The 72089-nt window shown below is 44.2% G+C and overlaps 1 protein-coding gene across 1 annotated transcript; it reads right to left on the reverse strand.

Annotated features, from left to right (window-relative positions):
- Positions 1 to 30017: 30017 nt before the first annotated feature.
- LOC142142526 (uncharacterized) lies at positions 30018 to 57871 on the reverse strand. Its single transcript, XM_075200409.1, has 6 exons — positions 57701 to 57871; positions 57412 to 57495; positions 56592 to 56818; positions 33072 to 33186; positions 31785 to 31976; positions 30018 to 30022 (listed from the first exon to the last, which is right to left on the reverse strand). The coding sequence occupies exons 1-6, from the start codon at positions 57861 to 57863 to the stop codon at positions 30018 to 30020; spliced, it is 786 nt and encodes a 261-aa protein (XP_075056510.1). The 5' UTR covers positions 57864 to 57871.
- Between the last annotated feature and the right edge of the window lie 14218 nt (positions 57872 to 72089).

The raw sequence follows: 72089 nt of genomic DNA on the forward strand, positions 1-72089 counted from the left end.
AGAAACAGGGGTGGCAGTGTTCTTGTCACTTTCCAGTCTCCAGTGACATTGCTGAGTGCCATTGCTAACACATAAGCAATGGTAGCAGTGACATTGCTGAGTGCCATTGCTAACACAGAAACAGGGGTAGCAGTGTACAGTAGTAGTCACTACACCAAGTACCAAAACGCTAACAACACATAGCCTAACATCATAACAGCGAAACTGTGCTTACCGACACACTGCTAATGCCGACTGCTTGAAAAACAGACTTGAAAGAATTGCGACAAATGAATATCCTGTCTGGACAAAATTATGTCACTTTGAAGGGCGATACTATGATTGCTGCTATTAAGGTGCTGATTTAAGGAGGCGCCGGCTGTAGAATGTTTTTTGCAAAACTTTCTACATTCTACAGCCGACGCCTCATTAAATTACTAGCTTAATAGCAGCAATCGTAGTGTTGCCCTTCAAACTAACGTCATTTTGTCCAGACGTGGGGGTTAATTTTTTCAAGTCTGTTTATCAAGCAGTCGCCATTAACAGTCTGTTGGAAAGCACAGTTTCGCTGTTATTATGTCGGCGTTGTCACTCTCGGTGTAAGGTACACAACCCTTCTTGTCACTTTCCAGTCTCGGGTGTCATTTCTGAGTGCCAATGCTAACACAGAAACTGGGTTTAGCAGACAGTGGTCTTGTCTCTCTCCAGACTCCAGTGACATAGCTGAGTGCCATTGCTCACACAGAAACAGGGTTGGCAGTGTTCTTGTCAGTTTCCAGTCTCCTATGCCATTGCTCACACAGAAACAGAAGGTGTAGCAGTGTTCTTGTCACTGTCCAGTCTCCAGTGCCATTGGTCTGTACCATTGATCACACAGAAACAGAAGGGTTAGCAGTGTTCTTGTTACTCTCCAGTCTCCAGTGCCATTGCTCACACAGAAAAATTTCATTTGTAAAAGTCAAGCTGGAAAAAAACAGTAAGGCAGAAGAAGAAACTGTATGTTAAGAAACTACAATAATCCCTGAGGAGAATCTATCCACGAGTGCTATGTCTAAGCCTGACCTTTCTGATACTGTACTCATAAAGAAACCTTCTTTCACCATTTCTGCAAATGTGTGGCTGGTGATATAGAAACTGAGGATGGCCCTTTGGATTTGCAACAGGATGAGGGGGATATTTGTGTAGCTGAAGAGGGCGCTAATGAGGATGTTGATGAAGATGATGTTAATTGTGTAAGTCCTGCACCATTGGAAACAGTTCTTGCCAGAGATAAGAAGAAGGCCATTGTCATGCTTAGCATAAGACCAAAAAATTTGCCTCTTATGTGTGGAATTACTTTTGCCCAAATTCTGACAACAGTTGTCTACCCATTTGTAGAGTTTGTAAAGCCACAGTCAGTAGAGGTAGGGACCTTAACCATCTAGAAACCTCATCCATGTTAGGACATTTCAAGAGAGTTCATGGGAAGCTTTTGGAAAAATTCAGAAACTTATGTTAAAAAATAACAAGAAGCAGTCCAGCATGAGCTAGCTCCCTTCTCTCAGCTAGATCCCAGCACCTGCAATCTACACTGACAACACCTTCCTCATCAATATCCTCACTAGTAATCGGAGTTAATCATGCATCCAATTTGCTAAGGCTAGATAACTCCTCCCCTATTCAGGACTCCTTTGAAGAATTCTTGAGCATTAGTCCCACTGCTGCTGCTGCTGGAGCTGGATCTTCATCCCAGAACCAGACCAAGAAGAAGACTACTACTAGTTTACACCAATTGACTGTTAAACAATCCTTTGCAAGAGGAAGCAAATATGAAAGCTGTCACCCAGTCGCAGAGCGGATCACAGACGCCATGGCGGCTATGCTGGTAGTAGATATGTGTGCAATATCCACTATTGATGCAGCTGGTTTTAGACAGTTAAATGAGGTTCTGTGTCCCCATTACCAATTCCATATCAACACCATTTTACTAGAAAAACTATTCCTTACCTCTACCAGAATGTTCGTAAAAATGTAATTATTAGAGAAGTTCACTGACCCCCGTATTCTCGTTTTGGTTCTGGTTTTTGATCTGGATTAACTTCGTGTTTTGGTTTTGGTTTTAGCAAAACCTCCCTTGCGTGTTTTAGTTTTGGATCCCTATTTTTTTCTAAAATCCCTATTTTTTTGGTTAAAATCACATAATTTAGCTTTTTTTCCCCTCTACATTATTCTTAACCTCAATAACACTAATTTTAAGTAATTTGCAGTCAATTTTGAGCACCTCACAGGTCACAATATTATTTTCCTACACTCTCAAACAAAGACTGCAGCAGTGCTTGCCAGTGATAAGAAGAAGGCCATTGTCATGCCTGGGCCTAAGATCAAAAAATCCACCTCTTATGTGTGGAATTATTTTTACCCAAATCCTAAAAACAGCTGTCTAGCCATTTGTAGCATTGTAAAGTGACAGTCAGTAGAGGTAGGGATCTTAACCATCTAGGAACCTCATCCATGTTATGCCATTTGAAGCGAGTTCATGGAAATCTTTTGTGAAAATCAGAAACTTATGCTAAAAAAAACAACAAGCATTCCAGCATCAGCTATCTCCCTTCTGTCAGCTAGCAACCAGCACCTGCAATCTACACCCCCAACACCTTCATCATAAATATCCTCACAAGTGATGGGAGTTAGTTCTGCATCCAAGTTTCTAAGGCGAGATGAGTCCTCCCCTCAGAAGAATCCTTGAGCGTTAGGCCCACTGCTGCTGCTCCTGTTTCTAGGGGTGGATCTTCAAACCAGAATCAGATAAGAAGAAGACTAATAGTAGTTTACAACAATTTATTGTTAAACAATTCTTTGCAAGAGGAAGCAAGTATGAAAGCTGTTACTCAGTCGCAAAGCAGATCACAGAGGCATTGGTGACTGTGCTAGTATTAGATCTGCATCCAATATCCACTATTGCTGCAGCTGGTTTTAGAAAGTTACTTGAGGTCTTCGGTCCCCGTTACCAAATTCCATCACGATACCATTTTACTAGAAAAGCTTTTGCTCACCTCTACTAGAAGGTTCGTAAAAATGTAATTATTGGGCTACAAAATGCCATTCTATCCACAGAACACTTAACCACAAATATGTGGACAAGCGGAACTGGGCAGACTAAAGATTATATGATTGTGACAGCCCACTGGGTTGGAGATTCGCCTTCACCATCAGGGACAGCAGTAGCATGTACCCAAGAACGTTGCATTTCTCAGAGGCAGGCTACTCTGTGTATCATCTGCTTCACGAAGAGGCATATTATTATTATTATTTTCATAGATTTGTAAGGCACCACAGTGATCCACAGCGCAGTACAGTAGGGAAGACAAGGACAAATATAAAACAAGACAAACGTAAAACAAGAACAGACAAGGCAGACAAAATTAATGGAGACATGAAAACAAATGGTATGGAGGACACTGCTCATTAGAGAGCTTACATTCTAAAGGGAAGAGGGCACAGCTGAAGCAAGAGGATCGAGTGTGGCTCAGAGTTGAGATTGGGATAGTTGTGAGGGTGCATTAATGTAAATAGTGTTATCGAGGATAAGGTTACCTCTAAAAAAGAGATGGGTTTTCAAAGAGCATCTAAAGATTTGAAGACTGTGCGAAAGTCTGATTGAGCACGGTAGGGAATTCCATAAGTGGGGAGCAGTATGGGAGAAGTCTTGAAGCGGGAGTAAGAGGTGGTTATCAGAAACAAGACAAGGTGCAGGTCAGAGGTAATACCACTGACAACCTGTTTGAAAAACTAAAGGATGTCATTGCAACATGGCTAATCCTGCTTGGACTCTCCTGAGGATATGTGATTTCTGATAACGCCACCAATATTGTTAGAGCATTACAGCGAGGGGAATTTCATCACATTTCCTGTTTTGCTCACACAATCTTGGTGGTACAAAACTTTTTTAAAAATGACAATGACATGCAGGAGATTCTGTCTGTGTCCCGAAATATTTAGGGTCATTTTCGGGATTCTGCAACAGCATATAGGAGACTGCAGCAGCTGCAAGAAGAATATAATTTAGGGGGAATGTACTTTAATCCAGCGCAGTGGGGAATACTTTCCGTTTTGTGAAAGGTGCTGAAACCACTCGAAATAGTCACCTGTGTAGAGAGTGCCGACACTGTTAGCTTGAGTCAAGTGATTCCCCTAATTAGACTTTTTGAAAAGTATCAAGAGAAATTGAAGTAGGAAATGAAACAAAGCAATTCCGCAAATTATGTTGGTCTTGTAGATTATGTACTTTATTCACTTTGCCAGGATTCAAGAGTTATCAACATCTTGAAATTGGATTATTACATTTTGGCAACTGTGCTTGATCCTAGGTTTAAGAGCTATGTCTTTTCTTTCTTTCCAACTGAATCAGATCTCAACAGATGCAATGAGCTCCTGGTCAGTGAGCTGACAGTTCAAGTGGTACATGAGACACTGAAGTCTCCTTCTTCAGTTTCTCTGGATATTTCTGCTAGGAAAAATCTTAACTTTTCCAAGACACCCAGTGGTGATGCAGATGAGTCAGCACAACATTTTGACATTTGGTCTGGACTAAAAGAATTGGTCAAAAATCGTGACAGCTCTTCCGTAAAATGAACTACAAATTCCATGATGAAGGCCATTACCGGAAATTATATCAAAGTACACAGACTTCTGTGATGGTGAATTCCAGCGGGGATGAATTAGTATTGTTTGAGGATTATGTACACACTGATGAAGGTGAATATGATGACAGTGTAGATTGAAGGTGCTGAGATCTAGCTGAGAGAATGAAGCTAGCTGGTGGTGGTATGCTGGGTAATATTTTGGGTAGAATGGCATGTTGGCAAATTTATGTTTTTCTACAGTAAACTTTCACCTTTATTAGAGAGGTGTGTTCTTTTTCTTTAAAAAGGTACAAGTTTTTTATTTACATTTTTGTTTCCCTGACTTAAAACCACTATGCACTTGAACATAGACCTTAGCACATGAGGTAGAGGGATTAGTATCATCTTGAGAAGAGACTGGAGAGTGACAAGAACAATGCCACCCCTTCTGTTTCTGTATGAGCTATGGCACAGTAGAATGTCACTGGAGACTATTAAGAACACCGACAGCCCTATTATTACAATTTTTGTTTCAGCACTGAACCCTGCCATATCTCTTGTTTGTGAGTGAGCTATGGCACAGTAAAATGTAACTGCAGATTTAGACCAAGACTGTCAGCCCTATTATTTCTATTTCAGCAATGACAATTAGCAATGGAGCAATGGAGCTCTCCTCTTTGTGTGTAACCTATATAACACCGTAGAATTTGACTGCAAATTCAGAAGACCAAGCCTGCCAACCCTAGTATTTCTATTTGAGCAATGACAATTAGCAATGGAGCAATTGAGCTCTCCTCTTTGTATGTTACCAATATAACACAGTACAATGTAATTGCAGATTTACACCAAAACTGCCAGCCCGATTACTTGTATTTCAGCAATGACAATTAGCAAAGGATCAATGTAGCTCTTCTGAATGTCACTGGAGGCTTTGAAGAACACTGCTACCCCTTCTCTTTCTTTTCTACCTATGATGCTGCCCAACTGCCTGTCACGGACTTACCTGATCCCCGCCGCTCCGTCCAGCCGCACTTCCGCATTCAGGACCATGTGACCACACCCGGAGGCGGTCACATGACCACAACCCTAGAGGTGGGGATTTTGAATCCCCTTCAGTATAAAAACCTCACTCTGACACTCGCTGAGTGTCAGAGCAACACTTACCTGTTCCTGGCTCCTGCTCTTCGTGGATTGCAGTGTCTTCCAGTTTCCAGTGTCTTCCTGTGTGCTGATCTCTGCCTGTTTGACTTCCCTGGCTCTCCTATCCCTGTGTACCGACCCGGCTTGCTGACCATTCTCCTATTCTTGTGACCCGTGTACCGAACCTGGCTTGTTGACTCCGAGTTGCCTTCTGATTCTGCCTGACTCCATTCTTGTGTACCGAACCGGCTTGTTTGACTCCGCTACCACCGCTTCACTCCGCTGTACTACATCTTGAGGTGAACCTGGGGACCGCAACCTGCGACTCCTGGCAGCGAAGCCCACCCCGCCTTGCGGCGGTTCTTGGTGAACACCGGGGAGATCGTTAGACTCCGCACCTCAGGTAAGCCAGTGCTAATCAAGATTAGTAATATAGTATCCAGAATCTGTTACACTGCCCTAGAGACTGCCAAGAACTGTGCTACCCCTTCTGTGTCCCTCTGTGAAATGGCGCTGGATCAAAATGTATGGCGGTACTTATAGAAACCAAATCTCGCCAGATCTGACAGCGTAACACTGACGTTTGGCCTCGTTTTTAATTGCGAGGTCACGCAAAAGTACCGAGCCAGCTCGGCTTGGTACTCGGATCTGCTAAGTTCAGGTGGGTTCGGTTCTCGGGGAACCGAGCCTGAGCATCTCTAGTAATTATTGGGCTACAAAATGCCATTTTACCCACTAAACACTTAACCACAGATATGTGGACAAGTGGAACTGGGCAAATTAAAGATTATATGACTGTGACAGCTCACTGGGTTGGTGAATCCTCTTCACCAGCAGAAACAACAGCAGCATGTACCCAACTACGTCACATTTTTCAGAGGCAGGCTACTCTGTATAACACCGGCTTTACTAAGAGGCATACAGCTGACAATCTGTTAGAAAAACTAAGGAATGTCATTTCTACATGGCTTATCCCACTTGGACTCTCCTTAGAATATGTCATTGCTGATAACGCTACCAATATTGTGAGAGCATTACAGCTGGGTGAATTCCATCGAGTAGGTTGTGTAGAACCAGATGTAGGGGATCCGCGCTTTCCACTGTAGATGAAATAGGCAGCTAGGGGAACAAACAGAACAAGTGGTCTCAAACCCCTGGTAGATACAAAACAATACAATAGATTCCCCAGCGCGAGATATATAATAAGTAGGAGAGTATAGATAAACAATGGTGGAGAGGAAGGATATGCAGATGTAAAATAAATAGGATGCAATTAAAACAATAGAGGACTTAGAGCTGACTTACTTTCAAAGGCATAAAAACAACGCAAAGTAGAGCTGAGGTCCGTGTGTAGTGTGGAACTGGTGCAGGATTGTAAAAATCTCACAGTCTAATGTGGCAGCCGCCAGTAAAAAAATGGTACAACCAATAACACAAGTAATAAAACGCAGGTCTGGGAAGGTTGGGTAGTGCACTTACCTCCCTCCCCAGAAGATGTGTCCAAATACTCCTTGCAGAGGTCCTTCTTCCAGGCAGCGGTCCCGCTCCTGGGAAGTGTATGCTCCTATGGTAGTACCGAGTGGCAGTCTCTAGGTCCCCGCATAAGTTGAATACCAACGGCAGTAATAGTACAGAAGAAGCAAAAGAGTGTGTAGGCAACGATAAGCAGATGTTGCTCCGTGTGTGGGTCCACCTTCCAGTGTGTGTTGGAGAGCTCCTGCAAAGCAAAATTAGCTTCTGTTTGATCCAGCAAGGATGGAGGCTCCTGGGGGAGGCGAGGAGGAGAGCCCCCAGGCTCCCGGGCCTAGTGCCTCCAGAAGGCCCAGCTTAGATCCATACTCTGGAGTGGGTTCCACTCCCAGTCGGTCTACTACCAACTTGGCTGGGAGTGTGGAAAGCCCTAGTCTTATGAAGCAAGCAGATCCCCAGGCAGAATTTCCCTGCATGAAGCCGAATGCAGGGATCCCGTGCGGCCAGTCTGTGACAAGAATCCCGCTATGCACCGTGTCCCCGGCAAGTCAACTGGAGGACAGTGAGACAGAAGTACTTGTGCACCTTAACATGGTAGCTTCAGTCAACGCCGGGCTGAACGAGGACTTACCTGCCCCAGTGATGAAACAACTGGGGGGGATGGCTCTGGGACATCTGTGAAGAGTAACAGAGAAGCCCTCACTAAACTCGTGCCGGGAGATGTAAGCTTAGCCTCAGTGACGGTACAACTGGAGGCAAACGTGGCATGTGTGCCGGTGATACCAAACAGGGCACCCCCGGCAGGTATGGGAGAGTCCCTAGTGGAGACACAACTGGGGGCCAACAAAGAAAGTATAGGCATAGAAGACAGTGTGGCGGCCGTTAAAATGGATGAGGAGGCCAAAAAGGAGGCAGCAGTTTCTGTGGTTAGCGGTGCGGTGGCTGGTAAAAGAGAGGCGGATGTTGACCCGGGAGAAGTCGACTTACCTGACTCTGATGAATGGGAGACGGAGGAGCCTGCCATAAAGGCACGGTTGGAGCGGCTCTCTTTGGAAATTCCTAAGTTGAAAAGACAAATCGCGGCATTGAAGAAGAAAAGTAACCGCGCGTTTAGTTCAGAACACGCTGTTATGCGCATAGAAATTGAGGAGTTGAATGCTATCCTCCTAGACAAGGAAGAATCGATGCAGCTACTTACGATAAAGCTACAGGAGATGGAGCAAGCAACCTGTTCAGGAACGGAGGTTTCTGCTAACATTGACAGCTCTGAGCGCTTACCGGCAAACCTTCCCACGGCCAGTTTAACAGCATACCTGATAATCACCTGTATAACAGCATAAGGCAGCAGGAGGGGGAGCCGCCAGTGAGGGAGCCCGTGGGGGATACAGATGGTGTGGGGGAAATGCCGGTCAAGCTGCGGTTCCCGTGGTGGAATCGGAGTCCCCATCTTCTGCGTCACTTCCGGTTTTGGCCGATGGTTCCGGTGCGGGTCTCTCCTGAGGCAGGCAGGGGCATCTGATCCTATTGGCTCCCCTGTTCTGGAAACAGGTAATCGTGATAAGTGTGGAACTGATCCAAAGACTGAGCTAGTCCCGGTTTTACCAAAACAAGCTGAAAGTAATATATTGTCTTGCAAGGTGTCTGATATATGCGAGTATAATGTGATCCTCTCTCGCGACACCACGCCAGTTCCAACAAAGGTTGGTAATGTTACCTTTATGCAGGGACAGCCACCCCTAGCAGCTTAGCTGCTTCTCTGGGGATGTCGGGCCACTGTTTGTCTTCTAAAACAGCTCACGCTGTGTGTGTCCCTGGTCCTGTAGGCACCCCGTATGTAGGCTCAGGCAGGCTCAACATGGGTTCTGAATCGACGGTGTGTGCAGGTAGTTCTACTGATATTGGAAGGTCCTTAAGTCATGCCCAGGTTAGAATTATTGACTCCATATATGGGCCCTTGCAGCTAACCGAAAGCAGCTGTCTTAAAAGACGAAGTAACTAGGAGAGATGCGGAGTTTGCTGGCAATCGTGGTGTTTGGGATAGGCAGCCTGGTTGCGGGGCAATGGGCAATCAATAGGGGGCAGGTCTTAGTAAGTCTATAATGAATAATCAGGCTGAGGTGGTAAGAGGTGGTCCTGATTTGTCCAATGCTGGGCCCGTTGGTAATATACGTAATGCCCAGGACGGTTAGGTGCATTTAAATCCTGGGGTACAGGGCTCCGCTAAAAAATCTGTCCCAGGTACATCCTCGTATGCAAGCATTGTGTTTGGTACAGGCCAGAGGTTGGTGGGTTCGCCTCCGGGGGGTCCGCCTCCTAGAGGTACACCCTCTAAGCGTAGGAATGTTGTGCAGCTTAAATTCATTGGTGACAATCCTCCGAACAGAGCTGACTTCTTGAAGGCGTTTCTAGACTCTTTTGGGTTCGTGCCCGCGGATCTCTTTGCTTGCATCCACCCCATCGGAGCGTCTGAGTATGACGTTAGCTTCATTTCATATCAGGGCTTGCAGGCGTTCTGGAATCAGTGGGGTGGGTGTAGGGAACGAGATCCGTGGGTAACTTTCAGAGCCATAGCCATAACAAGGCAAGAAAGGGTTAAAGTTACAATCCTAGTTAGGAATGAGTCAATTCCCGTGGCTGACTTGGCCTTCTGGTTAAGGCGGTATGCAGGTCTAGTGTCCGCGCTGGTAAAAGTACCGGACCCGAGCTATGGCATCTGGGGTGGTGGGTGGTCTGCCACGGTTGATCTGCGATGCACGGAGGCTGGCGTGACACACATACCATCGGCTGCCTTCCTTGGTAGAGACAGGATTGTTTTATATCCAAGTCAGTCGAGGATGTGCCATCGCTGTGGGGACTTCCGCCACCTCAGCGCCAACTGTCCGCACCAAAAGTGCGGGCATTTCGGGGACACTCGGCATGAGTCCCGTTCATGTGGACAAATCAGATGCAACCTTTGTGGAACAATTGGGCACCCATTTAGCAAGTGTCCACATGGCTCCCACAACATAGAAATACCGGACGAGGATATGGTTCAAGTAGCTGAAAGGGTGGAAGGAGAGCAAGGGGGTAGGTCCTCTCTAGTAGTTCCTGAGCTGGTGTCCATCCCTGTTCCCGAGGTAGTTGCACAGTCTAGTAACCCAGTGGAGTCCCCGGTGGTGCCTGATTTAGACAATGTCTGGGAAAAGCAGAGGAAGAAGGGCAAAAAGAAAACTAAAATAAACAGGGGTAAAGACGTTGTCCTGTCTAACAACTTTCAATTTCTTTCAAGTGAGGAGGAAATAGATGAGGGCGAGGTGGTCAGGACTGAGGGTGGGGATCTAGCTCTCAAGCTAAAAACAGATAGGAAGAGGAGAAAGCCCAGCGGTCCATCTCTGGGTGAGGCGGTAACCTATTGCAAACCTAGAGACAAATCAAGGATCCCTGGGGCTTTTCTGCAGAAACAGGTAGTTTCTGGGTGCCCCCCTTCAGTGGAGGATCTACCTCCTCCCCCTTTCTTGGACCCTTCTCTTTTTCCCACCCCTCCTGTTTCTGTTCCTGATTTCCCGGGTAATCCCGGGCCTTTCCCTGCCCCTATCACTCTCCCTCGCCCTGTCCCTTCCCAGATTCCTGAGCCTAACCTTACCCTTGCCCATCCCTCTGTGTCCCACCATGTCCCCCCTTCCGGTTCTCCCCCTGCTCTCCCTCCTGATCCCCCTCCTATCCAGGGACCTAGTTCAGGAATGCAGCCCTTTAGTAGTCCCTCAGCCCCGTGTAAAGCTGAAGTCACTTCTGGGGAGGTGGCGAGTGGTGAAGTTGGGGAGGTTACAGTCGGGTCAGGTGAGGCTCCTCCCTCCGGGGAAGTGGTGGTTCTTCGGGAGGGGGAGGCTTGACCGGCCAGTATAAGTTGTAAGCGATATGGTTCCTCCGATGAGGACTCTGTTAAACCGGTGAAAAAAAAGTGAGCTGATTCCTGCTTTCTATAGCTCTGAGGGATGGCTTCCCAGCTCATTAGATTTGCAACTATTAATGTGGCATCTATACTTTCCGAACAAGCTCGTTATATGGCCTTTGATTTTTTCAGCACGGTTGAGGCTGATTTTTTATTTTTGCAGGAGACCAGATTGGGTCAATTGACTGACCTTCACAAAGCCAAGAGGGAGTGGGGGTGTGGGCCCTCCTACTGGTCTCTTGCGGCTGAGCCGTACGGTGGGGTGGTGGTGCTTTTTACCGGCATGATAACCATCCAGCAAGTCATAGAACTAGAGGTAGGTAGGTGCATGGTCCTGGATGTCAATCTGAGAGGGCATGACCTGAGGTTGATCAATGTCTATGGTCCCCAAACAAGGTGGGGTAGGAAGTGCCTTTTCGGTGTGATAAAGCCATACCTTTTTTCAGCCCGGCAGATAGTCTTTGGTGGTGACTTTAACACCGTCATTAGGACTAAAGACAGGGGAGGTTCAAGGACTTCTCTGGGCTATGACTCCTCTTTTCTAGTTAGTATGATTAGGCAGGCTGGTCTGGTAGATGTGCATACTCGCCATTACCCGGATTACACAGGGTTCCCCTACTTTAGAGATAGCTGTAGGTCTAGGATAGATAGGTTTTTTTTGTTAAAGAGAGCTCGAAAACCTTGGCTCCGGAGCTGAGGCCAGTAGAGTTCTCTGATCACGTTAACCTCTCTATGTCCTTGAATGCCTCAGAGATTCGTTGGAAGGGTAGGACCCTCTGGCGCCTGAACTCTAAGCTTCTTGATGAGGAGGTGATAAGACAGTCCTTTAGGGACTTCTTTGAATCCCAGGAAACTCTTTTGGAGGCGGGTTGGAGTAGGTCTGAATAGTGGGAGATGCTGAAGAAGAGGACCCGGAGCTTTTTCTGCGACCTAGTAGCTATAAATAACTTGTTAAAAGAGAGTACCTACATGGCACTGAGAAGAAAACTGGAGGGCATTCTTGGTGTTGTGCGGTCTTTCTACTCTGATCTCTTGTCGGAGAAGTCACTTGACAGAGAAAAGATGGACCAGTTTTTGAGAGAAACTCCTGGCCTTGGAGTTCTCAGCAGCTCGCTTTAGTCCTTGGGCAGTGAGGTAATGGTGGACGAGGTCAGGATGGCGATAGATGGTTTATCTATCAAGAAAGCCCCAGGCTCAGATGGTCTTACATCTGAGTTCTTTAAAATCTTTGGGGACATCCTGGCCCAGCACCTCGTGGAGGTCTATAATGAGAGCCTGGGCAGAGGTTTATTCCCTCCCTCCATGAGGGTCTCTGCCCTTATTCTGTTGTCCAAGGGGAAGGATCAGTCGAGTGTTGAGAATTGGCGCCCCATCGCTCTTCTCAATACCGACAGGAAGATTCTGGCAAAGGTACTTTTTAATAGAGTAATGCAGGTTTCCGGTCGGTTGTTCTCTCCTTCTCAGCATTACACTGTGAAGGGTCGTAGCACTTTCAGTGCTGTCCTGGGGGTGCGGGAGGCCATTGAGCGGTGTCGTGCTGAGAAGTGGGGGAAGTACGTTTTAGCGTTAGATCAGTCGAAGGCCTTTGATAGGGTTAACCACATGTACCTTTGGGCTCTGCTTCTGCAGTATGGTCTTCCAGTCCGGGTGGTGAATTGGCTCCGTACTATTTACAGACAAGCTGAGAGTTTCCCTCTTGTGAATGGTTGGGTGGGTCCGTCCTTTGAGGTCAGCACTGGAGTAAGGCAGAGTTGCCCCCTGAGCCCCCTCCTCTATGTGTTTGCTATAGATCCCTTCATCCGGAGGGTTGATGGCAGCTCGATAGGGGGAGTGCTGTTGGGTCCGGAGTGTCTTTTGAAGTTAGTGGCCTATGCTGACGATGTTACTGTTGTCTTGTCGAGTCCCGCAGAAGCAATAGAGGTAGCAACTCTGGTCTGCGGGTATTCCAAGGCCAGTGGCTCATTAGTAAACCAGGAAAAGAGTAAAGTTTTCTGGATGGGGGAGGAGGGTTGTAAATTCAGCCTTCCAGACAGTCTCCCCCGGGCTAGTGATAAGATCAAAATTTTAGGGATTCATTTCGGCCCCGGCGATTATGCCAAGCAAAATTGGGAACTTAGGCTGGAGGAAGCTTCCCGGAAGGTAGAGAGCTGGAAGAGGTGGAAACACTCTCTCCGGGAAAGGGTGGACCTGGTCAAGACCTTCCTCATCCCGGTATTCTTGTATATCAGCTATGTGTACCTTCTGCCAGAATCTTTATGGTCTAGGGTTTATGCAGTTTTCTTCCAGTTGCTCTGGGGGAATAGGCTGAACCTGGTCAAGCGGGCTGTGACCTACCGCCAAAGGAGGGATGGTGGCCTGGGTATGGTTAACTGAGTGCTTTTCTTTAGCACAACTTTTTTGAAGTTGCACCTCAGCAGTCTCCTAGTTGAGACCCCCCTCGGTGGGTGGGTGGTTTCAGGGTGTGGGTGGATCCCTTCCTCAGTGCATGGTATGGGGGAGGCACGGTGAAAAGTTTCAGGGTCCGGCATGGGTATCTCCCGGCCTACGTTTCCTTGGGATTGAAGGTGACAAGGCGTTGGGGCCTGGGGGCGGGAGAAGTCAGGAGCTCTTCTAGAAGGGAGCTGGGGAAGAGAGTCTTGCACTCCCACTTCTGGGTTCCGCTGTCACTGAAGGACTGCCCGGGTGATGTGAGTTCGGTGGGGCTTTCCCTGATTAATTCAGGGAGAATCCTGTTGAAGCTATGGGACAATGGCCTGGCTCTCCTTTCACGGGAGACTCTAAGTGAGAGGGAACCTCAAGTACAGAAATGCTGATGATCGTGGCTGCCCATGGGAGGAATGTCTAGGGGTGGAGTAGACTATGGACCATTTCTTGCTTCAGTGTCCCTTTAACGTAGAGGTTTATGAAAGAGTTTCCGGGTCCCTGGGGATCCCCTGCCTTTCGGGACTTAGTTACCCTGAATGGGTTTATGGGGCATTCAAGTCCAGGTGGAGGGCTTTTGATTTTTGCACCCTTTTTTTTAGTCAGTCTAGTAGTCAGATATTTCTCGTGGAATGCACTGTGTCAGGTGTCCATCAGGCATAAAATCCTTCCCTGTGAAGTGGTGGTGGGTAACATTCTCCACGAGGTGTGGAAGCTGAGGGGTATGGAGAGACGTCGGATGGACAATGCCAACTGGCTCAGGCTGTGGCGGGGCCTGAGACCTCCTTAAGGGGGTCAAAGTCTGGCGTCCTCTTTTCTAAATGGCTTTTCTCACTGTTCTTTCACTCCCCTAGATTTTGGAAGCTAAGTATATTTTCAAGTATGGCTTACATGCACCCACAGCTCGTTTCTTTGTGGTGGTGTTTGTGTTAGTATGTTGAAATACGTTTGGAAGGTTTAGTGGTGGCACCCTCTTGTTTTATGTGTTTTATCTTTTTGTATATTTATATATTTAGGTTGATGGATTTTCCTGTGGACAAATAGCCCCTTTTTGGACTTTGAGTTTGGACCTAATATTTTAAGAGAAGAAGGTGCCACCCTTGTAGAGTTGTGTAAAAATGTGTTGCAAGATCAATCAATAAAAATATTTCCATCACATTCCCTGTATTGCTCACACAATCAACTTGGTGGTGCAGAACTTTATGAAAAATGAGAGGGACATGCAGGAGATGCTGTCTGTGGCCCGTAAAATTTAGGGACATTTCCGGCATTCTGCAACAGAAGCTACAAGAACAATTTCATTTGCCACCAACTGAAGCAGAGGTCGTAACAGGATGGAATGCCACCCTTTATATGCTTCTGAGGATGGAGGAACAGCGAAAAGCCACCCACGCTAACTCTACAAGCGATGACATTGGGAAAGGAGGGGGTATTTATTTTAGTCCAGCGCAGTGGGGAATACTTTCTGTGTTGTGCCAGGTGCTAAAACCATTCAAAGTAGTCACCTGTAAAGAGAATTCCCTTATGCCAAGTGATTCCCTTAATTAGACTTTTTTAAACACAGCTTGAGAAACTGAAGGAGGAGATGAAACAAAGTAATTACGCTAAGTATGTCAGACTTGTAGATCAAGTACTTTATTTGCTTCACCAGGATCGAAGAGTTATCAAAATGTTGAAATCGTATCACTACATTTTGGGGACTGTGCTTGATCCTAGGTTTAAGAAGTATGTATTTTCTTTGATTCCAACTGTTCCAGATCTCAAGGGATGAAAGGAGCTCCTGGTGAGCAAGTTGACAGCTCAAGTGGTACTTGACATGACGGTGTCTCTTCCTTCAGTTCTCAGGCACCTGCTGCTAGGAAAAAACTTAGCTTTCCCAAGAGACCCAGGGATGATGCAGATTACTCGGCACAACATTTTGACACTAGGTGAAAATGTATCAAGCTGAGAGTTTTCTGGTGGGTTTGAAAAGTGGAGATGTTGCCTGTAGCAACCAAACAGATTCTAGCTATCATTTTCTATAATGTACTAAATAAATGATAGCTAGAATCTGATTGTTTTTTCAAACCCACCGCAAAACTCTATCTGCTTGATACATTTACTCCCTGGTCTGGTCTAAAAGAATTGACCAAAAAACGTGACACCTCTGCCGTAACTCCACCTGATCCTTCTATCAACATCCAAAGGATGGTGAAGGATTATTTTAATGACTGCATAGAAATAGACACAGCAGACAGTCCCTTTACATACTGGGAGGAAAATATGGGAATTTGGAGACCCATGTACCAACTCGCTTTGCACTGCCTAAGCTGCCCACCCTGCAGTGTGTACTCGGAAAGAGTTTTCAGAACAGCAAGGAACCTTGTCAGCGATTGGCGCAGGAGGTTATTTCCTGAAAATGTGGAAAAGATGATGTTAATCAAAATAAACTACAAAATCCACGAGTAAGTCCTTTACTGACAATTACATCAAAGTATAGAGACTTCTGTAATGGTGGATTCCAGCAGGGATGAATTTATATTGTGTGAGGATGATGTACACACTGATGAAGGTGAGGATGATGGCAGCAACAAATTGCCACTGTAGAATTCATTGACAGCACTGGTATGCTTAAGGCAGCTAAGATATTGGTAACTTGTTTTATGGGGCCCCAAACAAGCCAAGCACTTCTACAAAAAAAGTAGCACTCTTTGTCGCTGGAGTGCTTGGTTTGTTAAACTGTACATGTTCCTTTTAACATATTTCCAAGGACAATTCCATCTTGCACTAGTTTGTTAAACTGTGAATGTCCTATTTAATATCTAACATAATTGTAGCTGAGAGGGCCCGAGGACCATTCCATCTGGCACATCTTTTCTTTTCTGCCACTGATGTGTGGCAATGTTTTCTAGATGTGCTATGACCTGCCGTGTGTTTGTGCCATTGCTCTGTCACTTAGTATGCAGCCAGCTCGCTGCAGTCTTTGGCCGAAAGTGGATGAAAATAATATTATGACCTGTGAGGTGTTCAAAATTGACTGGAAATTACTGAAAATTAGTGTTATTGAGGTCAATAATAATAATGTAGAGACAGAAATAAAAAAAAAATTATGTGATTTTAGTATATTTTAGCAATTATTAATAAAATTTAAAATTTTTAATAAAAATACAGATCCAAAACCAAAACCGAAATGCGCAAGGGAGTTTTTGCCAAAACTAAAACCAAAGTCAAAACACAAAGTTAATACAGATCCAAAACCAAAACATGGGGGCCAGTGAACATCTCTTGTTTTAATTCTTCCCATTCAGAACATAAGAGAAAGAACCACTGACATTTAAAGTATTTGGGCAATCATTGTTTATTGATTAAGGGGCAACATTTATTTATTATTAACTTATGGGGATTATTTTTTTTTCATTATATTAAGTGGATAAAATTATTTAATTATTATATTATTCTGGCGCTATGTAATGCCAAATTGTGCAACATAAATAATTATAGTCAACATTGTCAATCAGTTAAAATTATTACATATACACATTTCCCCCATTATTATAATGCTATAATATTGTCCCCTTAAAAAAAATCCCCCATAAATTAATTTTAAATTAATTTTGTTCCTTAATCAATAAATAATGATTGCCCAAGTAATTTAAATGTCACGTGTTACTGCTATCATGGTTTCCAGACCACTTCAACTCTCCTGCTGATTCCTGTTACTGTTATCGTGGTTTCCAGACCACTTCAACTCTCCTGTGTTCATCGTGTCTGCACGCAGCTGATTCCTATCCGCTGCCTCCGTTACTTCTACAGAGTTCCTGCTCACTTCAACTCTCCTGTGTTCATCGTGCCTGCTCGCAGCTGATTCCTATCCGCTGCCTCCGTTACTTCTACAGAGTTCCTGCTCACTTCAACTCTCCTGTGTTCATCGTGCCTGCTCTCAGCTGATTCCTATCCGCTGCCTCCGTTACTTCTACAGTGTTCCTGATCGTCTCAACTCTCCCGGGTTTATCGTGTCAGCGCTCTGCTGCCTCCACCTCTACTACTGGATACCAGACAGCCTCAACTCTCCCGTGTTCTTCATGTTTCCAGTTCCACTTACTACTGCTTCCTGAGTATTGCTTCGTGGATTCTGGATTACCTGCCGTGCGCTGCACCAACCTGATTACCGCTTCCACCCTCCAGTGGTCTATCCTCCTGCCGGCCTTCAGCCGTTCAGGTATCCCTGCACGTCTCTCTGACAGCCTGCTCTCCTGAACCGCGGTATGCATAATTTCCATTGACTTTGCTTGTGTATTGCATATCCATCTGGACTGAGTTGTGCTCTCCTCCGGAGCCTCCTATCCACTGAAGCTATTGTTTCTATTGACTTTGTCTCCTATTGCCTGGACTGTTATTGTGACTTTGTATACTTCAAACAGTGCTTATCAGTTATCGTTGTATTGTGGATATCATCGTGGGATCAAGTTCTGTGTGCCCCGTGTATACTCCGCTTTACATTCATCTCCTCGTGCCCCTCCTCACATATATATAGCAGTGGTACAACTTGCTGACGCAGATCACTGACTCCTGTTCCCTGTGACACCAGTTTCAAGTATCCTCTAACATAAGCAGTGGTACAACTTGCTATACGCAGACCACTGACTTCCCCGTTACCTACCTTCACCTGGATTCCATTCCTTCACTATAGACAGCGGTACAACTTGCTATACGCAGACCGCTGACTCTCACTACCTCGTCGCTACTCCTGGACATTTTTCCTCACTATAGCAGTGGTACAACTTGCTATACGCAGACCAATGACTTTCCTCACGTTCCCTTGTCCATCTGGTTCCTCGTGTACATTCATCTACTCATTACCAGTGCTGCTAGTCATAGACTTTCCTCGAGCATTCTCTCATCATCTGCGGTTTCTCCTGTTCCGTTGTCACCCTGCTACCAGAGAACCATAGTACCATCTCTATTTCTCTGGTAAGTCCATCATCTGGTGATATCCTGGGCAAAGACTCCTAGTGCCCGTGACAGTAAGATCAGCCCATGACAGACCCAGGTGCGGAACCTACAGCTAAAGAGATGCTGCAGCATCTGGTTACCCGTACGGAACAACAGGAGGTTCGCCAGCGACATTTGCTGCGGTGTTACCAGGCGTTAGCCTCCCAAAGAACGTCTGTGCAAAATATCACAGCTACCGTTGATGCTCCTGTGCCTTCCTCTGTTTCCCCAGTGCTATCCCAGGTGTCTACTGCTTCCACGCTTCACCTGCCTACTCCGTCAAAATATGATGGAGACCCCAAAACATGCAGGGGTTTTCTAAGTCAATGCTCAGTTCATTTTGAGCTCCAACCTCACAATTTCTCTACTCATCGTTCCAGAGTGGCCTATCTCATTTCCTTGTTTTCCGGACAAGCTCTCGCATGGGCTTCCCCTCTGTGGGAAAGAAATGATCTTTTATTATAGGATAGTGCCAAATTTATTTCCACGTTTCGAAGTGTATTTGATGAACCTGGTCGTGTTATTTCCGCTGCATCCAGCATCCTCCGTCTACATCAGGGTTCTCGTACAGTAGGCCAGTACGTCATTCAATTCCGGATTTTAGCCTCTGAACTTCAGTGGAACACTGAAGCGTTAATTGCCGCCTTCTGGCAGGGGCTTTCTGATAAAAATTAAAGATGCACTGACTACTCAAGAATTACCTACTGCTCTAGAAGATTTGATTTCTCTTTGCCACCGTGTAGACATGAGATTTCGTGAGAGTCTGAAAAAACAACTTCATTTAAAGCACCTCTTCGCTCAAGTCCTCAAGTTCGCCCAGCTTCATCTCCGGTGATACCCATGGAGATAGGTCGCTCCAAATTAACTTCAGAGGAGAGGGACCGAAGAGTAAAAAATAGACTTTGTATCTATTGTGCTGATTCCACTCATATGCTCAATTCATGCCCTAAAATCGGGAAATGCCAGGCCCTAACCAGTTCTGGAGAGGTGAAGTTAGGGTCCCTGGAATCCTCTCCATGTTCTATGAAATTAAAAGTTTGTGCTTTTGATGTTACAGTTTCCTTTGCTACCAAATCCTTTAAGTCCCAAGCACTTATTGACTCTGGAGCTGCAGGAAATTTTATTTCTAAATCCCTCGTGAATCAATGGTCCCTACCAGTGATTACTTTGAAGACACCTATTACTGTGACTGCTATCGATGAATCACGCATTATTAATGGTCTCATCACCCAGAGTACATCTCTGGTAACCCTTCAAATTGGTGTGTTACACCAGGAAGAAATTTCATTTTTAATTCTCCCTGTTACTACCAGTCCGATTGTATTAGGCCTTCCATGGCTTCAACGTCACTCTCCTCAGATTGACTGGCACACTCCTCAAGTTACGTCTTGGGGGTCTGAATGTCATCATCGTTGCCTCTCTCAAGTCGTTCCTCTCAAAATACAGCAATCCTCCATTTCACCTTGTTCACCGGGACTTCCTCCTCAGTATGCTTCATTTGCCGATGTATTTGATAAAACTCAGTCTGAACGTCTTCCTCCTCATCGTTCGTGGGACTGTCCGATTGATCTTCAACCTGGCAAGACTCCTCCCAGGGGACGTGTGTATCCACTTTCGTTACCTGAAACTCAAGCTACATCTCAATACATCCAAGAGAATCTCCAGCGAGGATTTATTCGACCTTCTACCTCTTCCGCTGGAGAATGGTTTTTCTTCGTAAAAACGAAGGATGGATCATTACGCCCCTGCATAGATTTCCGTGGACTTAACGCCATAACTATCAAAAATCGGTATCCCATTCCACTAATTATTGAGTTATTTGATCGTATCAAGGGAGCCCGGATCTTTACCAAGTTGGATCTTCAAGGTGCCTACAATTTAATTTGAATCAGGTCCGGTGATGAATGGAAGACAGCTTTCAACACCAGAGACGGACATTATGAATATTTAGTAATGCCCTTCGGGTTATTTAATGCCCCCGCTGTTTTCCAGGGTTTCATTAATGAGATCTTCCGGGACTTGTTATATGTTTGTGTCGTTGTCTATCTGGAGGACATATTGATCTTTTCGCAGGACCTGCCTTCTCATCATCAACATGTGGCAGAGGTCCTTTCCAGACTCCGGAAAAATTCATTATTCTGCAAGTTAGAAAAATGTTCATTCGAGTTGCCCCAGATTCCATTTCTGGGATATATTGTCTCCGGAGTTGGTCTTCAGATGGATACAGAAAAGGTGAATGCTGTGTTACATTGGCCTCAGCCAACTACTCTTCGTGCAATTCAGCGTTTTTTAGGTTTTGCCAATTACTATAGACGCTTCATTCAAGATTTTTCCTCGATTGCATCTCCTATTGTGGCCCTAACTCGTAAAGGGGCCAATACTAAACAATGGTCCTCTGAGGCTCTTCAAGCCTTCCAGTTTCTCAAAGAGTCCTTCTCCTCTGCTCCTGTTCTTCGACAGCCTGATGTGACGCTTTCCTTCTTCCTAGAGGTAGATGCATCTAATGTTGGTTTAGGAGCCATTCTCTCCCAAAAATCGGAGCAACAAAAATTCCATCCTTGTGCCTTTTACTCTCGGGGTCTTCTGCCTGCGGAGAAGAATTATACCATCGGGGACAAGGAGTTGCTGGCTATAAAAGTAGCATTAGAGGAATGGAGATATTTGTTGGAGGGAGCTCGTCATCCTGTGACAATTTTTACTGATCATAAAAATTTGTCATATTTACAGTCTGCTCAATGTTTGAATCCTCGTCAAGCAAGATGGTCTCTTTTCTTTTCTCGTTTTGATCTACTCATAACCTTCAAACCAGCTGCAAAAAATAAAAAGGCAGACGCTCTATCTCGAGCTTTTGTGACGTCCTCAGACGTTGAAGATGGTCCCAACCACTCTATATTAGACCCCAAATGTGTTTCTCTGGCTGCTTCTTCCACTAAGGTGCTACCATTTGGGAGAACCCTCGTGCCTCCTGCTCTTAGGAAGAAAATCCTTTTGTGGTTTCACTCTTCTCGTTTTTCTGGACACTCTGGTGAACGCAAGACCTTTGAAATTCTTTCTCGAAGTTACTGGTGGCCTTCTATGAGGAAAGATGTCAAAGATTTTGTGGCTGCGTGTGAATTGTGTTCCCAGTTCAAGACTCCCCGCAGAACTCCAGCGGGTTTGCTTCAACCACTACCCATTCCTTCCAAGCCGTGGACCCATATTAGTATGGACTTTGTTACTGACCTTCCTCCTAGTAAAAACTGCAATACTATTTGGGTAGTGGTGGACAGATTTTCGAAGATGGCACATTTCGTTCCTTTGACCGGTTTACCTTCTTCATCTACTCTGGCTGATTATTTCATCAAAGAAATCTTCCATATTCATGGATGTCCTTCCGAGATTGTTTCAGATAGAGGAGTACAATTCGTTTCCAGATTCTGGCGGGCCCTCTGTAAGACCTTGGGTATCCGATTATCACTCTCATCCTCCTACCATCCTCAATCAAACGGACAAACCGAAAGAGTCAATCAAGATCTTGAGACTTTTATAAGGATGTTCGCTTCAGCCAACCAAGACAACTGGGTAGATTTGCTTCCATGGGCTGAATTTGCTCATAACAACATGTATCATGAGTCATCTTCTAAAACTCCATTCTTTGTGGTTTACGGTCACCATCCGTCTTTTCCGGAATTTCCTGCCCTCCCTCCCACCCAAGTTCCTGCTGTAGAGACTGTTTGTCAGACCTTCAAAAATATTTGGTCTCAGGTCAAAACCTGTTTAAAGAAGACATCTGCCAGATATAAGTCTTTTGCAGACAAAAAGAAACGGGCTATTCCACCACTGAAAATCGGAGATCGTGTTTGGTTATCAACCAAAAATATTCGTTTGAAGGTCCCATCTATGAAGTTCGCTCCTCGTTTTATTGGTCCGTATAGGATCATTCAAGTGATAAATCCAGTTTGTTTCAAACTTCTACTACCTAAGAACCTTCGTATTTCCAATGCCTTCCATGTGTCTTTGCTGAAACCTCTTATCATCAACCGTTTCTCGGTCCCTCCTTCAGCACCGCGGCCAGTTCAAATTCATCAAGAGGAGGACTTTGAGATTACTCACATATTGGATGCAAAAATTTCGCGAGGAGTTCTTCGTTTCCTCGTTCATTAGAAGGGCTTTGGTCCTGAAGAGCGGTCATGGATCAAAGCAGAAGATCTTAATGCTCCAACTCTTCTTAAGAAGTTTTATTCCAAGTTTCCGGACAAACCCGGTTCCAGGTGTTCTGTGCCCACCTTTAAAAGGGGGGGTACTGTCACTCACCGGACTGTGAGTGCCACTTCCTGTGTATTCAGGAACCGTGATCGTCCGCCATCCTGAGGGTCTGCACATGTGCAGCCCTTTCAAACCTTCAGTTCCTGTTGCTTTTAATTGATTGGATGATCAGGCAACCCTCCCTATTTAAACCACCTGTGATCATTACCTGGTTGCCTGATCTTGGAGTCTCATTCCCCATGAGCCTCTGAAGGTGTTCCTGTGTTCCTCGTGTATTCAGCTCCTGCTGATTCCTGTTACTGCTATCGTGGTTTCCAGACCACTTCAACTCTCCTGTGTTCATCGTGCCTGCTCGCAGCTGATTCCTATCCGCTGCCTCCGTTACTTCTACAGAGTTCCTGCTCACTTCAACTCTCCTGTGTTCATCGTGCCTGCTCTCAGCTGATTCCTATCCGCTGCCTCCGTTACTTCTACAGAGTTCCTGATCGTCTCAACTCTCCTGGGTTTATCGTGTCAGCGCTCCGCTGCCTCCACCTCTACTACTGGATACCAGACAGCCTCAACTCTCCCGTGTTCTTCATGTTTCCAGTTCCACTTACTACTGCTTCCTGAGTATTGCTTCGTGGATTCTGGATTACCTGCCGTGCGCTGCACCAACCTGATTACCGCTTCCACCCTCCAGTGGTCTATCCTCCTGCCGGCCTTCAGCCGTTCAGGTATCCCTGCACGTCTCTCTGACAGCCTGCTCTCCTGAACCGCGGTATGCATAATTTCCATTGACTTTGCTTGTGTATTGCATATCCATCTGGACTGAGTTGTGTTCTCCTCCGGAGCCTCCTATCCACTGAAGCTATTGTTTCTATTGACTTTGTCTCCTATTGCCTGGACTGTTATTGTGACTTTGTATACTTCAAACAGTGCTTATCAGTTATCGTTGTATTGTGGATATCATCATGGGATCAAGTTCTGTGTGCCCCGTGTATACTCCGCTTTACATTCATCTCTTCGTGCCCCTCCTCACATATATATAGCAGTGGTACAACTTGCTGACGCAGACCACTGACTCCTGTTCCCTGTGACACCAGTTTCAAGTATCCTCTCACATAAGCAGTGGTACAACTTGCTATACGCAGACCACTGACTTCCCCGTTACCTACCTTCACCTGGATTCCATTCCTTCACTATAGACAGCGGTACAACTTGCTATACGCAGACCGCTGAATCTCACTACCTCCTCGCTACTCCTGGACATTTCTCCTCACTATAGCAGTGGTACAACTTTCTATACGCAGACCACTGACTTTCCTCACGTTCCCTTGTCCATCTGGTTCCTCGTGTACATTCATCTACTCATTACCAGTGCTGCTAGTCATAGACTTTCCTCGAGCATTCTCTCACCATTTGCTGTTTCTCCTGTTCCGTTGTCACCCTGCTACCAGAGAACCATAGTACCATCTCTATTTCTCTGGTAAGTCCATCATCTGGTGATATCCTGGGCAAATACTCCTAGTGCCCGTGACAGGCAGTTTTAAAACCGCCGGAAAAATCACCGAATACCAGTGGTTTTACCAATCCGCCCCTTAGTAAATCTAGCCCTTTGTCTCTTAGACATCCTCAGGAGATTGCGCTGCTATGCTGTTATGAAATTGTCCAAATTTCCTTAAGCAAAATTCTATTTAGACTGCACTATTTAATGAAGGACAAAGAAAAATCTTGTACCAGCAAGGTATATTAACGTTTGCACAACTAATATCCTCCTAAAACATCCTCATTGCCGTTAAGCATTTACAAAAAGAAGGGATCCAATAAAGAATTTAATCATATGTGTGGGAAAAAGAAGGGAGGGAAAAAGGCTCCACAGAAGGTGCTAACCAACCTCACTGTCAAACAAAAATTGTATATATCGTGAGGGGATGCTAAGGTCAGAACTATTATTGATTGAATCCAAAGAAAAAAGGTATGACCTTCTAAGCACTCCAGGTATAAGCGTGAAATTATATTAATACTTTAAACTTTATTAGTATACATTAAAAACATTATGAGTACACAACCAGGATGAAAAACAGGCAAAATATTAAAAAGAAAGTGTTGACTAAAGGAAGAATTAAAAAACAAATCACCTGGATAGTAGGGCTGACCTAAATATATATTGTCTTGCAGACCAAAATGGACTAGTTAAAATACCCTATTAAGAATAATGCATGATGGTAAATTAATCAAAAATTGCCTAGATAGGCAAGGAACTATGCACACATGGTCCCTAAATGGTTATTAGTATCTAAAAGGATTCAGGGTAACTCCCTTGAAAATCCTTAGTTGTTATTTGTGATGTAACAATGTAACACCTGTTACATAGCATATACTTGCATGGTACAAAAACGAACTCTAGGTGGCATCATTAGCTAGTGCGTTGAAGATATCTCAATCAAATGCCAATATATGAGAGAATTAGTAAAACATATTACACAAGGAGAGATGAGTGCCAAAATACAATAAGCACTGCTATTCGGTGGTAATGTGTGATATATCTCGAGTGAATAGTATATCGTTAATACCCACCCTCACATTGCTAACTGCTAATGCAAAAGATCACTACATAGGGATATGCTGAAACCTTTTATTAGGTCATATATTTATTTGATATATAATACATAGGTAGTATATAATTGGCATCCGCTCTCACATTACGTGCTATTAATATATAGGGTCACTGTCCATTCAGAGATTAAGATTAATCAGTGCCTAAATAAATAAATTTGTCCCACTAATGAGATGGTAAATTAAATGCGCACCAAGACAGAGCTCTCCTCTATATCAATCTGCATTCACACAGCGTTGTGTGTACTGAGACGGAGCTCCCCTCTAAACCAATCAAAATCCACACAGCATTAAGTGAATGTAATGTTTACTTTTGAAGAAGTAATCATATTTGTTGTCTCATTTGATTGATTATGTGTTATTTAATTTTTAGTTTTGAAGTTTGTACCTTACCATTACACTACCTTATCATTATTGTTGGTTATTGGCTAGATTTATAGGTTTATTAATTTATTTGAGTATTTAGATTATTTTTTATATTGTTATGGTTTATTATAATTCTATTATATATATTGTTTTATTTTCATTTAGATCTATTATTTATTGTGTAGATCTATAGATTTATTATTGTTTATTGTGGAAAGTAATTTATTTATATTTTATATTTTTTGTTTATTTATTTATTTTTTCATTTTTATTTTTTATTTTTTATTGTTTATTGTTACGTTTTCATCATCATCATCACCAATTAACCTACCAGTATGTTTTTGGAGTGTGGAAGGAAACCGGAGCACCCGGAGGAAACCCACGCAAACACAGGGAGAACATACAAACTCCACACAGATAAGGCCATGGTCGGGAATCGTATTCATGACCCCAGCGCTGTGAGGCAGAAGTGCTATATATGGTATAAATAAAATGCTATTCTTAACCAATCAGTATATCAAATACATCATGGAGATTATGTATAATCTAGTTTCTCGATACAATAGATCTTTGACTATTTTGATCGTCACAATATATCGCTTATTATGAAGTAAAATGGTATTCATGATAAATAAGTGTATCAAGAAGTTCTCTTTTTCATTACAAACCAATACACTTGGAATGAACAGTTCTACCATCAATTAATTCATAATAAAAATTTCCTGCTCATAAGCATTGATTTTTGATATCCTCTGGGTATCCAGGATACAATAAAGGGTATTTTTCAGATGTATCAATTAATGTCCCTTTGACACTGTGTGTTTGTATTTATTTATATATGTGTGCCCGTGTACGTATATGTGATACAAAACGTAAACACAGGTGTTTTTACTTGCACACTTCCATTATACTTATTTCCATGATTTATGTAAATTTTGGACTTGTATAGGCAAACTATTCAATGATATGGGATTTTTTATAGACCATTTAATTATTTTTTCACATTTTTTTTCATGCACTCTATGTATATTGTCTTAACTTTACACTCGTAGGATATACAATTGTTAAATCAAAGATATTATCTGCACTATTCACCATTTCAGATCCAATTTAGGGGCCCCTAAACATTTTTTCTTCACGTTTTAATCAATACTCACCTTTTGATCATTTTTGATCCATATAATAATTTTCATCATCATCACTTATTTATTACTTTTCTATAATGTTTTCTTTGTGTTTTCAATTGTCACGTTTTCTACCCAATTATTATTCTACAATATTTAACACTCATCACTTTTATTATAAGTATAAACATCACATATTTTTGTTACTAGTACACACTTTACACATATACTTACCTCAGTTGCAAAATTGCTACATAACCACATTTATTTAATATTTAAGAAATGTATTTATAATATAAAAATATAACAATAAACGTAACAATAAACAGTAAAAAATAAAAACTAAAAAAACTAAACATAAAAATAAATAAATAAACAAAAATATAAAATATAAATATATTACTTTCCACAATAAATAATAATAATATAGATCTAAATAACACTAAAACAATATATATAATAGAATTATAATAAACCATAACAATATAAAAAAATAATCTAAATACTCAAATAAATTAATAAACCAATAAATCTAGCCAATAACCAATAATAATGATAAGGTAGTGTAATGGTAAGGTACAAACTTCAAAACTAAAAATCAAATAACACATAATCAATCAAATGAGACAACAAATATGATTACTTCTTCAAATGTTAACACATAGTATGTTTTCCACACTAATCAATAATCTCTTTTATTTTATCATTTTGAATTTATTAAACCACATGAATTACAATTAACTAATCCCCATACTTACTTTAGACTAAGGCTTTATATTGGTATAGCATTTCTACATAATAAAATTCATATGTGAGATCCACAGATGCCTAATATGAGTGCCACGATAACAAGAAATATGCTGATTGGCCGCAAGTAGTATAAAACTGATCCTCCTTTGGTAGTTCAGTAATCCCCATGATTAAGCTGTTTGGCGAAATGTACGTCGGGTTGACGTCACGTTAAGTGACATCACACCCGGAAGTAGGAGCTGATAGCGGTGTTTGACCGATAAACTTAGTTTGTCTTGAGCAGAAACTTTTAGATCACAGTGCACTACGATTACCTTATTCAGCCTATACAATAACGCCCTATTACCCCTGTTCCTCTATTTATCCACACAGCATGTAAATTTTCGGAGGAACATTACATGCATGTGTGGATTTTGATTGGTTTAGAGGGGAGCTCTGTCTCAGTACACACAACACTGTGTGAATGCAGATTGATATAGAGGAGAGCTCTGTCTTAGTACACATATAATTTACCATCTCATTAGCGGGACAAATTTATTTATTTAGGCACTGATTAATCTTAGTCTCTCTGAATGGACAGTGACCCTATATATTAATAGCTAGTAATGTGAGAGCGGGTGCCAATTATATACTACCTATGTGATATATATCAAATAAATATATGACCTAATAAAAGGTTTCAGCATATCCCTATGTAGTGATCTTTTGCATTAGCAGTTAGCAATGTGAGGGTGGGTATTAACGATATACTATTCACTCGAGATATATCACACATTACCACTGAATAGCAGTGCTTATTGTATTTTGGCACTCATCTCTCTTTGTGTAATATTTTTTACTAATGCTCTCATATATTGGCATTTGATCGAGATATCTTCAACGCACTAGCTAGTGATGCCACCTAGAGTTCGTTTTTGTACCATGCAAGTATATGCTATGTAACAGGTGTTACATTGTTACATCACAAATAACAACTAAGGATTTTCAAGGGAGTTACCCTGAATCCTTTTAGATACTAATAACCATTTAGGGACCTAGTGTGCTTAGTTCCTTGCCTATCTAGGCAATTTTTGATTAATTTACCATCATGCATTATTCCTAATAGGGTATTTTCACTAGTCCACTCTGGTCTGCAAGACAATATATATTTAGGTCAGCCCTACTATCCAGGTGATTTGTTTTTTAATTCTTTCTTTATTCAACACTTTCTATTTAATATTTTGCCTGTTTTTCATCCTGGTTGTGTACTCATAACGTTTTTAATGTATACTAATAAAGTTTCAAGTATTAATATAATTTCACACTTATACCTTAGAAGGTCATACCTTTTTTTCTTTGGATTCATTCAAAGAAATTAACCAGGAAGCTAATACAAATCTATTTCATGTCATGAAAAACACAGTATGGGAGGAACCAGGGGTATGTAAATTTCCAAAAGGTTAATAGTTTTACAGTGGAGTTCACTGCTTTTGAAATGGACAGTCACAGTTTGGAGGGAAACAGAGGCATTTGTAACTACAGTCAATGGCTTACAATGTATATATATTTAGTAGGGATTTAGTATTATTCCAGCAAAGAGAACTTAATTACATTTCCTGCTTCTCTGCAAGTAACCCAAACTGGAACTGTTAATGTTTTTGCCAAAAATGGAAGGTTGCAAGAAAAAGACAGTTTGGTTTGTTTATATAGACAGGAGAGATTTTAGCATTACTTAACCAGGGGCCCGATTCATCAAGGTACACAAACGCATACGCATCTGCTATGCATACTTTGAGTGATGCAAACAGTTACGCGAGTGAAATAAGCACCTCAAACAGCAAAAACACACCCTCTTGTGGTCCACTACACTTAAGGGACGGAAATAAGCAGTACAAACGTTATAAAACACACCCACCTGCGGATCTTTAAACATGGTACAAGCACATGCGACGGCTCTCAACTGATTGACGGCAAGCTAACTAATGTATACTTCACGCCCACTGTGGGAGGGACCAACAGTTTGTTTACACACAATACAACACAAATGCCTGGGGCTTATTTTTACGAGATAGCTCTTTACTCATTAATCACTGTCAAATAACAATGATGTGGAACACTCTGAACGTTGTTTTTCCTTTGCTAATAATTAGCGAAATACACACTTTTAACAAACACATTGACCTGATCTTTCTTGTGTTTAGGATTTTAAGTCGCCGTATAGTATGCAAAATGCATGGACATGGCTACATTAAAAACACATGAATAACGAATGTATCAAAATGTATGTGGTGTAAATACATCTTGCCTTTTCAGCAAAATGCATAGCATACTCTTCTATAAAGGATACACACAATTGTGTATACAACCTGCACACAGTGGAAGGGTTTCTGTCTGAATTAGAACTCATGAATGACTGTATGGAAAGTGGGACTGCTACTCACTAGCCTAACCTGACATGTGAAAAAACACAGACAACACAGACAACACAGACAACACAGACAACACCAACAATACAGCATGCGTGCTACACAGACACCTCACATTTAATACTACTCTTCATTATTCACACAAAGTACTCACAACATACCCATCTCACAGGTAGCTCACTGGTTAGCACTTTTGACTCACAACACAGCAGACATGAGTTCAAATACTAAGCATACCCACAACTATTGTGTGGACTGGAATCATTATGCTAAAAAGAAATGCAGAAACTTCACACAATGTTTTGGTTTTTTTTTATTTTGATTTGTTATACACGCTCAACCACATTCCAAAAAATTCTCTCATATGTCTCCTGTACTTTTAGAAAATTATTTTTTGGGGGGGACTTTCGAAAAGCCTCAGGGTCCACACTTCACATGCACATTATTATGTCCATGCTGACATTTATTACTATGAATGGACTAAGAGGGGGGGTTTGTAGGGGTCAGCCTCCTTTGTGTTAAATGCAACATTGCCTGCAAACCGACTTACATCTGGATCCATGGCAAACACGTTATGTCATGTACTCTGCTTTATCCAAACAGAACGCTCACCACACTCCAGTACCATGGTCCTTTGCTTCGCTTGCACTTCTGCCTTACACCACTTACGCCACTTCTGGGTACACTTTTGAGGTTCTCTTCAATGTGTGACTGGCTTTGCTCTGATACTTGAACGTAACCTTGGACTATCACTACAATGACATATGTATTTTGGGGAATTGGTAACTAGCTAGGGCATTTGACTTTGGGGAATTTATCTTGCACACAGGGCCTACAGATGCAATACCTCTTATAGGGGTGGCTTGTTCGTGGAGGGCACATGTTTATTTTGGATTACATTCTAACAGCTAAAGAAATCCTTTTGTGCTATAGAAAGGATGTTATAAGCAAATCATCTTTCTTCCTTACTCTTTTCGGATTATTATATATATTCTTTTTTATCCTTACACCTACATGTTGTGTAATGAGATAAATAAAGACACACACACCAAAGTTTAATAAAAACATCAAGGCAAAAATAAAGCCCAGTAGGCCAATTTAAAATGTAAATTGGCAATAATTTGCCCTATATGGTTGTGGAGGACTTCCAGGTCCTCCACAATTTGGGCCATGTGGGCCATAAGTTCAGCTGCAGTTGGTGGTGGTGGAGGCCAATTGGCAGCTTCCTCCATGGGTGCTGAAATAAAATCAGAAAATAAACATTACATACATGTATACCTATTTGATCAAACAGACAGGATTTACTAGAGATGTGTACATTACTTTCAAATGTTAGGCCTGTATATACAGATGCATTTGGCCGCACAATACACGTTGTTAAGGCTTTGGTGTTGCATTTTGATAGATGTACTACAATCTGGTGTGCCCCAGGGAGAGGGGCGTGGACATGGTGGTATTAACAGCATTATAGGCCCCAGGGCAAAGCACTACAGTAGGCCATTACCTACACAACCACTCACAGCAAGTTTGATTCATTTGGCTTAGATTTGAAGTCCAAAAATAAAGAATAATATACTGACAAGTTTACAACGCTAACGGTCACATTTGTGTTGGCCCTGCCCTGTGTGCCCATGTGTTAATATGGTTCTGCCTGTGGTTTGAGTGTTGAATGAAAATAACATTTGTCACCATTTAATCCACATGTGTGACAGCAGGGATTTTTTAAAAGTTTAATGGACATCGCAATGTTATCCAAATGTGACAAGCCTTTGCAGTAAATACTTACTATCTCTTGATGCCTCGTATTCTTCATCCATCACCAGCTGCCCATCGTCCTCCTGTTCCGCCTGGCCGTGGGGATCTGACTCCCCCTCCTCCTGGCCCTCCTCCTGGCCCTCCGCCTGGTCCTCCTCCTGGCCCTCCACCTGGCCCTCCTCCTGGCCCTCCTCCTCCTGCTCGGCCTCATCCTCGGCCTGTACTGCCCCCACAGGCTCCAGGTCAGCTGGCTACTGCTCCTCCTCCTCATCCTCCCCCTCCGGCTGGTGGTGCAGCAGTAGTTGGCGGTGAGCAAACCGAGCTCAGTCTGTTGTAAACAACGCACAAATAAAGAGGGTATTGTAAACAGATTCTCCAGTGTAACAAACCACTAGTAGTACGATAATCATGTGATCAGACAAATGTAACTAAAATCTCATTGCCAGCAGACACAAATATTAGCTACTACAAACGCAAGGAGCTAAACATGATAAACACAAAGCATTTCACATGACCTACCACAAATGTTTGTTTTTAGTATAGGGATGCGGAATATCTCCGTGGCCTAGTGGTTAGCACTTTGCTCTCACAGCACTGGGGTCAGGAGTTCAAGTCCTGATTCATCTGTGTGGAGTTTGCAGGTTTGCTCCATACTTGCATGTGTTGACTACAACACTCCCAAAACATTCTACTGGCCTGGTAATTTGGAAATTTAAGAGATTGCCAGTAGTCTGTGTGGAAATGTTTGGGTATTTAAAGTCTGCAATCTACTATGGGGCAGTTATAGATATGAATGTGTCCTCTCTGCACAGTGCCAGTTAATTAGTTGTGGGATACTGTGGATGATGCCAATACTATAGAAATCGGCCTTTGTTGGGACACCCTCACAGTGCAAATAGCCAGTTGGACCTTCCACATCTTTGAAAATGAGCTAAGGGGTTTGGGTTTTCAAAGGTGCCTTTAAAATGTTTTGCCATTAATAAAAGCACTTCTGGCATTCAATTCTGCAAATGGTTTTTAAGCTTACAGCACTGGGGTCAAGAGTTTGAGAGCTTGATTCAGAAACCTGCATTAATGTCCTGAAGTTTCTTTAAAAATCATGTGGGAAAGTAAATGTTGAGTAGCCAAATGTAGGAGACAGGAGGAGACAGGAGCCAAAGCAGGATGGGTGCATTGGAAAGGGAATGACATTTCCAGTGTGGATAAAGATTGATATGTAGTGTAGTGGTAGGCCATGTCCAGTGATTTGGGTGAACATAGTTGGATACATATACTCAAAATATTTACACACGTTTTCTGAGATTAATAGAGAACTCACTTCTTGTGATCTCCTGACGGAGTTCAGCCAACAACTGGGGCTGACGGCGCCAGAGATCGCTCCAGCGCCTCTGGCGGAGACGTCTGCGGATCCTCTTATACGCCTGGAGTTTTATCTCATTAGAGACATAGCGGCATAGGGTACATTGTCCATGCCTGCAGTGAGGCACCTTAGCTCCCTGCGTGAAAAAATAGCTGCCCTCATTTTGCTATGTCCAAAAAAAATTTTTTTACAAAATGGAGGACTCAGCGCTCTGATTGGTTCTCTGAGCACGTATGGGCGCGCTCACGTCTCACGCGGATCTTTCTGACACCTGTGTGTAATGGTTCTCTCCCCCACCAAAAATATGGCGTCCGTCGCAGACAAAACGAATACTCTATGCTTTGCAGTGAGGAAACATCAATGTACACCTGGCTTCTCAATTAAATCAGTTTTTTTAATCCCACTTGTCCTTTTTCTCCTCTCCTTGCAAAGTTACAATTTCACTGAGCAGGCTCTGGCATACTGTGGACATGAGTTTTTTGGGACAGAGATTTGGCAAACATGTGTTAAAATGGGTAATGCAAAATGGGCCTACCTGGAAATACATGTTACTGATGTGTTTTATTGAGAATACATATACAATTACCCATTAGGCATAAGTAAACAATAGGAAGCATCATACTAACATAAATAAATAACATACAGTGTATCTGTCCAATTGTAAGCATCAAATGAAACTGAGCTCAGAGATGCTATGGGAATGAGTACCAACAAAATGAATTACTGGTGTTAATGTGTGCTAGGCTACAGCAGACACTCTAAGGGGACATGGGGATAGTAAGAAAATCTTACACCATATAGTGTCAGTTTTCCCCTTCCGGTAACTTGGTTTTGATGCTGACATTAAAAGGTTTTTGAACACGGAGTATAGATTTGTAGTTGTGTAATTATGAGAGAGGCCATTAGCCGAGGGAGTTTAAAATCATGTGGTGTGAAACTGATAATGTTACTTACCACTGGGTGGGGGTTTTAAGTCAGTGTTGGAATCAGCCAATAGGAAGGATGTGGGAGTGTCATGGAAAGAATACATCAAGCAGTGTGAGAAGGAGAGAGCTTCCTGTTTCCTGGATCCGGAGAAGCTGCAGCATCAGGCTTAGTATCTGGCTCCTCTGTATTTGTAGTTTTGATATATTGTGGTTTGTTTTGCTTTCTCTACCTCTCTCTCTCTGTTCTCTCCTCTTCCGTTTGTCTGCTTCTCCTGTCTATTTTTCTCCCTTTTTCTTAACTTTGTCCACCCTTCCCTGGTATGGCATCATCCCGCCCTAGAAGGTCCCGGTCCATTCCCGCCAGGTTTGCGGGGTCCCCCCCCCCCCCCCCCGTCGTCGCTCTCTGCGACTTTATCCCAAGCTGTTCCCTCTGGTTCCCCCCCTCGCACTGCCCAGTTACCTGTATGCCCCCCGGGTCCTCCCGGCGGAGGCATTTGTCTGTCGACAAGGGCAGCCGCCCGCCGCCCACGTGACTCGGCCGCCGCGAGTGTTTCTCGCGGGGCAGGGCCGGGTCGCACACGCAGGTCCAGGGCTCCGGAGCGGGCGGTTAGGCCGCTCGTGTCCGGAGCCGTTCACCGCATTAGGCAGGCTGCCAGAACCCGAGGCAGGGGATCTCCTTCCCCCGCGCCTGGGGCTCCCTCTGTGTCCCTGCCATCTTTAGTTCCCCCCCCCTCCTCTGGCGGGTCTCCTGACTCCCCCGCTATTCCTCCTGGTCATGGCGCTGGTATTCGGGTCCTGGGCCAGCCTGCGGTGGAGCAGGGCCAGGGGTCCCCTTATAGAGGCCTGGGGCTCGTTATTGTTGATCCTGTCGGTTCTCCTGGGTCACGAGGGCTGGGGGCGGTTGTTTTAGGGGCCCCCCCCTTGTCTTCTTCCGGGCAACAGTTCCCTGGGCTTCAGCCCCATACCCTTTATAATCCGTCTCAACAGGCCCCCCCCCTTCCTTCTCCCCCTCAACCCCCTTTCCTCCCTGTCCTCCTCCCAGGTTAGGGACCCCCCCCTCCTCCCTCCTCCTCCTCCCCCCTCCTTTTTTCCATGGACTCCTTGTATCAGGCTGGGGTGGGGATATCATCCAACAGGGCCCCTGGTTTGCTAGGCCCAGCCCCGGTTGGTTTCCCCCCAGGGATCGGGTTTCGGCCCATCAGCAGTCCCCTTCTGTTTGTTCGGCTGCTAATCGATCACTGGCCTCTGACACAGCCGTGATGTGGCCGTTGCAGCAACATGTCGGCCAGCAACACAGGGTGGAGGGACCCGCCCCCTCTTGGTCATTGCCGTACCCCCCTAGGGGTTATGGGTCTGTAGTGGAAGCGGGGAATTTGTGGTCGGCCCCTTATCCAGCCTTAGCGGGTCAGTACGTGCATTCTTATCCTCAACCCTCCTTGTTTACTAGGCCTAGCGTTTCTGGTACGGATTCGTTTTCTCTGGTTAGACAGCAAGGAAGTAGGGATCAAGGGGTTCCCCCTCAAGCGGTTTTCCTAGGTCATCTCATGGTTCCCCCCCGGTGTCTACCCCGGATGGGGTTCCTACTCAACAGTTGCATAACCTGTCTTCCCCACGTGCTAACATGTCTTCTTATCCAGTTTCACAGATGCAGCCATCTTCAGTGGCAGGGCGGACGGGCATGGACGGAGCAGGGTCGCAGCTGCACCAGGAAGAGGCAGCGGGGACTTCGACAGGGCAGCAGGGGTCGCACCAAGTCGTTTCTGAAGGCGAGGGCGGAGCGAGATTGGATCTGCAGGAGGCGCAGGGAGCGGTCGGTGAGTATGATGGTTCTACTGTAAGCAACACCTACATGTCCAGTTCAAGCATAGCTACCACCAGTGATGAGTCAGCCCCATCTTCTCCTAGGCAGGGTCAGCGCAAGCTCATTAAAATTCTTAACACCCACTTCGGGGGAACTAAGAGGAAGAGCGTAGATCGGCGGGAGGCAGCGTCTCCCACTCCGGCTGGAGGTCCCCTGGTTAGATGTGAAAACACGGCATTGTTGATAGGAGTTAGGCGCAGCATGAGGCACAAGATCAAGAAAGGTCATTATGTTGATATATTTGAACTGACGAAGGTCGCTCAAAAGGAGTTGGCGGCTGCGTGCATGCGAGGGTGAGTCGGGGAGGATGCTTACAGAAACTTTTCGAACTGGCTGACAGGGTATTGCGTTTTCTCAGCTTGTTATTTGGAAACTAGACCTGATGCACTTATAGACGTATGGAAATACCTTCACCTTATTAATGAGATGCATAGTTGTGAACGCCCAGGTACCTGGAGATTGTACGATAAGCTGTTCCGCGAGAAGGTGCACGGTCAGCTTTATATGCCCCTGGCTTTTAAGGATGTTGAGATCTGGTTAAGATTAAATAGAGCCCAGGTGTGGGAGGTGAGCATGGGGTACGGTCCCCCTCAGTTAGCCAGGTTTCCGTATGGGGGAGACGAGGTGCTCCCCAGTCTTCCAAAAACCGTTGCTTCGCCTTTAACAATTCCTCATGCGGGAGGGGGGATTCGTGCCGGTATAGACACGTCTGCACCAATTGTAGAGGTAGTCATCCCCTTAAAGAATGCCCTAGGGGCTCCGTCGGAGTCGGTAGGGGACGGGGAGGGGCTGGGGGTTCTGTCTAAAGCGGACTCCCCCATTATATTCCCTATCCTTTGCAAATGGCTGTCCCTTTACCCAGATGCGGCGCAGGCCTCTTTTCTTAGGGAGGGTTTTCGCCTTGGTTTTCGTCTTCCCATAAATAGTGGGGTGGCGGGTACTGCCGCCAGAAACCTTCGCTCAGCGTATGTACACCCCGACATCCTAGCGGAAAAAGTAGGTAAAGAGATAGGCCTTGGTCGCATGGTGGGTCCTTTTTCATCCCCTCCCATTCAAGACTTAGTCATTTCCCCGGTGGGAATAGTACCTAAGAAGGCCCCAGGAAAATTTAGGTTAATCCAGCATTTATCTTACCCGGCGGGTAAGTCAGTTAATGATGCAATTGACCCCCAAATTAGCTCAGTGGTGTACCAGTCCTTTGATGATGCGTTAGCACTAGTGAGAGAATTTGGCAATGGTGCGCTTATGGCCAAGTTGGACATAGAATCGGCTTTTCGCCTCCTCCCGTTGCATCCAGAGTCCTTTAAATTTATGGGTTTTAGAATTCAGAACCATTACTATGTGGATCGGTGCCTGCCAATGGGCTGTTCAGTATCATGCGCATATTTTGAGGCGTTTAGTTCATTCCTCCATTGGTGTATCGGGGCAGGGACGGGACATCGCGGCATTGCGCATTATCTGGATGACTTCCTGTTTATAGGTCCGGCTAATTCCCCTAGTTGTAAGGAAACACTGTATGCTGCGCAAGCGTTATTTCGTGTGATGGGGGTGCCAGTAGCTGCAGACAAAACGGAGGGCCCGGCCACATGCCTGAGGTTTTTAGGTATCGAAATTGACACATTGGAAGGTTGTTGTCGTTTACCATCTGATAAAGTGGCTAAGTTACAATCCCTGATACGAGAGGTCTTGGCTGTTCCATCTTGCACGTTGCGTAAAGTTCAATCGTTGCTAGGCTCTTTCAACTTTGCCTGCCGAGTAATACCCATGGGCCGAGTATTTTGTAGGAAGCTTCAGCTAGCAACGTCAGGCTTGCGTAGTCCCCATTCCCAGGTGCGTTTGTCGACAGAGATCAGGGAGGATCTAGGCATATGGAGTCGTTTTCTAGTGGTTTTTAATGGTGTAAGAGTATGGCCAGCACCCGCAGTAGCTAGTACATCGTTGGATTTGCATACAGACGCAGCAGGCTCGAAAGGTTTTGGTGCCTTTTTTCAAGGGGAATGGTGCGCGGCACCCTGGCCGCAGTCATGGAGATCCGAAGGCCTGGTGCGAAATCTTTTAACGTTAGAGTTGTTTCCCATCGTTGTGGCTTTGGAGCTGTGGGCTGTCCGGTTGCGCGGCAGGAGCGTGGTTTTTTGGTGCGACAACTTAGGTGTGGTGCAGGCTATTAACAAGCAAAGCGCCTCCTCACGCACGGCGATTAATTTGCTCCGTGTCCTGGTGTTGAGGTGTTTAGAGTCTGATATTACCTTTCGGGCACGTCATGTTCCTGGCGTGGATAACCAAATAGCTGATGCTCTTTCCCGTTTTGAATGGCAGCGTTTCAGATCTCTGGCTCCACATGCAAGTTTAACCGGCTTACAGTGTCCTCCTTATGTTTGGCAGATGGTCCGTTAGGGATAAGGTGGCTAGCAGAAGCGTCCTTGGCTCCGGCAACTAGAAAATGTTATCAAGGGGCATGGGAACGTTGGTTGAGTTACTGCGCATCTTGCAACAGCGACACTTCAGGTCAGATTCCCTCCATTACGGGTTTTATGTGGAAGTGTTATAACGAAGGGGTTTCTAGATCAAAGATGGGGTCCCTTTTGGCTGGTATTTCATTCACGGCTAAGTTGAACAGCGCGCAGGATCCCACAAAGTCATTTATCATAACTAAAGCACTGAAGGGTTGGTCCAGGATTCAGCCTATAACTAGTGACACACGCCGGCCGATTGACGGGCAAATTTTAGCCAGATTGATTGCGGCGTTGCGTAATTTAGCTACAGATGACTATGAGGCTTTGCTATTCGGGCTGGCTTTTTCAATGGCGTATCACGGAGCCTTTAGGGTTAGTGAGTTGGTAGCCAGATCTAAGAACGACATAGGGGGAGCTTTGTTGTTTAGAAATGTTATTTTACAAACTAATGTGATACGTTGTAAGATAGTCAAGTCCAAAACGGATCAGTTAGGCAGAGGTCATTGGTTAGCGATTACGGAGCAGCAGGAAACATTCATATGCCCGGTCAAGCTGGCCAATCAATTCGCTAAAATTCGCCCCCCAGGGAAGGTTTGTGGTTAAGTCATTCGGACAATACGCCAGTAACTAAATTTCAGTTTAGCGCTTTGTTAAAACGGGCCCTTGGGGAGGTTGGCCTTAACCCTGTTGAATATGGCACGCATTCTTTCAGAATAGGGGCGGCCACCGCCGCTGCAGCCAGAGGGGCATCTGTCAATGAGATTCAAGCGCTAGGGAGATGGAAGTCACAGGCCTATAAGAAATATATCCGGCCGGATAAATGAGCCTTGTAAGGGCTCTTATATATATGGTCACGTTCTCTCCTTATGTCTCTCATGGTTCTTTATCGCTTTCATCTCTTCTTTTCTCATCTATCTTGGTGACCCAGGGTTATGCTGCTCGCTGTGTTAAACGGGGGCATGGAGGGATTTTTCCTCTTGTTTTCCTTGGCAAGGCCTGATTAGTGTGTGTGCCTCCCGGGGTTTACAAGGGGTTTTTACCTTCATATGGGTTACCAATTTTCCATTTCATTTTGTTAAGAATTAAAGAATAAAGATAATTTCAGCTTAGCGAGACAAAATAGATGAAAAATAAATAAATAAATCAGTCAATAAACGAGACAAAATAGATAAAATCAATTGCTTTTAGAACTAAAGATAGGATCTTTTTTCCTTTCCAATATTCAAATTTAGTTGGGGTGGCCCCTCTGGTAGGGAGGGGATACCTCAGCGAAGTGTTAAAATTGAAATAAAAATAAAAATAAAATAATAATATAGTTCTGTTTTTTAACACGGTTGTTTGGTGGATCATTTCTCAGATACGGTTATGATTGATGAGACTATTCATTTTGTTTTAGGTTTTTCGGTGAAGAAGACAAGGATATGGGTTATGGGTCATTCATTTATCTTTTGGGCTGCGAAGCACAGGATAGCGGAGAGGTGGTCCGGTTTCACACACCCAGTTGACATCCGCTGGTTGGGTAAAAGGGGCATGGTATGGGCGGCTTTGATTCCCATGTTAGGGGAAGAAATAGAAGAGCACGGTACCCCGGATATAGTGGTCGTTTATTTGGGAGGTAATGATGTAGGAAAGGGCAAATCCCTTGATTTAATCATTAACATTCGGGAAGATCTTGCGCAAATACATGCCCGTTGGCCTTCAATGAAGATTTGTTGGTCTAACATAATACCTCGGTTGTCCTGGAGGTCATCTATTCCCCCGGCCACATTGATAAAGGTGGTTAAAAAGGTAAACAGATACGCAAGGCAGAACATTAGGGGCTTAAAGGGGGTTGTCATTAGTCATCCTGGGTTAACAGTGGACAAGAGGCATCTTTTTAGAGCGGATGGGGTTCATTTGTCGCCAGAAGGAACGGATTTTTTCAGAGCTCAAGGGTTTAGTTCTTTCTTTAGGTGGCGGGCCGCGTGGTCCGTAGGGCACTCGGCTTTGGCAGGAGAGCATGGCAGCCATAAGTTTGTTAAACATACGGTACTTAATGTGTTGGCAATATAGCCTTGGTTCCCTCAATGTTATTAGACTTGTTGATACTCTAGTAAGGAGTATCAGGTTTTGCCTAGAAAGGGCTTGACCAGTTTGAGTTCAGAGGGTATTGAGTTAATCTTTAGTGTATAGTACCGGCCAATAGATAAGGTGTTAACCTGGGTTGGTGGAAAGGAGGCGATCTTCCACCGTATTGGCTTGTGTTGGTTTTTTAGCTGGCTGCCCTTGCTCTTCGCCACCTCTATAAAGAAAAAGGTCCAAATTGTTTATAGTTTTTGATAGTATTGATAGATAAAATAAAATAAAGATAAATAAAATAAAATAAAATAAAAATAATTTAAAAACAAATAATAATGTAATAAAAGGACCTTTTTTATTCCAAACTTAAGTCAGTGTCCGTGTCTTTATTTTATGGTTGTATATGTGGGTTTGTTTAAACAAAAGGGGTATGCATTGAAGGGTAGTCAACACTATGCATTTTATGGCTTTTCAAAGTAGAACAGTAAGAATGTTTGGGGAGTGCTTTGCCTACCTGCCATTTGGATTGAAATATGTGTTTTAATTTGGTGCATGCAATTTTTGGACTCTACAAGAAGTTGTGTCATGGTTGTGCACAATTAACATTAGCCCTCTTGGTAGTGCTTACCTTTACAAACCACTGTGCCTGTTGGTCACAGGACGGCCATGCAGACATAGCATATTCCTAGCCTATTAGGTACTTAGCCACACCAAACTTTGCTTATTGATTGAATATAATTCTAAATGCACCTTTGTGTCAACCACTATGTTTGGCCTGGGGTTTTGATTCTCACTACAGATTGTGTGCCAGTGTTCAGTACTTACTGCTTGCCAATCTGGAGTATGGTCACTTTGCTGTGTGAGCAGAATTACATTGTGGCCTCAGAGTGATATTATGTGTCACACTTTGAAAGTATTTGAGCTACCACACACGTACACACACGATAAAGCAGGCATCGGTCTTACTCTATGTTACGAGCCGCGGTGGTAAGCCGCATCCTGGCGTGAGGTAGCAGCCGAGCACGTGCATTAGTTTCAATGCACTGTTATATTTGTAGAGGTTGTAGGGACATCCTCCAACTCCAGGGGGAGCTCTTGCATGATTATATTGTCATTCATACATGTTCCTGGTTGTAATATGTCCTATGCTAGTTCCCAGCTAGTAATTAATCAGCAGCCTCCTGAGGCTGATTATCAGCCTGTGCTCCTCCTTTCTGATTTGACCATCATAGTATTTAAGGCAGTGAGGACTGGGCCTCACTGCTGGTTATAGTTCTTGCTCCAGTGCTGTAGCCTGCTCCCTGCCTGCTCCCTCTCTGTACCTGCTTATCCTTGATCCTGTTTACCGTTGCCGAACCTTGCTTGAATATTTGACTACGCTTGTCTGCCTGTGCCCCTTGATTTATTGCCTGGACTCTGATGCTGCCATTTCGCCTGTGACCTCTGACCTCAGCTAGTCTACTGGATACTCTGTTTGCTGCCGTTCCTCGACCCTTGCTTGGATTTCACTCTGCTGGTTACTCCTATACTCTTTCTCCCCAGTCAGTGCACAACTCACGACCCTCTGTTGTCTGCGGCCAAGTCTGTCCCCACCACTAGGGGCTCCAGCGAACACCAGACTTCAGAGCAGACTCCGGGTGTTGATGTACTGGCTGGACACAAAATATGTCCAACATAGAAATTACTCACACACACTACTTGCAGATATTCCCAACATGATTGTGTTTTAAGGTTAGCTTTTTGCAAGCCCCATTAGCAATGTGAATGCTAGTGCAAAATAACTAATTCTTACTCCCCAATCCAATATGAACATTTTAGGTAAAATCCATAATACTTGTACCCCTGAATTTCAAGGCCACAAAATACACAATTTGATAGGTGTGTGCAAACTAAAAACCTGAAATTTCACACACATATTACTAGCCTTCAAAGTGTGTATATGTGTGCTGCTGCAAAGGAACATTGCATGACTGCACCAATACACAATATAGCTTAAGTGTAACACCCAACAGTGCTATCCAAAAGGGAAATTCAAAATTATGTGGAGACCAACTCCAACATATGCAGAACTTGCATCTGACACAAAGACCTTGGCCTTGAATAAGTGGACTTTGTGTGTAGCATTTGTCTGTGGCCACAATTTCAAACAAAGCTGTGTGAGTTGCAAGTGTTTTTTGGGCCTGTTGGTTTCAATGGGTCCTAGTCTAGGAAGTGTGGCAGCCAATGCCATCAACATTTAAGAAACACTGACAGAGGTGTTCTGGTCATCTCTATAAGTGCACAGACCATGTTGAAAGTGCATAATACCACATTCTAAAACATGCTACACCCAAAGAGACTATACTAAATACACAAATATCTCTAATATTAAAGGTTAAAACCACTACATATAGTGTGAATTCAGGGGAGGGCCATTATGTGGCTAATGCCCCCAAAATCAAACATGCCATCAATATATTGGACAAGTAGACATGTGCCTAAACATGCCCCAAAGGACTATGTTTGGATCCTTGTGTATGACAATACAAAGCACAGCAGTGTAGTAGTCAGCAGATACTTGATTGGGAGTGCTTGATGACACTCATGCATGGTCACATTTATTGTTAACAAACATGAATCTATAGTTGCAGCAGAATACATAGCAAATAAGACAGTGGTCTGTGTGCCCAAGTTACTTGCATCAAGAGTAAACAATCTGGGCAAAGTCAAGAAACATAAGCAGCATTGGAAAAATACTTCAACGTGTAGTGACACACAAACTGCTGAACTCCAAAAGGCACACCAGCTTGGCCTGTTGAATGTAAAAACAAAACATTGCTTCAGCAAGATTAGCTCACATACAACGTATAAGAATGTACTTAGTACATGCCTTGGTGCACATGATGGTGTCCCCTGTAATGTAACCTAGAAAGTGTCTTGTAAGGTTCAACACATTACTCTCTGTAATATTGCCTTGTGAGTTTTTCATATAGCTTGATTTAGCTGTGTGTTTTGCATCATTTGTGCCTTGAAAGTCCAACCCCAAAATAAAGTTCCAAAATGTGCAAATTGCCTATTGTGCACAAGCCACAGCACCAAATGAACCTCACCAAAGTGTCACGAGCCGCGGCGGTACTCACAGCCGCCGCGGCTCGCTTCCCATGCGCCCCAGCGTCCCAGCCGTCACCTTGACGACCGGGACATCATTTCCTCCTCCTGTCCGGCCGTCACCAGGGCAACGGCCGGACGCTAGTTCATTAGCGCTGCGTCCCGGAGGTGTTGGTAGCCGGGCACATGCGCATTAATTGCCAGTCTATAGGGCTGATTATCAGGCATTAGCCTGCAACTGGGTAGCTCAGGGACAAGCCCTGATTGGCCCTGCTGGATACTTGTAATTACTCTGCAGGAGTGTCTTCCACTGCTGATTGGTCCTTGTCTGTATTTAAGGCAATGAGGTCTGCTGCCTCATTGCCGGTTATAGCTTCTGTGCTCCAGTCTGCTGACCTGCTAGTTCCTGATCCTGTATCCTGATATCTCTATTTGACTCCCCATGTATGACCCTTGGCTTGAATTGGACTTCGCTTGTGTTTCCTGTGACCCTGATCCCGGACCTGTCTACCCGTTCTGCTATCTGCCTGTGTCCCCTGACCTCAGCTTTTCCATCGATACTGTTGTCTGCTGCTGGCCTTGACCTTTGCGTGGACCTGACTCTTCTTGCCTGGGTTCTCCCCAGCCGGTACGCACTTCACGACCCTCTGCCAGTCTGCGGCCCAGTCTGTCCCCACCATCAGGGGCTTCAGTGAACACCTGACTGGCAGAGTAGATTCCGGGTTGTGTTGTGCCGGTTGGAGGGGTTCCTAACATTATAACCGGCCCACTCACGGAGACGAGGTTAGAATGGATGCAAGTGGATCTACACCGTCTCCGGCACAAACCCTAGCAGGCCATGTTGAGTCCTTGTATCAGATGATGCAGGGATTGGCTGAGCGTATGTCTGTTCAAGAAGAAGCCACAAAATCTTCACAACCTACTCCAGATCCCACCTGTGAACCCAAAATGAATTTATCGGATCGGTTCTCCGGAAATAGAACCCTGTTTCGGAATTTCAGGGAGAGCTGCAAACTCTATTTTCGGATGAGACCCCGCTCCTCCGGTTCAGAGCAGCAAAGAGTCAGGATTATTATTTCCCTTCTACAAGGTGACCCCCAGTCCTGGGCGTTTTCTTTGCGACAGACCAGTCCTGCCATGCAGTCCGTAGACTCTTTCTTTGAGGCATTGGGTCTACTGTATGATGACCCGGATCGAAGTGCCTCCGCGGAAGCTCATCTACAGGCCTTGAAACAAGGCCGACGGTCGGCAGAAGAATACTGCGCTGAATTCCGTAGATGGTCACCTGACAGTGGATGGAACGACCCCGCCTTACGTAGTCAGTTCCGTCTCAGCCTATCGGAACAGATCAAAGATTCTTTGGTGCAATACCCGTCTCCTAGCTCTCTGGAGGATCTGATGCACCTCTCCATTAAAATTGACAGGAGGTATAAGGAGCGGAAAACTGAAAAGGAGACATCATCACCTCCATCCGCCTTCGTTCCTGTTTTCCCGGATGGTGAGGAGCCAATGCAATTAGGAGCATATCATCTTTCCCCTGAGGAAAGAGACAGGAGACGATCACAAGGCCTATGTCTGTATTGTGGCACAAGAGGCCATTTCTCCCGTTCCTGCCCAAATAAGCCGGGAAACGAGCATGCCTAGGGAACGAGGGGAAAGTTCACTTAGGTCTGCAAATTGTCTCCCCGAAAAATGCGGTATTGATCCCTGCACAACTCACGTTCAGTGCTTGTTCTGTGGGTCTGTCGGCCTTCATTGATAGTGGAGCTGCAGGCAACTTCATGGACTTCGAGTTTGCCCGCTCTGCTGGAATTCCGCGGGTTAAACTCAAATCTGCCATCACGGTATGTGGTTTAGATGGTACTCCATTGCCAGGCGGTAAGGTTACCTGGGAGACCCCGCTACTACAATTGAACATTGGGGCTCTCCACTCGGAATCCATAGTCTTCCGTCTCATCGAATGCCCGTCAGTTCCTTTGATTCTAGGCCACCCCTGGCTATCCCGCCATAACCCTGTCATAGATTGGGCAAAAGGTGAGATTGTCCAGTGGAGCTCATATTGTTCACAGTCTTGCTTGACACTACCTCTGCGTGTGGTTCAGTCCATTCCGGAGCAGCTTCCTTCACAGTATCATGAGTTCTGGGATGTCTTCTCCAAAAAGGCTGCTGATACTCTACCACCGCACCGGGAATTCGACTGAGCCATCAAGCTAATTCCAGGTTCTAAACTACCCAAGGGACGCTTGTACTCTCTCTCCGGTTCAGAGACCAAATCCATGCAGGAGTACATTGACGAAAATCTGGAGAAAGGCTTTGCCAGGCCATCCAAGTCTCCAATAGGAGCAGGGTGCTTTTTTGTGGCCAAGAAGGACGGTGGACTCAGACCCTGTATCGATTATCAAGGGCTGAACCTTATTACGGTTAAAAACACCTATCCCCTTCCTCTCATCTCTGTACTCTTTGACCAATTAAGAGGAGCAACTGTCTTCACAAAAATTGACCTTCGTGGTGCTTATAATCTCATATGCATTAGAGCAGGTGATGAGTGGAAGACGGCATTCAATGCGCTCTCGGGCCACTACGAGTATCTGGTCATGCCGTTTGGCCTTAGTAATGCTCCTGCCGTTTTCCAGGATTTGATTAATGAGGTGCTACGTGAGTTCTTGGGACACTTTGTTGTTGTCTACTTAGATGACATCCTCATATATTCAAAATTGTTGTCGGTGCACCAGGGTCATGTCAGTCAAGTCCTACAGAAATTGCGGGAACACCATCTCTACGCTAAACTCGAGAAATGCGAGTTCGAGGTCCAGGAGGTATCCTTCCTGGGCTATATAATCTCCTCAGAAGGTTTCTCCATGGACCCAACCAAGGTCCAAGCAATCCTGGATTGGGTACAACCCAATAACCTCAAGGCGGTCCAGAGGTTCCTGGGATTCGCCAATTATTACAGGAGATTTATTGGCGGCTTTGCTGATATCATGGCTCCTATCGTCACCTTGACCCGCAAAGGAGGTGATCCAGCTCTTTGGTCACAACAGGCCATAAATGCATTCGAAACCCTGAAGAAAGCTTTTGTATCTGCTCAGGTCCTCAGACACCCGGATCCTAAGGTACCGTTTATTCTTGAGGTAGATGCCTCTGATGTCGGGGCTGGGGCCATCTTGTCACAAAAGGATCCCCAGACCCATCGCTTACATCCATGTGCTTTCTTTTCCCATCAATTTTCCTCAGCGGAAACTAACTATGACGTGGGAAACCGAGAATTGCTGGCAATTAAATGATACCTTTGAGGAATGGCGACACTGGTTGGAAGGCGCTGCACACCAGATCTCCGTTATAACGGATCATAAGAACCTGCAGTATATCCAGTCAGCCAAACGCCTGAACCCCCGACAGGCTCGGTGGTCGCTGTTCTTCACTCGGTTCAATTTTATTATCACCTATCGTCCTGGTTCTAAAAATATACAAGCGGACGCCCTGTCCAGAAGTTTCCTGGCACATCATGCTCCGGTCACTAGCCCAGAGCCTATTGTTCCTGTGTCGATGATCCATGCCGGATTAACTCAAGACTTGAGCTGTACCTTACAAAGGTTCCAGAGGTTGGCTCCTGATAACACTCCGGTAGGATGTTTGTTTGTCCCAGTTCATCTAAGGAAGACTGTCCTTGCTGAAGCACACAACAGTAGGACTGCTGGGCATCCTGGAATCTACAAAACACTAGAAATCCTTTCCCATACTGTATGGTGGCCGTCTCTGTCTGCTGACGTCAAGAGTCACGTCCTGTCCTGTGAAGTTTGTGCCAGGAACAAAGTTCCCAGGACTCGCCCGGTAGGTCAGTTAGTTCCGTTAGCCGCTCCTGCTAAACCTTGGACACATCTGTCCATGGACTTTATAGTTGATTTGCCACCCTCTGCGGGACACAATACCATTTAGGTCGTGGTAGACCGGTTCAGCAAGATGGCACATTTCATTCCGCTAACTAGGCTTCCTACTGCTCGAGATTTGGCCGTCTTGTTCACTCAACACATTTTCCGCCTCCATGGACTCCCTACGGACATAGTCTCCGATCGAGGTTCCCAGTTCATAGCGCAGTTCTGGAGATCAAGATCAGTTTGTCTTCTGCGTACCACCCTCAGTCAAATGGGCAGATTGAAAGGGTTAACCAGTCCTTGGAGAAATTCTTGTGATGCTACACATCGGAGTTCCATGACAACTGGTCCTCCTTGTTGCCCTGGGCAGAATTTGCCTGTAACAACTCCTGTCACTCATCCACCAAAACCTCTCCTTTTTTTGCAATTATGGTTTCCACCCCAGATCTAATTCTTTGTATTCACTCCAGTCTATTGGTATCCAGGAGATCCGTTCCACTGCCAGGGATCTCAGAGTTATCTGGAAGAAAGTACACTCATCTTTAAGACAAGCATCACTTGTTGCAAAAAAAAATTCGGACCGACACCGTACCACCTGCTCCCTTAAGGATGGCCAGAAAGTCTGGCTGTCTACAAAAAATGTGTAACAGGGGGTTATTCTACCGCACCAACTATAGGATTCTTACCCAGTCTAGTAGGAAAATATTCATAAGTAGTGTATGCTATTAAGTTATATATCATATAAATCTATTTAGCTGGGGTGCTACCTAGAAACAAAACAATATCATAGGTAGGAAGAGGAAAGGACAGAAGTTTCTTTATTTAGGTGCACAGAATCCTCTATAATTAGTTATTCTACTATATATGTATTCGATTCATCCTTTTGTTAAAATATAACCTTTATTAAAGTTGATTTAAAAAGCGAAAATATGGAATAAAAAGTATACTTATAAAAAGTGATCTTGATAATAAAAGCTGGAAACACTACCATCCTGTACCTGAGCTTCTGTGCTCCAGTCTGCTGACCTGCTAGTTCCTGATCCTGTATCCTGATATCTCTATTTGACTCCCCGTGTATGACCCTTGGCTTGAATTGGACTTCGCTTGTGTTTCCTGTGACCCTGATCCCGGACCTGTCTACCCGTTCTGCTATCTGCCTGTGACCCCTGACCTCAGCTTTTCCATCGATACTGTTGTCTGCTGCTGGCCTTGACCTCTGCGTGGACCTGACTCTTCTTGCCTGGGTTCTCCCCAGCCGGTACGCACTTCACGACCCTCTGCCAGTCTGAGGCCCAGTCTGTCCCCACCATCAGGGGCTCCAGTGAACACCTGACTGGCAGAGTAGATTCCGGGTTGTGTTGTGCCGGTTGGAGGGGTTCCTAACACAAAGTACTGTTTTTGTGACAGTAAAATTTCGACCAGCAACAACCCTTTACTCTTACTTATTATTCAAAACACTATAGATACTTTCATTCATCCACTGCATTCCCCATGGGCACATCCTCCCAAACATTGGGACAGCTGGTGTTCCATATTAATCTACATCATTTGTACACAAAATTATTTCATGCCAAACATCAATAGAGAGTGAAATTGGAAGGGAGATTTTGCAACAGGTGCCTATAAAACAGGAGCAGTTATCTAGGTAGCAAGTGACCCAGAAGAGACCTGTGTCTAGATGGACAATGGAGTGAAGGATGTATAGGGTGTTAATCAGTGGCCAAAGCAGCAGAGAGTTACAATTGAATGAGCATCTCCAAAACATTCTACATAATAATTGGAGATAATAATTTTACAGTAAGCAACTGAAACATTAAAAACTATTAAAACAACTCCTTTCTAAGCATTGCTTAGAAGTGTAGCAAGACAGCTCATGCAGGAACCCATAATGCCTGTCTTCTATGTTTCAAATATCAGATAGAAAGCAAACAACTTTGGGCCAATTTAAAGTAATAAATTTATTGCCTGTGTTCTTTGTACACACCTGTACTTTCAAGCATTAAAATCTACAATATGTTATCTTAACTGTAACAAGTCCACAAATGACATAATAGTAGGGATGTGCACCGGCCACTTTTCGTGTTTTGAGTTTTGGGTTCTGATTACCTTAAGGTTTTGGGTAATAATGGGATTTGCCAAAACACCGCCCTCAAGGTTTTTGTTTTTGGGTTTTGGGTTCTGATTTTTTTTTTAAAAAGCATAAAACTGCTAAAATCCTGCTTTTTGGTTTGTTTTCACTCCTATGCTAATATTATTAACCTCAATAACATTCATTTTCACTCATTTCCAGTCTATTCTGAACACCTCACACCTCACAATATTGTTTTTAGGCCAAAAGGTTGCACCGAGGTAGCTGGATGACTAAGCTAAGCGACACAAGTGGGCGGCACAAACACGTGGCCCATCTAGGAGTGGCACTGCAGTGGCAGACAGGATAAAAACTAGGCCCCAAAGAGCACATAATGCCAAAATAAAGACGTGCAAGATGGAAATGTCTTTGGGCCCTCACACCCACCCTTATGTTGGTGAAATAGGACATGCACACTTTAACAAACCAATCATTTCAGCGACAGGGCCTACCAAACTACTGTGGCTGAAATGATTGGTTTGTATGGGCCATCACACAAAAAAAGCAATTCATCTCTCCCTGTACAAAGTAAACTGGCTCTACTGAGGCAAGATGTCGTCCTCATCCTCATCCTCCGATTCCTCGTCCCCTTCAGTTGGTACTTCCTCATCCTCATACATTATCAATTCGTCCCCGCTGGACTCCACAATCACAGGTCCCTCTAGTCTCTGGAGGCTATTGCTGGTCTTCATTGAAGAATTGATAATTCATTTTGATGAACATCATCTTCTCAATATTTTGTGGATGCAACCTCCTTCGCCGCTCACTGACCAGGTTCCCCGCTGCACTAAAAACTCTTTCGGAGTACACACTGGAGGGGGGACAACTCAGGTAAAATAGAGCCAGTTTGTACAGGGGCTTCCAAACTGCCTTTTTTTCCTGCCAGTACAAGTAAGGACTGTCTGACATGTCTACTTGGATGGTGTCAGCAAAGTAATCCTCCACCATTTTTTCAATGGTGACAGCATCCAATGCAGCGACAGTAGACATGTCAGCAATGGTTGGCAGGTCCTTCAGTCCGGACCAGATGTTCTCTGCATCCCCGCCAGCGGGTCGTTTATGAAATCTCAGCTGTTTCCTCGCAACCACAGGTGTCAGAGACACAACATACGCTTTAAACCGAGGATCGAGCACGGTGACCAGAATGTATTCCTCTGACTTTAAAAGAGTGACCACCCTCGGATCCTGGCAAAGCGTACGAAGGGCTACATCCACAAGAGCTACATGCTTTGTGGAATCGCAATGCTTTACCAGCTCCTCCCTTACTTTCTCCAGCTGCTTCTGCAACAGCCTGATCAGGGGAATAACCTGACTCAAGCTGGCAGTGTCGGAACTGACTTCTCGTGTGGCAAGTTCAAACGGCTGGAGAACCTTGCACAACACGGAAATCAGTCTCCACTGCGCTTGACTCAGGCGCATCCCCACTCCTTTGCCTTTGTCGTAGGTGGCTGTGTAGGCTTGAATGGCCTTTTGCTGCTCCTCCATCCTCTACAGCATATAGAGGGTGGAGTTCCAGCGCGTCACAACCTCTTGTTTGAGATGATGGCAGGGCAGGTTCAGGCTTTTTTGATAGGCTCCAGTCTCCAGTCAGTGGCAGAATGGCGAAAGTGTCCCGCAATTTTGAGGGCCACCGCAAGCATATCCTGCACACCCCTGTCACTTTTCAGATAATGCTGCACCACCAAATTTATTGTGTGTGCAAAACATGGCACGTGCTAGAAATTGCCCATATGTAATGCCCGCACAATGTTACTGGCATTGTCCGACACCACAAATCCCCAGGAGAGTGTAAGTGGGGTAAGCCACTGCGAGATGATTTCCCTCAGTTTCTCTAAGAGGTTGCCTTCCTTGGAACGAGCAGACATTTCAGAGATGCTGCTACTGATGCTGCTGCTGCTATTGCAGCAGCAGAAGGCGATGCATCTACCCAGTGGGCTGTCACAGTCATATAGTCCTTAGTTTGCCCTGAACCACTTGTCCACATGTCAGTGGTTAAGTGGACAGTGGGTACAACCGCATTTTTCAGAGCACTGAGGACACTTTTTCGTACATACCGGGTATTGCCTGCCTAGCGAAGTGGAATCTAGACGGGATTTGGTACGGGGGACCCAATACCTCCATCAACCTTTTAAATCCCACTCCACTGATGGCGAACACCGGATGCACATCTAACACCAACATAGCTGTCAAGGCTGCAATTATCAGCTTTGCTATAGGAGGACTGCTGTCGTACTTCGTGGTCATGGCAAACGACTGTTGTACGGTCAATTGCTTAGTGAAAGACGTAGCGGTCTTCTCTGGGATGACCGACTCCCAGCAGCAACAGCAGCAGCGCAAGTAGTAGGCGTACCGCTGCAGGATCCTCCGGAAGAATCCCGGATTAAAGAGGACTCAGTCATGCCGGTGACATGGCCTGCAGGACTATCTCCCATCCAGATCGAGGAGGAAATTGACGAGGAGGGTGTTGCTGGTGTGGATACAACGGCACCAAGAGATTTAGGTGTCCCTGGACTGCTGACGGTCTTAGCCACAGTTCCTGAACTAAACACAGATTTATGAAGGTTCTTCAGGTGACGTATAAGGGAGGATGTCCCTAGGTGGCCAAGATCCTTACCCTTGCTTATTGCAGCTTTACATAAGGTACATATGGCAATACATTTGTTGTCCGGATTGGGATAGAAATAATTCCAGACCGAAGAGGTGGATTTATTGGTCTTCTGGCCAGGCATGACGATGGGCTTTTTCATCCCATGGACAACAACTGTTTCCCCCCCTGGGGCCTCATTTAAGAAAACCACATCAGCATCCTCCTCAAGTCCCTCCTCAGCGCCAGCTACATCAATATCCTCCTCCTGGTGTACAACATTGACACCTTCATTATCCAAATCTGTAACTGCACTGTGGGTGATCCTTCCAGCATATGCAGAGGGCGTACTGCAAATGGTGGAAGGAGCCACCTCTTCCCATACAGTGATGGGAAGGTCAGGCTTCGCAACCACCAACACCCTTGGACTCGCCTTGGGGATTTGTGATGCCATGTCTTTAGAAGGCAGAGTTGTTTGCTGTGTTTTTGATGACAGCTTAACTCTCTTAAATTTTTTAGAGTGGGGGGGGAGGAGGAGGGCTTAGATCGTTGGGTGAAGCTGAACCACTAGTCATGAAAACGGGCCAGGGCCTAAGCCGTTCCTTGCTACTCAGTGTCGTAAATGGCATATTGGCAAGTTTACGTTTCTCCTCAGATGATTTTAATTTCTTTTTTTTTGATCATTTTAGTGAACTTTGGCTTTTTGGATTTTACATGCCCTCTACTATCACATTGGGCATCTGCCTTGGCAGACGACGTTGATGCCATTTCATCGTCTAGGTCATGACTAGTGGGAGCAGCTTCAGCATTAGGAGGAAGTGGTTCTTGATCTCTCCCTACTTTATCCTCCAAATTTTTGTACTCCATTATATGCAGCACAAGAGAGCGTACCCCTAAACCACACACAGCGCCGGTGCTAGGGTTCACGGTGCCCTAGGCAAAATTTCGCGCCCCCCCCCGCCACGAACACACTAAAAAAATAAGTAGATTTTACTTACCTTTTCTTTCTTTTCTCTAGCTTTCGCGCCTTCTTCACACAGGAGGCGGAGTGATACATGCTGGAAGGGGCGGGGGGCGCCGGGAAAGAACTTTATTAACACTGTCAGTGAGATACTTCACCGATGCGCCGCGGACACTGAAAAACAGCTGCGGCGGGGTCCTCTCCTGGGCCGCTGACTAGATTAGAAAATCTAGTTAGCAGCGCCCTGTAGGTCCCGGCGCCCTATGCAACTGCCTAAGGTTGCCTAATGGGAGCGCCGGGCCTGACCACACATACCCGGAAAAGGCTTTAAAAATTATATGCGGCACAGGACAGTACCACTGGACTGGAGTTATACAGCAGTACCAATGGACTTATACTGCAGGATCAGTGAACTTATGGCAGCACCACCACTGGACTGAGCAGGACAGAGCACAGGACAGCACCACTGGACTGAGCAGGACAGAGCACAGGACAGCACCACTGGACTGAGCAGGACAGAGCACAGGGCAGCACCACTGGACTGAGCAGGACAGAGCACAGGGCAGCACCACTGGACTGAGCAGGACAGAGCACAGGACAGCACCACTGGACTGAGCAGGACAGAGCACAGGACAGCACCACTGGACTGAGCAGGACAGAGCACAGGACAGCACCACTGGACTGAGCAGGACAGAGCACAGGGCAGCACCACTGGACTGAGCAGGACAGAGCACAGGGCAGCACCACTGGACTGACCAGGACAGAACCACTGGAATGAGCTGGACAGAGCACAGGGCAGCACCACTGGACTGACCAGGACAGAGGACACCACTAACACACCCTCCCTCTTCCCTGATCAATGCCCGAGTGAAGATGGCGGCGGCAAGCGGGGACTAATATGAATCCGGATCTCGCGAGATCCGACGGCGGGATTATGACGTTTTGGCTCGTTTTCAGTTTTGAGATCGGCGGGAATACCCGAACAGTGCTCGGATCGGGCTCGGATCGGCACTGTTTGGGAGTGTTCTGATTTCTTCAATCCGAGCCCGCTCATCCCTACATAATAGGACCATAAATATATACTTACAAGCTGAAAAAAGGCTACAAGTTCATGTCAGTTGCCTTCTGGATGCAATGGACATTTGCAATCCACCTTGATTAATTATTATTTTCAGGTGAGCCAGACATGTCCCAGCTAAGGACTGTTAGTACACAAAGAAAAGCCTTTAGTTGTGCTATAAACACAACAATCATCAACATTATTGTTCAAACTGTTCTGCCTATAAAAGGCACATCTGATAAGCTCCATAACTCCAGACACGGGCCTTCCAGCAGCATTTCTATTTAGCAGAAATCAAAGGTACACTTTTGATTCCCTCCCAAGTATCTGGTCCCAACATTTGTATTTGTTTCTTAAAAAGAAAAAGCCCTTGACATTAATCCCAATACAATACTTTGTGTGGACTGGCAGATATTACCCTAAGTGTGTCAAACCATATTTGATTGTTTTTTTACCTTGCAAATCATTGTTGAATGTGAGGTGTGCAGGCTCCACATTTTCCTGAGGGCTGGTGATCTATGGAATAAACATGCACCATGGAAATTTTGATATACCACGTAAGAGTTTAAATAATAGGTATAAGATTGAAAAGCTTTACAACACCACACCCCTAAAAAAGGTTACAATTCAATAGTCAAATAACACACATTAAAATGCACATTACATCTGTAAAAAAAAATGCACTGTTATTGTGCAACATCAAACATCTTACAAACATTTAAAGTGCCTATAACACAGTAACTTTAAATTAAACTCAAAACAAATAAAATAAAATGGAAATAAGGAAATCACCAGCAGCAAAAGACAGTACAACCTATTTATTTCTAACAAATTTTTAGTCTGCAGGAGGATGTCTTTTATAGGGGATTGTAATGAGACAAGTATATGCATGTGTATAGGCCAGGTATCAGCTGACAGGATCTGATGCTGGGTCTATGCAACGGTGGTTATGACTAAGGGCTAGATTTACTATCAGGCGTGTTTGTAAAGCCGCCGACTTTCGGCGGGTTTGCCGGCGGTTTATCCATCGCCGGATTTACTAACGCTAAACCCGCCATCCAAACGGCCAGAAATGATGTTTTCAAACCCGCCTCTGTATAAAGCGCCGTGACGGTTTCAACAATGCTCCACATACAAACAGCCGGATTTACTATTAGGGGGTTTATAAAGGCGCCGGAAAACCGCCATTCAAAAGACCAAAATGAAAGCGCTGCTTGTGAGCGGCGAGATTGTTCAAACAGTGTGCTGTTTGAGGTATTTGGTCAATCTGAACAGAAGGGAAAGGGCCATTTCATGTGCAAAGTTTGTCCCTTTGGGATTGTATATGTTAAAAGGCCAGTGTCTTGTAATGGCAGTGTAATTTGGGTTTCTTTTTCTCTTCTGTTTTCCCACGATGCAATTTTTTTACTAAGTTCAACATTTGTTTAATATTGCAACAAATCCCTTAACAGAGTGTAAAAGCAATTTTAACTGTACTCAATAAAGAATGGGTTTCTGGCTGATGACTCCTCTGCTGCATCCTCACACATCTGCACAGCACAAATTCAGGCACAAACCCACTAGTAGAGGTGTGTTATAGCGTACATTTGTACTTTGGTAAACCAGGTTCAGCTTACTAGAATAATCTGGTGGGGTGGTTATGTATGCACCTGAAAAGGGGTCTGATATTATCCTGGCTGGCTGTTTTATACATAATCTAGCATTACATCAATTTACCCCACCGATTAGTGCAGTACACACTGAAGCAGAAGGGGTCTGTGTCACATCTGGTGATGTGCAGAGCACAGAGGGCGGAAGGCAGATTAGAGTCCGTCTCATTACAAACTACTACACAATAGGAAAAACATTTATTTCTCTAAAATGTGTTTGATGTGAGTGCAATGTTTGTGACAGTCAGAGGGCAATGTGTAAATGATTTGAGTGCCTAGTTTTTTAAAACATCACTATACTCTTGTTTAATTAGCAGAAAATAAACACTGACACCATAGAAATTTAACTGCATTTATTGCAGTACAACACAATAAATAATAAAGGATAATGCTTATACAAAGTAAAAAAAGCATGAGGCAATAGTCATGTGTTAGCGCTAGCGACGCCTTTTTGCTTGCATATCGCTATGTTTTGCCCCACTCTGTCCTCTCCCTGGCCCACCCCTGGTGCGAGCACCTCTCCTTGGAGGAGTACTCTGTGCCGATCTGCTTGGCGTACTAGCGGTACTTGTGGTGGCCGAGGAAAAGGGTGAAGGCAAGCGGGCAATGAGTTCTTGCTGCAGTTGGCCTGCCAGCCGGGTCAGGTTCGCATTCCCCTCGCGAACGGAGGAATTTAATGCCTCCACAGCCCCAGTCATTTGGGCCATCTGCAGATTGGATTGCTCCCAGGCATTAGCCAGACGATTGATTGCAGCAGGAATTTGGCTATTTGTGCGGTGTATCCGCCTCAACTGGGCCGCAATTTGGGAAATGTTGTGAGTTTGGCTCTCCATGAAGACTGATTGCTGCTGCTGGAAAGCACCAATAGACTGCGCCATTTCACGGGCTGGGTCCATACTCTGAGGTGCCGGCTGCTGGTGTGCTGGGGCTTCAGCAGGGCCAGGTGCAACATCCTGGAAACCAGACACAGGGGCATCCACTGTTTCCAGGGTGATTATGGTTTGCTCATCTGGCTCAGGGGACATTTGGAGGGACTCCACCTGAGGTGCCTGGTATGAAGAGGGCCCTGTGTATGAAAATGACGGTAAGTATATAGGATATAATATGTTTGTATATTGCATTCTGAACACTTGATAGGAAAGAATAATCTTTACAAACTACAGATTGTTTCACAATTTTTGCATTAATGATTTATTGTCCTATGCTACCTGCTTAAGGATGCACATATTATCCTTTTAATACCCAGTATCATATGAACTATGTATGGTTGAGGGGGCTAAAAAAGCATAGTATTTGTAACCTACAAATATTGTGATTTATTACGCAATATCTGGCTAGACCGTGCCTTGGGGTACACAAATCCTATTTCAGTCCTCCCTCTGTGTAGTACATGCTGGGTATTTTGACTTAACTGCGTGTGTAAAAAAGTGAAGACGTTGCCTATAGCAACCAATCAGATTTGAGCTCTCTTTTTGTAGAATGCAATAAATAAAGTAAAGGTATATTCAGATTGGTTGCTCTAGCCAACATCTCAGTTTAGTAAATGTAGCCCTAAGGTCGCATAGCACACCATATTTTAATAAAAAAAATTTTGCCAGCAACATTTCCACAGAAAAACAATTAACTCCATTATTTAGCACAAAAACATAAATCACACACCTGCTTGCTCTTCTGTGGCCGAATCTCTGACTGAAGGTGGAGGTGTAGCTGTAGGAATGGGACTCAACTGTGGTCCAGGTGAATCTGGATGTATTAGAAAAAGCATACAATGTATTTGCAGCAAAAAGCCTTTTACAAATAATAAATCTTTGGAAGACATGTGTTTGCACATTAAAAAACAGTTATAAACAAAATTATTGCCCTTTACATACTGATTGAGTAAAAAATACACTTTTACAATAAAAAAACATTTTCAATATTGTTAGCTTAAAAAGGACAAATCACTCACCAACTCCTTGGGCAAACGAGGGCGAATCTGTGTCTTGCACATTAATTCCCTCCACTATTTCACGGGGCATTATCTGCCGCAGCTCCTCCTCATAGCTGGTATATTCAACGCGAAGAGGGGGGCCACCACCCGTGCGTCTTGTGGACCTCCTTTCCTGGGCCATTTTTTCCTTCAACCTCCTCTTAATGTCCGAAAATCTCTTGCGGCAGTGCGCCACTGTCCTCTTTAGTGGGCCCACCGCGTTAACAGCGTCGCACACTCTCCCCCACAATTGGTGGCGCCGCCTTAGCGGAGTCCGGGCTGCCAGGTTCCCCAAGATCACCTCGTAGCAGGGAATGATATTGTGCACCAACACACAATTCTCATCATGTGAGAAGCGCACATTCCTCCCTGTCTTGGTCTTCCTGCTCTGTCCTGTCTCCTCAACCTCTCCCTCTCCCTCCTCTGACCCCTCAACCTCCATCTCCCTCTCCTCAGCCTCTGCTCCCCTCCTATCTCTGGACATTTTTACCCAGAAGACAGAAAAACACAAAACACTGAAGGACTTACAAACACAAAGAACAAACTACACTACCTACAGACACACTCTCCACACAGTCACACACAAGTAACACAGACAGAGGACAAGTCAAATACAAAAAATACAAGACAGAAAATAAATGAGAAAATAAATGTACAAAACAGGAAAAAACCACAGGACTACTCACACTTCAATCAGATATCGCTCCACCAATCCACCAAACACCAACTCTCAGCAAACCACTATCCTCCAAACTCCTCTCACAAAACTCCTCTAAACCCTATCAGAGAAAAAAGTGTCAGGCCAGTGGTTTATATAGGGCTTGTGATGTCAAATCTCCTGAGTTTGAAAATAGCCAATAGTAACAGGCCAGGAGACAGGTGTAATTTTCAAAAAAACCGCCTTTACACAAAAGCGCCGTCATTTAAAGCAAAAGCGCCATGTTCTATTCAAAGCCGCCGGCGGCTTTGAGCATTACATCCCGCCGTTACATCGCCGGCGGCTTCAAATTGAAGCTGAAATGCGCCCATTAGTAAATCCGGCTGTTTGCAATGCAAACACGCCGGAAAACCGCCGCGATGCATGGCGGTTTGAAGCCGCCATGCATCACGCCTGATAGTAAATCTAGCCCTAAGTCTCTTTTCATTCTCTACTGATTAAAGTAAATGTGTTTTTCTTTCTTATTGTACACTCATCTTATATGCATTAGACTAGACATTGCTTTATTGATTTTGCAAACACCAAACATGATCCTTTGTGTCTGTTACTAAGAAGGTGTGTTCAAGTTATCAATTAATTATGTTGCAGGACTTTTTTGTGTGCAAATAGTTAATGTGCAGTTTGGTGTGGGTGTTTTAATCTGAAGTATACCTTAGGGAATAAAGAAATGAGCTTGCAACGACAAGGTAATGAGTTTGAACCCCAAATGATGAGTTGATGAGTGTATGTGGCTTACCTTTGTATATTTCCATGTTTGAGTGTATTTATTCCACTCTGTGACTTATGTAAGAGTGATTTAGTATATGTTTTGGTGTGTAATGTGACTATATGTCATGTTGAACAGTGTGATCAACTACAACACAGCAAAGCAGTTGTTCCAAAAGACTTTATTGCAAAGATATAGGAAATCCCTACTGGCAAAAGTGAAAAAAGCTAAGTGTTCACCAAAACTAAAAAGTAGAAATGCGAGAAATATTAATATACTTTTGGTTTGTATTAATCAACATGGATATATTTAAATATGCAGACATTTTGACTCTGCATGTACCAATTCTTTCTGTGTATAATATTTCTAAGTATTGGCATTTTTCACCATGTTTTGAGGAAACCAACTTATGATAGAAGTTGCTGGTCAGCTTGCATTTGTATTCTATTCCCTTGTCATCACCACTTGTATAGTGGCGTAGCAGTTAGGCAATCCACCTTGCAAGCTTGCAACGTGTGTTCGAGTCCTCACCAATTCTCTCATCTGTGTGGGATCATTAATATCCTTACAATATTTGTGTTGCTGTTAAAAGTGTCCCTGGTGTAATAGTACACTTGGTTTAAATTATCATAAATCATGAGTGTAAATAACAAAAATATAGTGGTGAGTTATTATATGTATATTATTATTTTTTCTTGCAAATGCACCATCAACAACTGTCAAATCTGGCATGTAACATATTGAGACTAATGATAATGGCAGTTGCTGAGAATCGAAAGAGATTTATAATAAAAATGTATGCAAAAGTCTATTGTTTGTGCAACATTTTAAAACAAATAAAATAATTACCCATGCAGTGTGCACTCCATTCCGGCATCCGGAATGAATGGGGAATGCAGTCAGCCAACCATTCCGGCACTGGAATGCAGTGAGCACTCCATTCCGGCATCCGGAATGAATGGGGAATGCAGTCAGCCAACCATTCCGGCAGTGGAATGCAGTGTGCACTCCATTCCGGCATCCGGAATGAATGGGGAATGCAGTCAGCCAACCATTCTGGCAGGGGAATGCAGTGTGCACTCCATTCCGGCAAATGGAATGAATGGGAAATGCAGTGAGAAAGCCATTCCGGCAGTGGAATGCAGTGTGCACTCCATTCCGGCATCCGGAATGAATGGGGAATGCAGTCAGCCAACCATTCCGGCAGTGGAATGCAGTGTGCACTCCATTCCGGCATCCGGTATGAATGGGGAATGCAGTCAGCCAACCATCCTGGCAGTGGAATGCAGTGAACACTCCATTCCAGCATCCGGAATGAATGGGGAATGCAGTCAGCCAACCATTCTGGCAGTGGAATGCAGTGAGCACTCCATTCCGGCACCCGGAATGAATAGGGAATGCAGTCAGCCAACCATTCCGGCAGTGGAATGCAGTGTGCACTCCATTCCGGCAAGTGGAATGAATGGGGAATGCAGTGAGAAAGCCAATCCTGCATACATGAAGTGTGTTTTATCAGATACCTGTAATGTCTGTGAGTAATGTCCAATATGTATATGTATGGAAGTATGTATCCAAGTTGATCCCCATAATGCAGAGAAGATATCTGCCTACCATACCAAACTGCAGTGTACTTTACTGAAGAGCCAGTAAGCAGTAGAGGGCGCTATATTGCGCTAACTAGTTCCAGCATTCCGGCAGTTCCGGATTGAGGCCAAAGGGCCAAAATAACATCAAACATGTTGCACTTGCGAGTTGTATTTATTAGAAAGGTGTCTGTAAAGAAAAAAGGCTTATTTTACACAAACATACTAATGGAACATTTGTAAGATATATAAATCCAAATAAATATTATTTTAAAGAAAAATAAAAAAATTGTGAAAAACAGTCTGTATTGATATGTACGTATGTTGTGCATATTTCATTTCGCTTTTTAAACGCAAAAGATGCTTTTAAAGGCGTTTATTAGTTGTTTTAACTACCTGTATTGGACTTAAACATGACCCTGGCCTTCCTTAACTTTTATGAAGGATTTGATACAGGAGTGACGTCAGTTTCACTTAACTGCACAGAAGGAACGCCTACTGTTCTCAAGTGAAAAAGCATAACGCCTACCTTACTAAAATGCTATCTCATCTCCGCCCAGTCCGCGCCTACTCTCCGCCCATTCCCACCCCTTTCATCTCAAGTGGTCAGCCGCCATCTCAAATATATTTGCGTTGGACTTTGAGATTAAGTTGACTTTGAGAGCTGTATCTGCCGTGAATGCGTAGCGTATGTGGCGTTTTGCACATCTCAAGTGTTGTTTCGCGCATGTGCAGAGCCATTTAGCAGATGCGTATGCGTTTGCGTTCCTTGATGAATCGGGCCCCAGGACTCTTCTACACCTTCTATGCTCAGACGTCCCCTGACTTCTGAGGGCAATTTGCAGCAACATTTCCTTTCGATTTAACAGTATAAATCAAGATTTCCAAATTTCTGCAGTTCTTCCTCAGTTCCAAGTTGGATTGGTTGAATGTTTCTTCAGAAGAAGGTGGTAAAAATGGATTTTGAAAGCCAGGTGAGTGATCTAGCTTTGTAAAAATTAACTTAATGATATACATGTAAACATATATAGCCCTTGTTGCATAAGGTATTCAACTGATCAATACTGTTTGAGGGATTTCTCCTTGTAATTTCATCATTGAGTCAGTTGCATATACCTTGGAATAAAAAGAAAGTACAAGTGTCTACTTATTCCACATAGTAGTGGAGTCCAAGGTACAGAAGTGATACACAGAAGACACCATCACAGGAGCACCATTATTAACCTTAGCATTGGACAGTAGAGTATTTCCCATTCTTACAGACCAGAGATATGGGGAAACTAGTGGAGAAGCTAGTGCCTCCCTATAACCAAAGTGATGTACAGGTTACTTCTTGATGAATAGAGAGACCATGGTTGAGACACATCCTGGCTAAAAATGCTTACAATTACTAAAACCACAAAAATGCAGCATAAATAACAGTTGGCTTGTAACAGTATGTCTGGGAGATGTATTATTATTATTATTATTATTATTATTATTATTCGTCAATTCAATCATGGAAAATCGGTTTATAATAACTTTATTACGTAAGCAATAAAAACAGTTTGCTTGACAATTTACAGTGATAATCACTTCTCTTCAGAAGTGTTCTCTAAGTTATGTTAGAAGGTGATGTTTAAATATTTTCATCAGCATTGTAACTTAATTGGTATTGAATTAGTGTAACAGCTCCCACTGGAAACCAGATAGACTCTTACAACAAGGTGTAAGGGGGGTCTTCACCTATAGCAAGCCACCTTTCCTGTAGAGAGCAATATTCCCACAAGTACTTGCATGCCCCAGGACTTATACTCAGAGTTGTAATAGTTTATCTTAAGAACCCGGTAGCAATGGGGTACAGAGACTGAAACGCAGAGGTCAGAGCAAGCAGCAAGCACACAGATCCAGAAACAAGCCAAGGATCTAAGAGGGCAGTAGACAGGGAATATTGAGGCACAGTAGGTACTGTGTTCAACAAAATAGCAGGCTTCACGTAAGGCATGGCAAAAACTCTAAAACTGGCAGGGAGGCTAAGCCGTCACTGCCATTTAAACTTGAAACTCCAAGAAACTCCATGAAGAGCAAGCTCCCCCGCAGTAACTGTTGATTGTGGTTATATGACTGCTAATCCAGAAACGATCGTCCCAGACACCTGGCAACAAGTCGGGATGGAAGAGGCGGTGACAAGCTCCAGAAGCAAGAAGTAGCATCTCAGCTGCTGCTAAGAATCAGTGTGAGGCATTGCGAGTAGCGTTGCAGCTCATAACGATTAGAAAGTTAATTAATTGGCTCATATAACAGTCTCACTCATTCACTGTAGGATGTATGAAAAATGTGGGCCTGACTAACATGTTTCGTGATGTAGCAGCTTTGGACTCCCTGTCTGCATTTCAAGTGCAATGCTGGTTTGCAGAGTAGCTAAATTTATTTAGTCTTTGTGTTTACAATCACGTAGATTAGTTTCACACAATTTCATATGAGGGGGAGCTTAAGTGACTTTTTTGTCTAATATAATTTAATTTAGGGTGCTTGCATCACACCTCTTTATGTGTTGAGGGGAATTTCTTTGTTATCTAAATATTGATGCTCCCACATTATTTTTGATTTGTTTTAGATAAACTTATCTTGTTAGGGATCTTAACATTCCAGATGTATGCTTGATATAACTCCTTTTAACGTCTATACATTGCATATCTCAGATTTGATCAAATAAAGCACCAATACAAATGTTGCCATTTATATAATTTTGAATGTAATTTGTTTAATTTGTAACAAAGGGGATCTAATACTTTTTTGTGATATTCACACAAACGATACAACTGTGCACTTTAAACAGTCCTTGTTGCCCGCATGTATTGGAAAATAGCAATTTAAATATGAATCAGTTTTTTTTTTAAACTCTTTATTTTCAGCAAAAACATAAGTTCCAAACAATACGCAGCAATCATTGTGAGACCAAAGAGTCACAGCAAATCCAAGTGAACATACAAAACAGAAATCCAAGAAACAACACAAGATAAAACGTATACGGATATATTGTAAAACTATTTTTATAAGAATATTGAACCAAAGTATTTGACCTGAGCCAATAATGAACAGTATGGGTCTCATCTAGCAAGGAACCACGAGTTGTTGCTTGATCTTTTTCTCGTTTTATTAAAGGAAAAAGGGAGAAAAAGACAGAATAAAGTGATAGAAAGGAAGTGGGAGAGCTAGAGGGAAGAGGGGGAGGAAAAAGTAAGAAGAAGGGGTAAGAGTGACAGGAAGGGATGGAGGAGATTGTTTGGCAGTCCTCTCCCTGGAGGGTAATGCAACAATCCTTTGGGAGGCTTGTGCATTACCTCCCGGCGTGTATATCTAAGCTTCTAAGAGGCGGGAAGTGATACTTGATGAAAGGAATACCAAGGGTCCCAGATCTTGTGAAAATTTAGAATTTTGTCATGAAGTAAACTGGTGATATATTCCATTGAGGCTAAATACCAGGTACGCAAGACTATGCTGTGGAGGCTACGAGGGTGTTGGGATTTCCATTCTTTCGCTATCTGCAAACGAGTAGCAGCACAAATATGCTGCACAAGTCTATCGGCCCGTTTGTTAAGGGATTTGACCCGGGAGCACAGCAACATAACCATTGGATCAGGAATTACTTCAATTTCTAGAACTCTTGAGATTAAATCAGCGACCTGGGACCATATATTGACGATTCTAGGACACGTCCACCATTTGTGGTAGAATGAGCCCACCTCTCCACAACTCCTCCAACACAGATCCGAAGTACCTGGATATATTATATGCCGTTTTGCTGGCACTAAGTACCATCTAGTGTACACTTCAAATGTGTTCTCTCTAATTGATGTATTGATGGAGATTTTAGCAATCCTTATTCTGAGCGGGACCATCCCTCCTGATCCAAAACCCTACCAGTGTGCTGAAGCCATGCCTCCTCAAATGGTTCAATAAGGTCAGGTTCAGGGCACAAAAAGCATGGTAAACCAGAGAAATCAACCCTGGGGCTCCAATACGGTCCATACAGCTCCTCTCAAAAGGTGTAAGATCCCACAATTTAGATCATCTACAAAGTGTTTGTATAAAGCCTCTGATTTGGATGTAAGCAAAGTGCAAGGACGAAGGAAAGCCTTTTTTCTCTCTCAAATCTGAGAAGGTCCGGGGAGCAAATTCTCCGAGGATATGGGTGAATTGAGTAATACCCACTTCCTGCCAAGGACGCATATACGATTTGATATTTCCTGCCGGGAAGTCTGGATGGTGCCACAATGGGATAAGTAGAGAGGGGAACGTGGTAAGCTCCCATTTTCTATTGAGTTTGTCCCAGAGATTGAATGTGAATTGTATGAAAGGATGCGAGTAGACCTGGGATTGTTACGGGCAGCGTTTGAAACAAATATAGGACTCTTGGTAAAACATTCATCTTAATTACGCTAATCCTGCCGAACCAGGAGATTAAGAGTGGGTCCCATTTAATAAGATCTTTTTTTATTGATTCAAGAAGGGGAATATAGTTAGCATGAAATAGTTGATTATATTCTTTCGTAATTTGGACCCCTAGGTAACATATCACCTTGGGGCGCTACTGAAACTTGAATGAGGATTCAAGTATAGCTTTAGTAGAGAGAGTGAGAGAGCTTCCGATTTAGAGTTATTAATTTTGTAATCTGACAGAGATCCATATTCCTTAAATTCTACGAGCAGGTTTGGAAGCGAAATGAGGAGATTGGAAAGTGTAAGTAGGACGTCATCAGCAAATAACGAGATTTTAAAGTGACGGGGCTCTATTTTAATCCCAGTTATGTCTGGGTTTCGTTTTATGGCAGCCAGTGGTTCAATGCATAAGGCATATAGTAAGGGAGACAGGGGACACCCCTGTCTGTTACCGTTGCTTAAGGAGAAAGCCTGGGACAGAAGCCCATTAGTCAGAACCGAAGATGAGGGACAGTTATACAGGGCCTGAATGGCCGATAGGAAAGCCCCATTTAATCCAAAGTGATTGAGTATACGAAAACATGAAGGGCCACGAGAGCCTATCAAAGGCCTTTTTGGCATCCAGAGCCAGAACAACAGATGGGGTCTTATTCTGATTGACATGGGCGATAATGTCTATTGTGCGTCTCGTGTTATCTAATGCCTGGCTGGAGGGGACAAAGCCCACCTGGTCCGGAAAAACCAGAGTTGGCATATAGGTGTTTAGACGATTTGCCAGTATTTTAGCGAATAACTTAATATCGGCATTAATTAATGAAATTGGGCGATAGCTAGAGCAGCATGTTGGGTCTTTGTTTGGCTTGGGGATCACCATTATGGTAGAGCGGGTGGATTCGGCATGAAATTTACCCCCCATCAAAATATAGTTGAACAACTTGGTCAGCTGAGGCACTAATTCCTTAGAGAATGTCTTATAGTATGACATCATAATGACATCCGTCAGGGCCAGGGGCCTTAGAATTCTTTTGTGTTTTTAATGCCAGGGCAATCTCCTGCCCGTAAATAGCTTTGTTAAGAGTAGAGGCCTGGCGGGAAGATAGTGTAGGGAGTGAACACTTATCTAGATATGAATTAATAGCTTGAGGGGAGGCTCCAGGAGAGATTTGATCTCTATGAAGGTTGTACAGGCTTTCATAATAGTCATGAAAAGTGTCGTTTATGATCCAAGGTCATGGGATAAGTTGCATTTTTTATTTCTAATTGAACTAATTAATTGAGAGGCCCGCTTAGCCCTTAATCTACTAGCCAGAAGGGTATCAGCTTTGTTACCTTTATCAAAAAAAGTTTGGTTCTGCCTCTAAGCTGGCGTTCGTTTTTTTCTGCTAGAATCGCTTGGAATTCCCCCCTAATCTTTTGAATCTTTTGTAATAATGAGTGGGAGTTAGACTTCTTATGTAGTGTTTCTAGATCTTGGAGTTGAAGGGTAAGTTTATTAAGAGTCTTGTTCCGTTCCCTTTTCTTACGAGAGGCAAACTGAATGATGTCACCCCGAACAACCGCCTTATGTGCTTCCCAAATTGTGGAGATCTGAACCTCTGGGTTAGAATTAATTTCAAAGTAATTTGTGATAGAGCCGGCTATGAGATATTTAAACCCAGGGAGTTTAAGGAGAGTCTTGTTCAGTCTCCAAGAGGTTCTACCCCTTGGGTTCTGCAGGAGGTCAACCGTAAGTGATAGTATGGAGTGATCAGACCAAGTGTTGGGGACAATATCAGCCTTCTTTATATGTTGGAAAATGTTTGCGCAGCCCATAAACATATCGATCCGGGAGTATGATTGATGGGGAAAAGAGTAGAACGTATAATCTCTAGAAGTGGGGTACAAAGCTCGCAATATGTCAAATAGTCCGGCCTCGGTCACTTGTTTTTGTAAGCTTTTTGTATGTGAGGATGTGAGAGAGGAATGTCTGGAAGTTGATCTGTCTAGATGGGGGAACATGGCGGTGTTGAAGTCACCCCCTAGAAGGAGCAACCCCTTACAAGACTGATGTAACTCCACAAAAAAAGTGTAAAAAAAAAGACGTCTGACCTGTGTTGGGAGCATAGATATTAGCCAAAGTTATATCAAGGTGACCAATCTGTCCCGTCAGGATGAGAAATCGGCCTTCGGGGTCGCCCTTAACTGCTGACACGACAAGAGGAACTGAATTGCGGAGAAGAATGGCAACTCCATTCTTCTTTGAAGAGTGAGAGGAGTAATAGACATTGGAGTACCTTCTCGATGTCAGGGAGGGATGGCCGCCAGCTCTGAGATGAGTCTCCTGCAAAAAAACTATATTACCATTAATTTTATGTAGTGTGTGAAACAACATAGAACGTTTCTGAGGAGTATTCAGCCCCTTAACATTAAGGGAAAGCGTTGTGAAAGACATAGTCAGTAATTTACAGGGTGACACCCAATATGGAGATACTACCTGCTGTGGTATCGAAAGAAAGAGAGGAAAAAAAAGGGGGGGAAGAAGACGAGGTAGGAAAGATTAGGCAGGTAACAGAAGAGGGGAGAAATGAGAATATCTTGGAGGGGAGGATAGGGGAGTAGGTTCTAGCCTCACAGGCAGAGGAGAAACCTACTAGGTTTCTGCCTATAAACCGAAATAAGCTAAGAACTAGGCAAACTGTGCCTACTCAATACTCCAAGACAAGGCACAGGGTGTGGGAATGCGTCTAAGCTTTGAACTTCAATATAAACGGTAACTAGTTCCCGGGGTAGACGGGTGCGCATCAAGGAGGACCGGATGCGCCCCCCGCCTATCTATGTAAAAAGAAATAAAGTTAAACAACAGCATATTAAAAAATCAGTGCAATCTGCATCTAAAACGATCATGACAATATCAACATTAACTATGCGTAGTAAAAATGGAGTAAAATAAGAACATTTGTAGATTGGAAAAAATGTTGACAATACAATCCTCCCATGTAAGAGAGGCAGTTTTCCCGCTCAGGGGGGTTGATGTGATGAGCTCTGAGATTCTCCTCCACCGATCCTGTCGAGTCGGGAAAGGTTAAGCCTATGGATCAAGTCTTTCCCTTCATTTGGGGTGCTTATTGACTCCTGACGACCTTCTACTTCAATTATAAGGTGAAATGGGAAACCCCAGCGATATTTGTAGCCATTTTCCCTAAGGAAACGTGTAACGTCCTTGAGGTCGCGCCTTTTGGCTATCGTTGACGGAGCCAGGTCTTGGAATACTTGTATCCGGCATCCCTCATATAGAGTGTAAGAGGTGTTCCTTACTGCATTGGATATAAGTTCCTTGGTCTTGAAAGATAATAAACACAATATTACATCCCGAGGGGGTTCGCAGTCCTTTGGGCGAGGTCTAAAGGCCCTATGAACCCATTCAATTTGCATCGGATGGTTGGAGAGTGTGGAATTTGAATTTAGTGAGGAGAAAAATTTGCACACATATTCTTCGAGATCTCTAGGCTCAACCGATTCGGGGATGTTACGCAGTCTCAGGTTGTTTCGACGTTCCCTGTTCTCCGCATCTTCAAGTTTATCCCTCATGAAGTCGTTTTCTTTTAATAGGAAGTCCAAGTCCTGCGATACATCATTTTGGAAAGCGAAGATTCCATCTTATTTTTAAGAACCCTAGTTCATCTCTGACTTAAGATCCCCTATTGCTTTCTGAAGGTCTTCGGAGAACGCGTTAGTTCGCTCCACAATCAAGTTACGTAATTCAACAAAATCCACCTTGGTGGAGGGGGTTGTTGTAATTGGGGGATCTTGGTCGATATAACCTCCCTGAGGTGAGCGGGGAGGAGAAAAAGTTGGTGCTCTGTCTTGACGGGAGAAGTGTTGTGTTATTTCTCCTGTTGTGCCTCTGTGGCCTCTACCCACAGGCTTATTCATGTTGGGTGCAAAGTCTGCGGTGAAGTTTCTTGCTGGTGTTGAGAATAAGACAGACAGACGGGGGACAAACCCACGAGGGCTAGGTAGACATAATTAGTAACGAGAGTATGAAGTAAAATGGTTGACAATTACTTTAGTTTCCAGCAAAAGGGTTCCTAGGAATTCTTACTGCTCTCATATAGTTCCAGGAGCTCAGACAAACCCTTGTGTCTAATTATAATATGCCTGCAATTTTGAAGACTTTGAGAGGTACCGAAATCTCGCTGGTTTACTGATTATGAGCGAACTTGGTTATATAGATCTAAGCTCAGCTTCTGTTGTGAACTGAACAGTAGGCTTTGATAACAGGTAAACTTGCTTATGAGCTCTTTTGCAACAAATGTTTATGTCTGTCAAGTATGAAGCAGCCTGTATCTTTACCGACTTTTCCAACCCAGCGAACTCAATGTCAGGGAGGGGGCACTGAGTAGGGACCTGAGCTGAGTCCGATGCTTGCCGCTGTAGGCTTCTTTGCCCCAGGACTGTTAAGGGCAGACAACAGGGAAAGCTTGTAGGCTTGTGTGTGGTGGGGGCCTTTTTCTGCAGGATGTAACCGGCAGCTGGGAAAAGCTTATAGGCTTATGAATGAAGGGAGTCAGGTACTCACACTTAGGCGCGGCCCTGAGCCGATTATATACGTGGCCTTTCAGTTTGGATCCTCCTTGCACTGGCCAGGCTCCACCTGTCATATGCCACGAGCCCCGATGACCTCCGCAACCCCAGAGAACAGCGTCTGTTAGGGCCCGAGATCCGAAAGCCACAGCCCGCCTGTCTACGTCAGACACTTACTCAGTGTCCCGGCGGCCGACACCCAGCAGCCGCTGGGCGCCTCCAGTTTAATCAAACGCCGGATGCACCGGAACGTCCCCGGCATCAGTCATGGGCTCCCGCCCTTTGGGCCGAATGCAGTGATCGGGAACAGTGGGGTAGGGGCTGTCATCCGGGAAGCCGCCGAGAGGGTTTAATATTTGATAATTGTCAGCCTCCGGGACTTGTTGGTGTGCGGGCGGTCGAGCTGCCGATCCGCCTCGGGGATTAGGCCTCACGTCCAGAGCTTGTTGGCTCACGTTTCCCGGCTCAGGATTTATATAGTCGGGTACTGCGGGACTTCACAAACCCATCGGGTCAGGTTAATATGAAATCTAATGAAGGGAACCCCTTTCTATCTGTTTTAAGGGGGTTACTGCACGAGAGCTCTCATTAGGCAGGTCTATCCCTCATGGAGTCCAAGCCACGCCCCCATGAATCAGTTTTTGATAAAGAATTTTTGTAAATCATACCAGTTAAAGAAATTTAGGTTACTAAAACCTTTCTGCACACTTTTCATTAAGATAAAAGGAAAATGTGTTGAAAATGTGGAGGTAAGCAAAGGATCGCTTCTAATTATATGGCAATAATCTCAAATTAGATTTTTAATCTGCATAGCTAAAACATTATATTGAGTAAGGGAAGCCATATATAAACATTTTTTGTATAACCTGTGTTAAGAGCGTTTTGTCGATATCCAATAACGATTGTCGAATCTCGATTTGTGTTTCCAACGCACAAATATTTATTCTCAATAAGTAGCAGAATAATTCAAGCGAAATAATAATAAGTAAAGCCGTTACTTATCGCAGGCGCTCTGGATCCAGTGAACAGTCATTCAATCCTGAAGTCTGTGGACAAGAAGTCTGTTCACTGGATGTGAGACCCATGCTTATATGCAAACAGAAATACAGTAAAACAATGCAGATGATGTGGCTTGCTTCTATTTGTCCAGGTTTAAGGAAGGTCCAGGGGGTTGTAGATCATAGGCTGGTTTAATCTAAGGAATCCAAAGGTGGGGGTCATCTCTCCAGGGGATGAGCTCTGTTCTTCCCGCCATAACTCCAATTACAACCAGTCTATTAGCATTTTACAGTCAGAATCATATTAAAGGTTTATTCCCTAACATCAATAACTAGAGTATGCAATGTGCAATCTCTTCGCCGAATGCATCGGACAGCTGCTGATGTAAAGGGGATTAATATGATATCAAACATGACACATTTCCCTTAACCTGAACCATAGGTTTCACTAGTATGCATATACCTCCTTTATTAAACATGAATTCTACTATATTTCGACATAAATGACTATGTGTTGCAACTACAATTAATGTGTGCTATTTACAAATGTTTATGTTTGTTCAAATGTGTGTAAAAGTGTAGAAACTGTTTATTGCCACGTGTTGCGGCTGGATACACCCTTTTACGCTGTAGCGTGCTCTACGCATAATTTCAGACAAAGACAATCAAGTTTGCTCGATATTAATTGAAATGACTCTATCCAATTTGCTGACTTCGACATCTGTATAAAGGATAGGCAACCTAATATGCTTCATTGGCTACATGTGTCACCAAACAACCTCGGCATGCCCACATCATTCATCCCAAATTGCCCCCACACTTGCTCCAATATTCCACCACATGCCACTCACACATTCCTCACTCCTTGTCTGTCTCTTATTCCCCTCTCACTGCCATTCTGTCCATATGTGATCATATTTAAAGTTTATCCACTTTTTAAAAAAATGCTCCATCTTATATCTTCCCCTCGTTATAGACGGTAGTAGTAATTTTTTCCCCAACAATAATGCCAACACAAGTTACATTGCCGTGAAAAATCTGATGGCCACCAAAGCGACAATGTGAAAATATAGACTTACTATATAATAGACATACCACATCTTACACTTGCTTTTTGTCCACAACATGCAAATTGCGACTCTATAAAATCTCTCCACTCATAATGATGCCACTTCCAATAGACAAAGTCAGATTGCTGGGTTTAAGGCGGCAATGGTTGGACCCGCTGTCTGTACAATGTAATCAAGGCGGTGGGGCTGACCATTGCTGCCTTAAAACCTCACTTTGTCCATTGGAAGTGACGTTATTATGACTGGAGAGATTTTATGCAGTTGCAATTTACAAGTGGCAGACATAAAGAGTGTGGAGAATGTGGGGT

The sequence above is a fragment of the Mixophyes fleayi genome, chromosome 3 (assembly GCF_038048845.1).
Source record: "Mixophyes fleayi isolate aMixFle1 chromosome 3, aMixFle1.hap1, whole genome shotgun sequence".
NCBI classification, from domain to species: Eukaryota; Metazoa; Chordata; class Amphibia; order Anura; family Limnodynastidae; genus Mixophyes; species Mixophyes fleayi.

Excerpts from the sequence above, each read along its gene's own strand:
- LOC142142526 (XM_075200409.1), bottom strand. The coding sequence starts at position 57,863 with ATGGCCCAGGAAAGGAGGTCCACAAGACGCACGGGTGGTGGCCCCCCT. Across the intron at positions 33,187-56,591 it reads CTTTCCAGCAGCAGCAATCA|ATAAAACTCCAGGCGTATAA; the intron begins GTCTTCATGGAG and ends GTCTCTAATGAG. Across the intron at positions 31,977-33,071 it reads CCGTCAGGAGATCACAAGAA|TACAGGCCGAGGATGAGGCC; the intron begins GTGAGTTCTCTA and ends CTGTGGGGGCAG.